General features: G+C 42.1%; 1 protein-coding gene across 1 annotated transcript; it reads left to right on the top strand.

Annotated features, from left to right (window-relative positions):
• The first annotated feature begins 39,774 nt into the window (after positions 1-39,774).
• Positions 39,775-69,554, top strand: TEKT1 (tektin 1). Its single transcript, XM_032138571.2, has 8 exons — positions 39,775-39,855; positions 41,296-41,502; positions 52,027-52,192; positions 55,038-55,166; positions 55,700-55,843; positions 57,949-58,171; positions 68,593-68,789; positions 69,301-69,554. Exons 2-8 carry the CDS (start codon positions 41,313-41,315, stop codon positions 69,506-69,508), a joined length of 1,257 nt encoding a protein of 418 aa, XP_031994462.1. The 5' UTR covers positions 39,775-39,855; positions 41,296-41,312; the 3' UTR covers positions 69,509-69,554.
• Positions 69,555-72,089: the final 2,535 nt, after the last annotated feature.

The following is a 72,089-nucleotide window of genomic DNA, read 5'->3' as shown; positions in this document are numbered from 1 at the left end:
TGTGCCACTGCACTCCAGCCTGAGCAACAGAGCAAGACCCTGTCTCAAACACCAAAAATTAAATAAGTAAGCAAACTACAATGAGATATCAGTGACAATACCAAATGCTGACAAGGATGAAGAGCAATAGGAACTTTCATTTATTGCTGGTGAGAATGCACAATGGCAGAGCTGCTTTGGAAAATTTGGAAGTTTCCCACAAACTAAATACATAGCTTTACCATCTGACCCAGCAATTGTACTCCTAGATATTTAGCTACTTATTTCAGCACAAAAACCTGCACATAAATGTTTATAGCGGTTTTATTCAAAATTGTCAACAACTGGAAGCAACCAAGATATCCCTCAATAGGGGAGTGAATAAACTGTGGTACAGTCATTTGATGGAATATTATTCAGCAATTTTTAAAATGAGCTATCCCACAATTAAAAGACATGGAGCTTCTTGCCATTGAGTTTAAGAAAAAAATAAGATATGGAGGAACTTCACACTAGATGGCGTTCTAGACAAGACAAAACTATAGAGACAGTAAAAAGATCAGCAGTTGGCAGAGGCTTGGAGAGAGCTGGAGAGGAATGAATACGTAGAACACAGAGGGTGTTTAGGAGGTAAAACCATTCTGCATGATCTGGTAATGGAGAAATCATTATGAGTTTGTCAAAATGCTTAGAACCACACAATACCAAGAATGAACTAATATAAACTATAGTCTTTAAATAGACTATATTTAACAATGTAAAGTATAGGAACTGTGACAACACTAAATAAAGCAAGATGCTAATAACAGGGGAAACTGTGTAAAGAGGAACAGGGATATGTGGGAATTCTCTGTGTTATATACTCAATTTTTCTGTAAATCAAATGCTGTTCTAAAAAATAAAGCCTATTGGCCGGGCGCGGTGGCTCACACGTGTAATTCCAGCACTTTGGGAGGCCGAGGCAGGCAGATCATGAGGTCAAGAGATCGAGATCATCCTGGCCAACATGGTGAAACCCCGTCTCTACTAAAAATACAAAAACTAGCTTGGCGTGGTGGTGTGCGCCTGTAGTCCCAGCTACTCGGGAGGCTGAGGCAGGATAATCGCTTGAACCCAGGAGGCAAAGGTTGTAGTGAGCCAAGATTGTGCCACTGCACTCCAGCCTGGGCGACAGAGCGAGACTCCATCTCAGATAAATAAATAAATAAATAAATAAATAAATAAATAAATAAATAAAGCCTATTCAAAAGCTTAATGGGAAGCATATTAATTAGTCCAATACCTGCAAGCCATAAATAAACTAACGAAGCCTGGATTCGCTTTAGTTTCTAACCCTAAAACCATCCTCATTTCAATACTCCCTGACACCAATGACTTCACGGTTGACTCATGTTTCCACCTTCTTCAGTAAATTCCTCTGCCTTGAATCACAACATCTATTTGCCTTCACCTGCGTCAACCTAAAATAATCAAAAGAATCAGAATCTAATTTAAAGGGAGTTTATTCAAGCACAAACTGTGATTTTGCATTCTGATTTTGGAGCTCTGGATTGAGCTAATTTTATATCAAATTCAGGTGTTTAAGAGTTAATATAGAGTGTTTCTGTTTAGAGCCACTCTTTTTGCTACCTTATTAGCTAGCTAATTTTCTTTGCTTTCTGGGATATCTGATTTGAAGTGGCCTGGAATTTTAATTATAAAGTGACTGTGGTAATAATATAGCTTTCAAAAATTATGAAATGAGGTGTCCACTTTTTAAGGACTGACCAGAAGTTAAAAATCCTGTGTTTCCATAGTGTTTCAAAATCATGAGCTACTCTAAAAGCATATCTACTCTCTATATTAATATTAGCAGTTATTCCTCTTGCCAATTGACAAGTCCTGACTAATGTAATTAATTCTGTTTGTTGAGCTCAGGTGGTGCCTAGAAGGTTAAACTTTCCTCCTCCTCTTCTCCTTTTTTTTTCTTTTTCCCAGTTAAAGATACTATTGTGGCCGGGCGCGGTGGCTCACGCTTGTAATCCCAGCACTTTGGGAGGCTGAGGCGGGCGGATCACGAGGTCAGGAGATCGAGACCACGGTGAAACCCCGTCTCTACTAAAAATACAAAAAAAATTAGCCGGGCGTGGTGGCGGGCGCCTGTAGTCCCAGCTACTCGGAGAGGCTGAGGCAGGAGAATGGCGTGAACCCGGGAAGCGGAGCTTGCATTCACTGGGTGACAGAACCCTCTCAAAAAAAAAAAAAAAAAGATACTATTGTATAACTAACAATAATCCAAATTATCCTTTTAGTCCTGGGAGAAAGAAGTTGTTTAGTGATCATTTAGCGTTATGCAATAGTGCAGTGTTTTGTCTGGAATTGGAGACAGAAGAGTTGTAGGACTTAGGTTATTACATCTAGAGATGTTGATATGAGAAGCTGAAAGAAATAAAACTTCATAGAAACTAGTCTACTAACTGAATAATGTTGAGTATGATGCGAGTTTAGCAAATGCTTTCACAGAATGAGGAACAAAACCACTAAGGACTGTCACCATGAGAATTTCGTCAGTTGCTTCAACTAACAAAGCGGGGGCTGTTATGGCTCTCTCTCATGCAAGATGGAAATCCTCTTATTACAGAGTCTAACTGTTGGCTATAATACCCCACAGGTCTCTTTGGGCTCCATGTTTTTTAGTTAGGACCCTTAAAATGTTTCCATCACTTTCATGTACAAATACTGAAAATAGAAGATTATAATCTGGATGCACCAAAGCTTGGGCATTAGCAAAGTCATTTCTGATCATTTCTGACATTTCTTGATTTTCTTCTGTCCAATCAAGAGGGTCTGGAATGTCCTGTTTAAAAGAAGCATGTAAAGGACAAAGAGAAGGAGGAGGTGAGGGAGGAGGAGGAGAAACTTCAGCTGTCTTTTTAAATTTGAAATTTGTTTTAGGTAACTTTTTATTCTCCTTTTGTAAGGAAGTAACTCTATTAAAATCTCTTTTGGATGCTTTAAATACCATTGAAAATAACTCTCCTAACTATTCTGTTTTATCCTAGAACGAGCTTTTTCTTATTGAGCACACAATAAATTAGTTGAGGTATCCCACTTTGGCCATTTTAGTTTTTCATGAGTTATGTGCAACCATTTTCTAAATAATGACAAGATGTGGCACCATAAGTTTTATACATGAGTCCAGCTGGAGTTTCTAAAGGTGGATCTCTCCTTAAGGAGAAAGACTTGATCTTGGAGGGACAATAGTCCATAATTTGAGTTCTCTTAAGTGACCAAAGACCGTGGAAATGGAAATTGTGGTCACTCAAGAAGAGTTTAGCTATGTCAGCTGAACCAAGCTTCAGAACCTAGAAAATATAAAACCACAAATTTAATTTGAGCCACAAATATTTGCTTCCTCTTTTCAAAGAGAAACACTTTCTCCCTTCACCAAATTTGAACAAGAGAAAAGGCTGAAAAGTTTTGGGAATAAAACAAAACCGTATCCTCAAAGGAATGTGAAAGCACATATCTGCAAGCCACAGAATCTCTAGAGAAATAACAAATGAAATGCTTACTTTTAAAAGTAGAGCTTCAATTTCAGTTTTGTTGAGCGTGGAATCAGGATGCTTCAATAAAGTCTGAATCTCAGCCAAAACCAGAGAGATTCAAAATCTGAGAGAAGCCAGGCCAGAGACCCTCTCCAGCTCCAATGAAGTCAAAGAAGTGAAAGCCACCTGTGCTGTACCAAAGCTCCAGATGTCAGCAAAGCAGTGAAGATTGCAGAAGGCTTGCTTCAGGTCCCATCTGCAGGTTATCAAATGTCAACCTAAAATAATTAAAAGTGTCAGAGTCTAGTTTAAAGAGAGTTCATTCACGCACAGAATGTGAGGATGGCCCACCCAGAAACCCCACCTCCAAAGGAATCAAGTCAACATCCGAAGCAGGGAAGTTAAGATTTCCTTTACACCGGCAGAGACAGAGGAGTTTTTAGCAGGACTGCATTATTCATACAGGGTTGGCACGTAGTTACAGCAATCTGATTAGTTATATGCAGTGTTTCTTATGAGTAAGGGCACATTTAACATTTTTTTTTTTTTTGCAAAGGCTATAATAATCGTGGGTTTTCTGTCATCTTGTCTAAGCAAATCAGGAAAATAAAGGGGAGTTAAACTACAACAACAGTCATTAATTAAGAAGGCAGGAAGCTTTTGTCCCTGCCATCATTTAATTCTCTCTAGTTATTGAACAGATCGAGAAAAATAAGAAAACGAGTTAACCTATTATTATAATCTGAGAACAGAAGTTGTGACCATACATAACTCAGATCACAGTCACATCTCTATCAAGGCTTAAAAGTGTTCTTTGGGGTTCCAACAGCTTTTAAATTTATTTATTTTCACACCTGGGGAAATTAGCTGTACACTTGGACTATTATGCCTCATGGATTAACAGCCTATTTTTCTCCCAGACATTAAACGCAAATTTAGAGAGGAGCCATGATGGCTGACTAGATGCAGCCAGGAAGAGCATCTCCCACTGAGACACCAGGCCATAGGGAAGACTGCCAAACTCCAAACAGATCTTCAGAGGGAAGGCATTGAGAGTGGACAGAGGGAAGACGCAGACCTTGAACTGAAGCTGGAAGAAAGCTCCTCTAGGTGGCTTTGGCCTTTGGTGGCTGCCGGACCTAGACAGAGAAGGGAGGTCTTGCCCATGGAATGGGACCAGTTTGATCTGAGTGTGCCCCTGTTTACCAGCCTCTCCTGGGGCTCCAGCCTTGCTGCATCTGCTTGCAGCACAGACTCAGATGCCAAACCAGGGTGCTTCCAAGGGCCGTCATAATAACTCCTTCACCAGCTCACCATGCCTATCCCTGGCTCCAGCAGGCCAATTTCCACTGTTGTGCAATCAACCACCTTGCAGCCTCTCCCTACTGTAGCCTCCTCCCACCACTTGGCCAGCACACACTCACCCACAGCCCATGCTCATAGCTTCATCAGTATGAGTGTGGACAGATCTCACCTCCCCTCCCCTGCCAGCACATGTGTGCACACCCATCACCATCAGCAAAAGCACGCATACGGACATCACCACCCCACCCTCACTAGTGCCCAGTTCCCACTGACGCATGCATATCCCACCATGCCATCACCACCAGCGCTGGTGCATGCCTGGATGCTGCCACCCCACCCCCCCTGGTGCCCCGCCACTGCTGATGTGCAGGCACCCTACTGTGCTGCTATGGCTGCTGGCACACACATGTGAGCACGGATCCCACTGCCACTGCCACAACAAAGTGCTTTGGCCAGCACCCCACCAGCACAGTGTTATGGCCAGTGAGCCAGGAACACCTTAGCCCCCCTTATTGAAGCAAGTTTCTAACCTCAAAGGGCCAGAGAACAAAGCTAGGGCCCAATACTAGCCTCCCAGAGTTAGAACATGCAGAGCAGGAGTGATGAACTGAGCTTTGGCCCCCTGAAATACTTTCAACCAAAGACAGTTGACTGAACCCATGTTGTACCACAGTCAAACCCTCAAGGGCATCAAAGAATATAAAATCAAAAAACCCCATGCAAAGGAAAGCAACGTCAAAGATCAAAGGAACATCAGCCCACACAAATGAGAACGAACCAGCTCAAGAACTTTGGCAACTCAAAAAGCCAAAATGTCTTCTCACCTTCAAATGACCACACTCGATCTTTGGCAATGGTTCTTAACAAGGCTGAAATGACTGAAATGAAAGATACAGAATTCAGAGTCTGGATAGGAATGAAGATCATTGAGATTCATTAGAAAGTCAAAACCCAGTCAAGCCCGGGCACGGTGGCTCAGGCCTGTAATCCCAGCACTTTGGGAGGCCGAGGTTGGTGGATCACAAGGTCACAAGACCAATAGTGAAACCCTGTCTCTACTAACACACACACACACACACACACACACACACACACACACAGAGCCAGGAATGGCAGCAGGTACCTGTAATCCTAGCTACTTGGGAGGCTGAGGCAGAGAATTGCTCCCTCTGCCTGGGAGGCGGAGGTTGCAGTGAGCCGAGATTGCACCACTGCACTCCAGCCTGGGTGACAGAGCAAGACTCTTGTCTCCAAAAACCACCACCACCACCACCACCACCAAACAAAAAACCTAATCAAATGAATTTAAGGAATCCAATAAAATGATACAAGAGATGAAAGATGAAATAACCATTTAAAAAAAGAACCAAAATGAGCTGATAAAGCTGAAAACTCTGTATAAGAATTGCACAATGCAATTTCAAGTATTTACAGCAGAATAAACCAAGTGGAGGAAAGAATCTCAGAGCTTGAAGACCAGTTCTTTGAATCAACTCAGTCAGACAAAAATAAAAAAAAGAATAAAAAAGAATAAACAAAATCTCCAAGAAGGCTGGGCATGGTGGCTCACGCCTGTAATCCCAGCATGTTGGGAGGCCAAGGCAGAAGGATCACTTGAGCCCAGGAGTTCAAGGCCAGCCTAGGCAACATAGTGAGACCCCATCTCTATTTTATTAAATAAAAAAATTTTAAACCTCTGAGCAATATAGGATTATGTAAAGAGACAAAATCTACGACTTATTGGTGTCCCTGAAAGAGAGGGAGAGAAAGCAAGCAACTTGGTAAACATATTTGAGGGTGTTGTCCATGAGAATTTCCCCAACCATGGTAGAGAGACTGACATTCAAATTCAGAAAATACAGAGAACCCCGTGAGATACTGTATAGGACAACCATCCCCAAGACACACAGTCATCAGATTTTTCAAGGTCAACATGAAAGAAAAAATATTAAAGGCAGCTAGAGAGAAGGAGCAAGTCACCTCCAGAGGGAACCATATCAGCTTAACAGCAGTCCTTCCAGCAGAAACCCTACAAGCCAGAAGGCACTGGGGGCCTATCTACATTCAGCATTCTTTAGGAAAAGCCATTCCAACTGAGAAATTTCATATCCAGCCAAACTAAGCTTCATAAGCAAAGGAGAAATAAGATCCTTTTCAGACAAGCAAATGCCAAGGGAATTTATTACCACCAGACTTGCCTTATAAGAGGTCCTTAAGAGAGTGCTAACTATGGAAACAAAAGACTGTCACCAGCCACCACAAAAAAAACACATTAAGTACATAGACCATTGACACCATAAAGCAACTACACAATCAAGTCTGAATAACCAGCTAATATTGCAATGACAGTATCAAACCTGCTCATATCAATATTAACCTTGAATATAAAGGTGCAAAATGCACCACTTAAAAGACACAGAGTAGCGAGTTAAAAAACTAGACCCAACTATATGCTGTCTTCAAGAGACCCATCTCACATGCAATGACACCCATAGGTTCAAAGTAAAGGGATAGAGAAAAATCTACCAAGCAAATGTAAAACAAAAAAGGCAGGGGTTGCTATTCTAATTTCAGACAAAATAGACTTTCAACTGACAACAGTCAAAAATGACAAAGAAGGTAAAATATTTAATTTAATGAGAAGAATTAACTATCCTAAATATATATGCACCCAACATAGGAATACCTAGATTCATAAAACAAGTTCTTAGAGAGCTATAAAGAGACTTAGAAAACCACACAATAATAGGGGAAGACTTTGATACCTCCACTGACAGTGTTAGACAGATCACTGAGGCAGAAAACTAAGAATGATATTTGGGACCTGAACTCAACACTTGACCAAATGGACTTAACAACATCTCCAGAACTCTCCACCCCAAAACAATAGAATATACATTCTTCTTATCTGTACATGGCACATACTCTAAAATTGGCTACATAATCGGCCATAAAAATGGTTTTCAGCAAATTCAGAAAAACTGAATCATACCAATCACACTCCCAGACCACAGGGCAATAAAAATAGAAATCAATACTAAGAAGATTGCACAAAACCATACAATTATGTGGAAATTAAACAACCTGCTCCTGAATGACTTCTGGGTAAACAAAGAAATTAAGGCAGGTATCAGGAAATTCTTTGAAACTAATAAAAACAAAGAATTTATCAGAATCTCTGAAACACACCTAAAGTAGTATTAAGCAGAAAGTTAAATCCTCACATCAAAAAGCTAGAAAGATCTCAAATCAACAATGTAATATCACACCTAGAGGAATTAGAAAAACAAGAGCAAACCAACCCCAAAGCTAGCAAAGATAAGAAATAACCAAAATCAGAGATGAACTGAATTGAGACTTGGGAAACCATACAAAAAAATCAACAAAATCATAAATTGTTTCCTTGAAAAAATAAATAAGATTGGTAGACCACTAGCTAGACTAATAAAAAAGAAGAGAGATCTAAGTAAACACAATCAGAAATGTCAGAAATGACTTTACCACTGACTCCAAAGAAATACAAAGGAAAAAATAACCCTCAGAGACTATTATGAGCACCAGTGCACACAAACTAAGAAACCTACAAGAAATGGATAAAATTCCTAGAAACATACAACCTCCCAATATTGAACCAGTAAGAAATTGAAATCCTGGTCCCAAAATGGAATCAGTAATAATTAAAAAAAAAAATCCCTACCTACCAGGAAAAGCCCTGGACCAGATGGATTCACAGCCAAATTCTACCAGATGTCTAAAGAAGATCTGGTACCTACTGAAACTATTCCAAAAAGTTGAGGAGGGACTCCTCCCTCAGTTATTGAAGGCAGACTCATTCTGATACCAAAACCTGGCAGAGACACACAAAACAAGAAAACTTCAGACCAATATCCTTGATGAACATAGATCCAAAAATTTTCAACAGATTACTGGCAATCGGAATTCATGATCGCATCAAAAAGCTAACCCACCACAATCAAGTAGGCTTTATCCATGGGATGCAAGGTTGGTTCAATATATGCAAATCAATAAATGTGATTCATCACATAAACAGAACGAAAGACAAAAACCACACGATTATCTCAATAGATGCAGAAAAGGCTTTTCAATAAAATTCAACATCCCTTCATTTTAAAAACCTCAACCAACTAGGCACTGAAGGAACGTAACACAAAATAATAAGAGCCATCTGTGCAAACCTACAGCCAACATCATACTGAATGGGTAAAAGTTGGAAGCATTCCTTTTGAGAACCAGAAAAAGACAAGGATGCCCTCTCTCACCACTCCTATTCAACATACTTCTGGAAGTCCTAGCCAGAGCAATCAGGCAATAGAAAAAACTAAAAGACATGCAAATAGGGAGACAGGAAGTCAAATTATTCCTGTTTGCAGATAATATGATGCTATACCTAGAAAACCCAATAGTCTCTGCCCCAAGGCTCCTAGATCTGATAAACAACTTTAGCAAAGTTTCAGAATACAAAATCAATGTATGAAAATCAGAAGCATTTTTATACACCAACAACATCCAAGCTGAGAGTCAAATCAAGAATGTAATCCCATTCACAACAGCCTCACACAAAAAATAAATACACAGGAATATACTTAACCAGGGCAGTGAGAGATCTCTACAATGAGAATTACAAACACTACTGAAAGAAATCCAAGATGACACAAACAAATGGAAAATCATTCCATGCTCATGGATAGGAAAAATCAATATTGCTAAAATGACCATATTCCCCAAAGCAATTTACAGATTTAATGTTATTCCTATCTAACTACCAATGAAATTTTTCACATAATTACAAAAAAACTATTCTAAAATTCATAGGAAACAAAAAAATAGCCCGAATAACCAAAGTAATCCTAATCAAAAAGTACAAAGCTGGAGACATCACATTACTTAATTTCAAACTATATTATGAGTCTACAGTAACCAAAACAACATGATTCTGGTACAAAAACAGACACACAGACCAATGGAATGGAATAGAGAGCCCAAAAATAAAGTCACACACCAACACCATCTGACCTTTGACAAAGTCAACAAAAGCAATGAGGAAAGGATTCCGTATTCAATAAATGGTGCTGAGATATAACTGGCTAGCCATATGCAGAAGACTGAAACTGGACTCCTTCCTTTCATCATATACAAAAATCAACTCAAGATGGATTAAAGACTTAAATGTAAAACCTAAAACCATAAAAATCCTGGAAAATAGCCTAAAAAATACCATTCTGGACTTATGACCTGGCAGAGATTTCATGATGAAGAAACCAAAAGCAACTGCAACAGAAACAAAAATTAACAAATTGACTTAATTAAACTAAAGAGCTTCTATACAGAAAAAAACCCCACAAACTATTAACAGAGTAAACATACAGCCTAGCAAACTATGCATCTGGCAAAAGTCTAACATCCAGACTCTATAAGCAACTTAAACAAATTAACAAGCAAAAAACAAACAACCTCATTAAAAAGTGGACAAAGGACATGAGCAGACACTTTTCAAAAGAAGACATACATAGGGCCAAAAGGCATATGAAAAAAATGTTCAACCTCACTAATCATCAGACAAATGCAAATAAAAACCACACTGAGATATCATCTCATACCAGTCAGAATGGCTATTAATAAAACGGCAAAAAATAACAGATGCTGGAGAAGTTGCACAGAAAAGGAAACGCTTATATACTGCTGGTGGGAGTGTAAATTAGTTCAGCCACTATGGAAAACAGTTTGGCATTTTCTCAAAGTACTTAAAACAGAACTACCATTTAGCCCAGAAATCCCATTATCGGGTACATACCCAAAGAAACATAAATTGTTTTGCCCTAAAGACATATGGACATATATGTTCACCATAGCACTATTCGCAACAGTAAAGACATGGAATCAACCTAAATGCCCATCAATGGTAGACTGGATAAAGAAAATGTGGTACCTATACATCGTGGAATACTACATAGCCATTAAAAAAAAGATCATGTCCTTTGCAGCAACACGGATGGGGCTGGAGGCCATTATCCTAAGTGAACTAACGCAGGAACAGAAAACTAAAGACCACATGTTCTCACTTATAACTGGATACAAAGAAGGGAACAATAGACACTGGGGCGTACTTGAGGGTGGAGGGTGGGAGGAGAGTGGGGATCAAAACAAACTACCTATCAAGAAACCTGCTTATCACCTGGGTGACAAAATAATCTGTACACCAAACCTCTATGACACAAAATTTACCTATGTAACAAACCTGCATGTGTACCCCGAACCTAAAATAAATGTTTAATATTTTTAAAAAATGCAAATTTAAAGGATTTGGTTTTCCTTTGTAATTGCATCTTAATGCAATATGTAGATGTCCTCCTTCTTTGCTCCAGTACATTTGATAATTTATTGGCAGATACTCAATACCTTTTGGAAGATCTAACTTAAAAGGGACATTGTTTTCAAGAGACAAAATATAATTTCACTATCCTTAGTTTTGCTGTGCTCAGTTTCACTCTCCAAAACATGACATCTCCTGTAAGGGAAAAACTTTGTCTCTAAATGTATCAACAGCATCCTTAATTACGCTTTATCTAAAACAATGAGACAACTCCTGGACTTTCTGAGACTGGTTGGCTATTGTAGAATGTGGATTCCTTGTCTGAACCCCTACAATGACAATTAGCCTCTATAAGAGTATTGGATCCTTTTAAAAACCTCCCTTTCCTCTTCCCCCAGCTTGGGACTCCCAAACTACTCCTTGCCCTTCTCCCTATTCATTCATGAGAGAGAAGAACATACTTTAGATGTCCTGTCTCAGAAATACAAAAGGAGCCCGAGGCCCATTGGATATTTTACCTTCATGCTAGGCCCTATAGCTCAAGCCATCCTTCCTTGCTTCTGAGTTGTCATGGCAACAGCAAATTTGATTCAAGCCACAGTTGATTTTGTGCTAGGTCATACTTCGCACACTTCTGTGCCCAAGTGGTTCACATCTTTGTCCTGGCTGCAAACCCCCAACATTTTTCAACCTCTAACCTTACCTCTTATGAGATCCTTTTGTTTGCTCTTTCTCACATTACTATTCACCATTACCAAAACCTTAACCTTGTTACCATTTCTCTCCCAACTGAAGTACAACCACCATGCCTGTATTTCAGCCACCTAAGCTCTAACCTTTCCCCGTCCTGATCTTTCTGAAGTACCTCTTCTAGATCCAGATCTCATTTTCTTTGTTGATAGTTCATACCTCTGACCTCGGAAAGAGGTTTCCAGGCTGGATATGCCATTGCATATATCCACAGTCCCATAACATATGAGGCTTTACCCAGTGCAAATTATATCAGATAGAATAATTTGTGGCTCTCACAAGAATCTACACTTTAGCTAAGAATCAAAGAGTTAACATCAACACAGATAACAGATATGTTTTTAGGGTATTACATGACTTTGACATGTTGTGCAAAGCCAGGGAATTTGTGACTACAGCCGGAACACTAGTTTAAAATGGGAAATGTGGGTAACCTCCTAGAGGCCTTATTATTACAAGAGCTGGCCATACTCAAGACAGAAGCTTATATGGGCAATAAGACCCCTAAGGCAAGGGAAAGCTCAGCTAATAAATATGCTAAGTAGCAGTTTATAAATCTGTCCCATTCCCACTGTAATCAGACCAGCTATTAAGCCTACTCTGTTTGCCAATGTATCCTCTAATTGAGGACATTAAAATATCTCAGTTAAAGTCCCCTGAAGATGAAAAGGCTAATTGAAAATAAGGTGCATGTTTTACCCACCAAAAAGTCCAAAGATAGGCTTTGAAGACACTAAGAAGGCTACTTGGTCTCTCCCCGGTCCCTGACCTGAAGTTCAGTCTTCACAAAATTTTTCATCATGGGAAAAATACTGACTCAACTCCTTCATCATCATTTATGGGGAAACTTCACTCCTTACTTGGAATATCTGCCAAAAATAGAATTCTGGAAAAGTTATAAAGGTAGAGCAAGGAAGACAGCCACCTCTAGCAGGACTCTTTCTCTATTGGCAATGATATTTTATTCAACTTCCTAAGTCAGCGTTATTAATATGCCCTTGCCATTGTTTTTATGTTCACTTATTGACTAGAAGCTTTTCCACGTAAGAAGCCCACAGCTACTACTGTTTGTTCTGTTAGAACAAATTTTCCCCTCCTGAGAATCCTGCTTGCCCTGTCAAGTGACCAGGGAACTTACCGCACCAGTAAAGTCATCCAAAAAAATCCAAGAGTTCTTCCTCTGTCCCCCAAATTACATGATCCTCACCATATCCAGTCATGCAGAATGATTGAACAAGCAAACAATTAAAACTAAAATTTTCAAAACGTTCTGAGGTGAGGCCAGGTGTGGCTCATTCCTGTAATCCCAGAACTTTGAGAGGCTAAGGCAGGAGGATCACTTGAGACCAGCCTGGACAACTTAGTGAGACCACATCTCTAGAGTAAAAATACATATTTAGATTTTTAAAACTTTCAGAGAACTCAACCTTCCATGGCCCAAGGTCTTTCCCTTGGTCCTAATTGCTCTCTAGCCTTTCCTTGTTAGACCACACCAGCCCCCTCAAAAAATAATTACCAGCAGAACTATGAGAATTCCCTACTGTACATGGGCAACAGAAGACTCCAGGGAAGTTAATTCAGACATTATTTCAGAATTCAACCTTGAATGCATGTCTCACAACTCAAAAAGTACAGGAGTTACTTATAATAAAAATCTACTTTACCTGGAGCTCTTAAACCGGGCTCTTAGGAGGATTACGGCTGCCTCTGCTGAGTCATGCAGGTTGTCAGATAAGCAGGGGAAAGGCGGCAGTCACAGGCCTCACCCGGATCCCACGCACACTGAAGGGCTGGTCTCACTCCCACCGTGTCCCCCGCAACACCTCTGAGTCTGTTTCCAGAGGGCGGGCTTGAAAACTTGCCCGAGGCTTTCCGCCTCCCACCTGTGAAAGAAAAGGGCTTTAGTTCTTCCCCCACCTGTGAAGTCTGCAAGCCAGATCCGCATCCTCCCCCAAGTTCCGGCCAAGAGGCTTCTCGCCCCACTCAAATTTTTACAAAATTCAGCTAGGGAAGTCCTTCTCCCGGTAGGGTAAATACCCCCTGCTCCTCTGGCCTCCCTCCTGATGAATCCCAGTGGTGCCAGGCAGGAATAGGCTACTTGCGGATTCAGCGAGCTCTCAGGGCCTCCCTGCTGCCTCCTCCGCCCCTGTATTTCGCTTAGTCCCGTTCTCTAACTTGACTCAGCTCCAGGTGAAGTTGGAAGCATCTCCCGGAAACAGACCTTCAGCTTCGCCAGTGGGGGGCTGTGTGTTCCGGAAAGGAGGGTCTCCCTTTCCCACTTCCGCAGTTGGGGCACTCACAGTATTTGGGGTGTCTCCCGGGTCCTGCAGGAGCAGTCTGCTTCTTTCAGAGGGTCTGTGGGCCCTCTCTCAAAATATTTTTTTAAATATTAAAAGCAGCTGGTGATAGGGTTTGTCCCCCCCCCCCTCCCCCCACCAAATACCATGTTAAAATTTGATCTCCAACGTTCAAGGTGAGGCCCGGTGGGAAGTGTTTGGGTAATGAGGACAAATCCCTCATCAGTGGTTTGGTGCCTTCCCTTTGGTAATTAGTGAGTTCTTGTTCTATTACTTCACGTGAGAGCTGGGCTGATTGTTTAAAAGACACTGGCATCTCTCTTGCTCACTTTCTCACTGTGGACATGCCTGCTCCCCCTTCACCCTTCAACATGAGTAGAACCTTCCTGAGTCCCCTATCAGACATAGATACTAGTGACATGCTTCTTGTACAGTCTGCAGAATCATGAGCCAAACAAACCTCTCTTCTTTTTTTCGAGACGGAGTCTCGCTCGGTAGCCAGGCTGGAGTGCAGTGGTGCGATCTTGGCTCACTGCAACCTCCACCTCCCAGGTTCAAGTGCTTCTCCTGCCTCAGCCTCCCGAGTAGCTGGGATTACAGGCACGTGCCACCACGCCCAGCTAAGTTTTGTATTTTTAATAGAGACGGGTTTCACCATGTTGGCCAGGATGGTCTCGATCTCTTGACCTCATGATCCACCTGCCTCAGCTTCCCAAAGTGGGAGGCCCCTCTTTTCTTTATAAATTACCCAGCCTCAGGTATTCCTTTATATTAATAGTAATGCAAAACAGACTAACACAGATGGAGAAATGGATTCCAGCTTTACATAGTAGAAGCTATACCCTAAAATGCGTTGAGGGGGAATACCAGTAAGTACCAAGCCAAAGAGCTCTCAGAGAACCCCTCAAAGATCCAAGCCTTGCAGTTACCTGTTTCCTAGAATACATGAAAGTGAGAAATGCCAGGACTGGCTGAAAGTCTATGTATGGAACAACGCCCAACCCACATACCCCACCTTGCACAGAAGATACACCTTTGTCAAGACCCTAGAGTTGTATTCTCTGGAGAAACTAAAATGAAGAGGATCCGAACTTAGAGCATTAGGTACAGAGATCAGTTGGATTGGGGGATAAGGTAAAATGGGGATAACGACAAAGTCTGCAAAATCAACAGTGAAGCCCCATCCTTTTTCCCGCTCCCTGCCCCTAGAACATCAGGAGCCAGGTGTTGTTCCGAATTCAGGCAATTGGAAGAATCATCTATTAAAAAAAATTCTGGGCCGGGCGCGGTGGCTCATGCCTGTAATCCCAGCACTTTGGGAGGCCGAGGTGGGCGGATCACAAGGTCAGGAGATCGAGACCATCCTGGCTAACATGGTGAAACCCTGCCTCTACTAAAAATACAAAAAAATTAGCCGGACGTGGTGGCGGACGCACCTGTAATCCCAGCCACCTGGGAGGCTGAGGCAGGAGAATGGCGTGAATCCAGGAGGTGGAGCGGTGAGCGGAGATTGCGCCACTGCACTCCAGCCTGGGCAGCAGAGAGAGACTCCAACTCAAAAAAAAAAATTCTGAATTGCCCCAGAGAAAATATCTCCAAATATCAATATCTGGGGATGCCCCAATAATCACCACCAGACTACTCAGAAAAATTCACAAGCACCACCTGTACACATAGAGCTTCAGGTCTTTCTTTTCATAGCCAGTATTTTCCTGAGGATAGTTCTTGCTCTTGGTCCTTCACTAGTTGTTAACTTGAAACACTGTGAACATTTTCAATGAGCAAAGGCAATCTTTATTTCAGGAATAGTGTTTCTAAGTTTTCTGTGGATATTTAGTGCCATTCGTTCAATCTTTCCTGGAGTATACTTTGCAGATGACTCTCAAATCTGTGTGCGTCTAGCATGGACCTTTCCCTGAGCCCTGCACGTTCACACACACACTCTTTATCTTGAGGTACCTTCAGCTAGTCAAATGCAAGTTTAAAAAAAAAAAATTGCTCACTGCTCTCCCTCTAACCCCTCATTATTACTGTCACCATATCATTGTCCTCATCTACACTGGTGTTTTAGGTAATGTTATTCCCCTAGACATTCATCCTACAAATTTTCAGTCAACTCTGATTCTTCTAACTCTTCTTCACCCTTCCCTCACCACCAAGCCCCTGATTCAGCGTTTATTGAATTCCCCACAGCTGTCTTTTCCTTGCCCTTCCCACTCACCTTTCCCTCATTATCATCTCCTATTTGGACTGCTGATGTAGTGTCAGAACTGGCCTTCTCACTCCACTACCTTTCGTCAATCTTCAAATTTCTGCCACGTTAATCTTTCAGATGACCTGCTCTGATCATCATCTTCCCATATCAGAAATCAGTACTGGCTCCCTGCCATCACTGCAACCTAAACATAAACAACAAACGAACAAACACCTTTCCAAATTCAGTGCGTAGATTAATCTTCCTATACCTCCTTTTTAATGATAAAAAGTAATACATTTCTGGGAAGATAGTTTCAGTGGAGGCAGCATAGAATTTGGATCTTCCTGGATATGCACATAAAAACAGACAGAACAGCTAGATAGCAAAATCAAATACTCATGAATCACATTTACAAAAAGCTAGACAAGTAATCCCTGTGAACTCCAAAACAGGACAAACCACCAACAGCCGTAAGACCTATGTGTTATCCACATCTCACCTGTGCAAGAGAACATGGAAGAAAACAACAGGACATATGACAAACCTGAAAATGGCAAAATTGTAGTAGGCCAATTTGGGAACAACAGCTGGAACTAGGAGGGATCATGCCCATTTGTTTTAGGCCATTCTTGCACTGCTGTAAAGAAATACCTGAGACTGGCTCATTTACAAGAAAAGAGGTTTAATTGGCTCATGGTTCTACCGGCCGTACAGGAAACATAGTGGCTTCTGCCTCTGGGAAAGCCTCAGGAAGCTTCCAAGCATGGAAAAAGGCAAAGGGGGAGCAGGCACCTCACATCCCGAAGGCAGGAGCAAGGAAGAGAGGGAGAAGGTGCCTGATATGGTTCGGATCTGTGTCCCCACCTAAATCTTGTGTCAAACTGTAATTTCCAAATGTCGGAAATGGGACCTGGTTGGAGGTGATTGGATCATGGGGGTGGATCCTTCATGAATGGTTTAGCACTATCCCTTGGTACTGTTCTTATGATAGAGTTCTCATGAGATCCGGTTGCTTTAAAGTGTGTGGCACCTCTCCCCTCTCTCTCTCTCTTCCTCTGGCTCCAGCCATGTGGCTCCCCCTCCACCTTCCATCATGATTTTGTTTCCTGAGGCCTCCCAGAAGCCAAGTAGATGCCAGCATCATACTTCCTGTTCAGCCTGTGGAACCATGAGCCAATTAAACCTTTTTTCTTTATAAATTACCCAGTCTCAGGTATTTCTTCATAGCAATCCAAAAACAGACTAAAAGAGTGTCACATACTTTTAAATGACCAGATGTCAGGAGAAGTCACCCACTAGCTCAAGAACAGCACCAAGGAGATGGTGCTAAACCATTCATGAGAAATCTCCTCGATGATCCAGTCACCTCCCACCAGGCCCTACCTCCAACATTGGGGATTACAGTTTGACGTGATATTTAGAGGGGACACAGATCTAAAGCCTATCACCACTCTAATAGCAAGTAGGTGCCAGGCCCTGTGATAAGACCTAAGGGCCTAAGGGAACTCCTGAAACTGGTCAGCCAAGGCTGTCTTCCAGGATGGAGCGGAACACTTCAGAGAAACCCTTGGAAAAACTCAACTGAAATAAATGAAAGAAAAGATCCAGAAAAGCACAGGGCGGGGAAACAAAGCCAGGAAATCTCGGAAAGCAGGCCATGATGTTTTTGAACATTACAAGAACAAAAATGGATGGGGATCCAAGAAGTTAGATGTGTTATCTGAACAAGCTTCTTTTTATTAACATGGAAAACAAAATTCACATAAAAATTGTGGGCGGCAAGCCATCCAGGTGCTGAGGCAAGAGACCGAGAGCACGAGCTGTTCCAGTATAATAAAATATATAAAACAACAAGAGTTATACTAGATCTAGATCATAGACACGATTATATATGGATATCAGTAATCATTAGTTTGTAGCAATTAGTCTTTATTCCAATATTATAATAATGCTTGCTCTATAATCATAACCTAGGAAAAACCAGGCCATACAGAGATAGGAGCTGAGGGGACATAGTGAGAAGTGACCAGAAGACAAGAGTGTGAGCCTTCTGTTATGCCCGGACAGGGCCACCAGAGGGCTCCTTGGTCTAGCGGTAATGCCAGCGTCTGGGAAGATGCCTGTCGCCAAGCGGACCATGGTCCAGCAGTAGCCTCAGTGTCAAGGAAAAACACCCGCTACTTAGTGGACTGGGAAAAGGAGTCTCCCTTTTCCTGGGGGAGTTTAGAGAAGACTGTACTCCTCCACCTCTTGTGGAGGGCCTGACATCAGTCAGGCCTGCCCACAGTTATCCGGAGGCCTAACCGTCTCCCTGTGATGCTGTGCTTCAGTGGTCACGCTCCTAGTCCGCTTTCATGTTCCATCCTGTACACCTGGCTCTGCCTTTTAGATAGCAGTAGCAAAATTAGTGAAAGTACTAAAAGTCTCTGATATGCAGAAATAATGGCATAAGCCATCTCTCTCTCTCCCTCTCTCTCTCTGCCTTGGCCGCCAGGCAGGGAAGGGCCCCCTGTCCAGTGGACATGTGACCCACGTGACCTTACCTATTATTGGAGATGACTCACACTCTTTACCCTGCCCCTTTTGCTTTGTATCCAATAAATAACAGCGCAGGCAGACATTTGGGGCCACTACTGGTCTCCGCGTCTTGGTGGTAGTGGTCCCCTGGGCCCAGCTGTCTTTTCTTTTATCTCTTGGTCTTGCGTCTTTATTTCTACACTCTCTCGTCTCCGCACACAGGGAGAAACCCACTGACCCTGTGGGGCTGGTCCCTACAAAAAATGGCAATAGAAAAGTAGTGAAGTCAAATCCCATACAAAGTTACTATAAGAAAAGAGACAATAAAGGGCAAAATAATATCATTACACAAAATAAAAGCACAATGGAAAGATGAACAAAAACCAAAGCAAAGGATCAGAAAAAATACTAAAAGCTATAATTCAAGAAAATGTGGGGGGAACTTGGCAAGATAGCCAAATAGGAACAGCCCCGTTCTGCAGCTCCCAGTGAGACCAATGAGAAAGATGGGTGATTTTTGCATTTCCAACTGAGGTACCCAGTTCATCTCATTGGGACTGGTTAGACAGTGGGTGCAGCCCACTGAGGGCGAGCAGAAGCAGGGTGGGGCGTCATCTCACCCAGGAAGTGCAAGGGGTCAGGAACTCCCTCCTGTAGCCAAGGGAAGCCATGAGGGACTGTACTATTCAGCCCAGATACTACGCTTTTCCCACGGTTTTTGCAACCAGCAGACCAGGAGATTCCCTCAGGTGCCTACACCACAAGGGCCCTGGGTTTCAAGCATAAAACTGGGTGGCTGTTTGGGCAGACACTGAGCTAGCTGCAGGAGTTTTTTTTTTTTTTTTTTGGTACCCTAGTGGCACCTGGAATCCCAGTGAGACAGAACCTTTCACTCCCCTGGAAAAGGGGCTGAAGCAAGGGAGCCAAGGTGGTCTTGCTCAGCAGGTCCCACCCCCATGGAGACCAGCAAGCTAAGATCCACTGGCTTGAAACTCTTGCTGCCAGCACAGCAGTCTGAAGTCAACCTGAGACGCTTGAGCTTGGTGTGGGGAGGGGCATCTGCCGTTACTGAGGCTTGAGTAGGCAGTTTTCCCCTCACAGTGTAAGCAAAGCCACCTGGAAGTTTGGACTAGGTGGAGCCCGCCACAGTGCAACAAAGCCGCTGTAGCCAGATAGCCTCTCTAGTTTCCTCCTCTCTGGGCAGGGCATCGCTGAAAGAAAGGCAGCAGCCCCAGTCAGGAGCTTATAGATAAAGCTCCCGTCTCCCTGGGACAGAGCACCTTGGGGAAGGGGCAGCTGTGGGCCGAGCTTTAGCAGACTTAAATGTTCCTGCCTGCCGGCTCTGAAGAGGCCAGTGGATCTCCCAGCACAGCACTAGAGCTCTGCTAAGGGACAGACTACCTCCTCAAGTGGGTCGCTGACCCCCATGCCTCCTGACTGGGAGACATCTCCCAGCAGGGGTTGACAGACACCTCATACAGGGGAGCTCCGGCTGGCATCTGGCAGGTTTCCCTCTGGGACTAAGCTTCCAGAGGAAGGAGCAGGCAGCAATCTTTGCTGTTCTGCAGCCTCTGCTGGTGATACCCAGGCAAACAGGGTCTGGAGTGGACCTCCAGCAAACTCCAGCAGACCTGTAGAAGAGGGGCCTGACTGTTAGAAGGAAAACAAACAAACAGAAAGGAATTGTATCAACATCAACAAAAAGGACATCCACACCAAAACCCCATCCAAAAGTCACCAACATCAAAGACCAAAGGTAGATCAATCCATGAAGATGGAGAGAAACCAGTGCAAAAAGGCTAAAAATTGCAAAGACCAGAATGCCTCTTCTCCTCCAAAGGATCACAACTCCTTGCTAGCAAGGGAACAAAACTGGATGGAGAATGAGTTTGACGAATTGACAGAAATAGGCTTCAGAAGGTGGGTAATAACAAACTCCTCCAAGCTAAAGGAGCATGTTCTAATCCAATGCAAGGCAGCTAAGAACCTTGAAAGAAGGTTAGATGAATTGCTAACTAGAATAACCAGTTTAGAGAAGAACATAAATGACCTAATGGAGGTAAAAAACACAGCATGAGAACTTCGTGAAGCATACACAAGTATCAATAGCCGAATCGATCAAGTGGAAGAAAGGATATCAGAGATTGAAGATCAACTTAATGAAATAAAGTGTGAAGACAAGATTAGAGAAAAAAGAATGAAAAGGAATGAACAAAGCCTCCAAGAAATACGGGACCAAACTTATATTTGATTGGTGTACCTGAAAGTGAAGGGGAGAATGGAATCAAATTGGAAAATACTCTTCAGGATATTATCCAGGAGAACTTCCTCAAACTAGCAAGACAAGCCACATTCAAATACAGGAAATACAGAGAACACCACAAAGATACTCCTCAAGAAGAGCAACCCCAAGACACATAATCATCAGATTCAGCAAGGTTGAGATGAAGGAAAAAATGTTAAGGGCCAGAGAGAAAGTTCGGGTTACCCACAAAGGGAAGCCCATCAGACTAACAGCGGATCTCTCTGGAGAAACCCTACAAGCCAGAAGAGAGTGGGGGCCAATATTCAACATTCTTAAAGAAAAGAATTTTCAACCCAGAATTTCATATCCAGCCAAACTAAGCTTCATAAGCAAAGGAGAAATAAAATCCTCTACAGACAAGCAAATGCTGAGAAATTATGTCACCACCAGGCCTGCCTTACAAGAGCTCCTGAAGGAAGCACTAAACACGGAAAGGAACAACCAGTAGCAGCAACTGCAAAAACATACCAAATTGTAAAGACCTTCGACACTATGAAGAAATTGCATCAACTAACGGGCAAAATAACCAGTTAGCATCATAATGATAGGCTCAAATTCACACATAACAATTTTTTTTTTTTTTTTGAGACGGAGTCTCGCTCTGTAGCTCAGGCTGGAGTGCAGTGGTGCAATCTCGGCTCACTGCAATCTCCACCTCCTGGGTTCATGCCATTCTCCTGCCTCAGCTTCCCAAGTAGCACCCGCCACGATGCCTGGATAATTTTTTGTATTTTTAGTAGAGATGGGGTTTCACCATGTTAGCCAGGATGATCTTGATCTCCTGACCTCATGATCCACCCACCTCGGCCTCCCAAAGTGCTGGGATTACAGGCGTGAGCCACCGCGCCCGGCCAACAATATTAACCTTAAATGTAAATGGACTAAATGCCCCAATTAAAAGACACAGACTGGCAAATTGGATAAAGAGTCAATTCCTATCAATGTGCTGTATTCAGGAGACACATCTCACATGCAAAGACACACATAGGCTCAAAATAAAGGGATGGAGGAATATTTACCAAGCAAATGGAAAGCAAAAAGAAGCAGAGCTTGCAATCCTAGTCTCTGATAACATAGGCTTTAAACCAACAAAGATCAAAAGAGACAAAGAAGAGCATTACATAATGGTAAAGGGATCAAAGCAACAAGAAGAGCTAACTATCCTAAATATATATGCACCCAATACAGGAGCACTCAGATTCATAAAGCAAGTTCTTAGAGACCTACAAAGAGACTTAGACTCCCACACAATAATAGTGGGAGACTTTAACACCCTGCTGTCAATATTAGACAGATCAACGAGACAGAAAATTAACAAGGATATTCAGGACTTGAACTCAGCTCTGGACCAAGCAGACCTAATAGACATCTACAGAACTCTTCACCCCAAATCAACAGAATATACATTCTTCTCAGTACCACATTGCACTTATTCTAAAATTGACCACATAATTGGAAGTAAAACACTCCCCAGCAAATGCAAAAGAACGGCTATCATAACAAACAGTCTCTCAGACCACAATGCTATCAAATTAGAATTTGGGATTTAGAGACTCACTCAAAACCACACAACTACATGGAAACTGAACAACCTGCCCTGAATGACTACTGGGTAAATAATGACGTTAAGGCAGAAATAAATAAGTTATTTGAAACCAATGAGAACAAAGACAAAACATACCAGAATCTTTGGGACACAGCTAAAACAGTGTTTAGAGGGAAATTTATAGCACTAAATGCCACAAGAGAAAGCAGGAAAGATCTAAAATCAACACCCTAACATCACAATGAAAAGAACTAGAGAAGCAAGGCAAACAAATTCAAAAGCTAGCAGAAGATAAGAAATAACTAAGATTGGAGCAGAACTGAAGGAGACAGAGACACAAAAAACCCTTCAAAAAATTAATGAATCCAGGACCTGTTTCATTAACTTCAAAACAACCTGTTTCGTTGTTTTGAAAAGATCAACAAAATTGATAGACCACTAGCAAGACTAATAAACAAGAAAAGAGAGAAGAATCAAATAGATGCAATAAGAAATGATAAAAGGGATATCACCACTGATCCCACAGAAATGCAAGCTACCATCAGAGAATACTATAAACACCTCTATGCAAATAACCTAGAAGATCTAGAAGAAATGGATAAATTCCTGGACACATACACACTCCCAAGACTAAACCAGGAAGAAGTCGAGTCCCTGAATAAACCAATAACAAGTTCTGAAATTGAGGCAGTAATTAATAGCCAACCAACCAAAAAAAGTCCAGGACCAGACAGATTCACAGCTGAATTCTACCAGAGATACACAGAGGAGCTGGTACCATTTCTTCTGAAACTATTCCAAACAACAGAAAAAGAGGGAATCCCCACTAACTCATTTTATGAGGCCAGCATCATCCTGATACTAAATCCTGGCAGAGACACAACAACAACAAAATTTCAGGCCAATATCCCTGATGAACATTGATGTGAAAATCCTCAATAAAATACTGGCAAACCGAATCCAGCAGTACATCAAAAATCTTATCTACCACGATCAAGTCAGCTTCATCCCTGAGATGCAAGGCTGGTTTAACATATGCAAATAAATAAATGTAATCCATCACATAAAGAGAGCCAATGACAAAAATCACACGATTATCTCAATAGATGCAGAAAAGGCCTTTGACAAAATTCAACAACGCTTCATGCTAAAAGCTCTCAATAAACTAGGCATTGATGGAACGTATCTCAAAATAATAAAACCTATTTATGACAAACCCACAGCCAGTATCATACTGAATGGGCAAAAACTGGAAGCATTCCCTTTGAAAACTGGCACAAGACAAGGATGCCCTCTCTCACCACTCCTATTCAACATGGTATTGGAAGTTCTGGCCAGGGCAATCAGGCAAGAGAAAGAAATAAAGGGTATTCAAATAGGAAAAGAGGAAGTCAAATTGTCTCTGTTTGCAGATGACATGATTGTATATTTAGAAAACCCCAACATCTCAGCCCCAAATCTCCTTAAGCTGATAAGCAACTTCAGCAAAGTCTCAGGATACAAAATCAATGTGCAAAAATCACAACCACTCTTGTTCACCAATAATAGACAAACAGAGAGCCAAATCATGAGTGAACTCCCATTCACAATTGCTATAAAGGGAATAAGATACTTAGCAATACAACTTACAAGGGATGTGAAGGACCTCTTCAAGGAGAACTGCAAACCACTGCTCAACGAAATAAGAGAGGACACAAACAAAGGGAAAAACATTCCATGCTCGTGGATAGGAAGAATCAATATCATGAAAATGGCCATACTGCCCAGAGTAATTTATAGATTCAATGCTATCTCCATCAAGCTACCACTGACTTTCTTCACAGAATTAGAAAAAACTATTTTAATTTCATATGGAACCAAAAAAGAGCCCTCATAGCCAAGACAATTCTAAGCAAAAAGAACAAAGCTGGAGGCATCATGCTACCTGACTTCAAACTATACTACAAGGTTACAGTAACCAAAACAGCACGGTACTGGTACCAAAACAGAGATATAGACCAATGGAACAGAACAGAGGCCTCAGAAATAACACCACACATCTACAACCATCTGAGCTTTGACAAACCCGACAAAAACAAGCAATGGGGAAAGGATTCCCTATATAATAAATGGTGTTGGGAAAACTGGCTAGTTATATGTGGAAAACCGAAACTGGACACCTTCCTTACACGTTATACAAAAATTAACTCAAGATGGATTAAAGACTTTAACATAAGACCTAAAACCATACAAACCCTAGAAGAAAACCTAGGCAATACCATTCAGGACATAGGCATGGGCAAAGACTTCATGACTAAAACACCAAAAACAATGGCAACAAAAGCCAAAATTGACAAATGGGATCTAATTAAACTAAAGAGCTTCTGCCCAGCAAAAGAAACTATCATCAGAGTGAACAGACAGAATGGGAGACAATTTTTGCAAGCTACCCATCTGACAAAGGGCTAATATCCAGAATCTACAAGGAACTTAAACCAATTTACAAGAAAAAAACAAACAACCCCATCAAAAAGTGGGTGAAGGATATGAACAGAGACTTCTCAAAAGAAGATATTTATGCAGCCAACAAACATGAAAAAGAGCTCATCATCACTGGTCGCTAGAGAAATGCAAGTCAAAACCACAATGAGATACCATCTCACACCAGTTAGAATGGCGATCATTAAAAAGCCAGGAAACAACAGATGCTGGAGAGGATGTGGAGAAATAGGAACACTTTACACTGTTAGTGGGAGTGTAAACTAGTTCAACCATTATGGAAGACAGTGTGGCAATTCCTCAGGGATCTAGATCCAAAAATATCATTTGACCCAGCCATCCCATTACTGGGTATATACCCAAAGGATTATAAATCATTCTAATATAAAGACACATGCACACATATGTTTATTGCAGCACTATTCACAATACCAAAGACTTGGAACCAACCCAAATGCCCATCAATGATAGACTGGATAAAGAAAATGTGGCACATATACATCATGGAATACTATGCAGCCATAAAAATAATGAGTTCATGTACTTTGCAGGGACATGGATGAAGCTGGAAACCATCATTCTCAGCAAACTAACACAGGAACAGAAAACCAAACACTGCATGTTCTCACTCATAAGTGGGAGTTGAACAATGAGAACACATGGACACAGGGAGGGGAACATCACACTCTGGGGCCTGTCAGGGGGTGAGGAGCAAGGGGAGGGAGAGCATTAGGGCAAATACCTAATGTAGATGATGGGTTGGTGGGTGCAGCAAACCATCATGGCACGTGTATGTTACTATGTAACAAACCTGCACATTTTGCACATGTACCCCAGAACTTAAAGTATATAAAAAAAAATCTAACTCTTGATTAATGGATATAACACCTTATTTTATTTTTCTGAAGAAATTGCTTACCAAATTTTTATTTTCACATATTTTTCTACATCTTCCATCATTTCTGCTTTCTCCAAGTCCCTTTTTCCTATTTGTTTGGATCACTTTCTTCCAAGTTGGAGGCTGTCTTTAAACATTTGGCGATCCTGGGCTACCTGTTCCTATCTAAGTGTGACTCACTAAAAAAATGAATGAGAACTCTGAGGGAGTAGGTGAGGCTTGTCCACAGAAGGACTTACAATAAGGTCGTGGGACAGCAAACTGGCTTTTAAATTGGGGTGGGACTCCAAGATGTCAGAATGTGGAGGTCTTTTGTCTGGAGCCAGCCGGTTATCCCGAGAGAATGTGTCAAACCTCCTGCTGGCAGTGAGGGTGGGGAGGTATGCAATGGGTGGGTGGAGAGAGCTCGGGTGCGCCTGCTGTAGAAGGAGGAAGGGGGTCCATCCTCCCTCTATACAGGCCACTTAACCCTCCTGTTTTTAGTCCCATGATTTATGCCCACCTTCGGTAGATTTGGATCTCCCTGTCCTGAGCACCTAGAGTTCTACAAGACCACCCCCCTTCTGCTTGTTAGTTTCCTCGTCTGCAGGGAGCCAGGTAGTGATCCCCAGCTCTGCCAAGTCAGCTCCTGCTCCTCTCCCTCTTCCAGATAATTGCAGGACTCTCTCATCCATGTTCATCTCTTCCCTCTTTTTATCCCCTTATGAGTTTATATATTCTTGATTCCTTTATTGCCATTTCAGTGGAGTTTTGGAAGGGAGAAGTGAGCAATCTGCCATGCTTACTCAGAAGTGGGCTGCATTTTAAAAACAAAATCGGCTGCATTGCTCAAAGATGAGGGAGGGTTTAGGAAAACCAATTTGTGTACAAGACATACTTTCTCATGCATACATGTACGCATGCCTTACATGATGAAACTCCTGTGAGAGGGGCCAGCCTGTGAAATTCCCAGATAGTGAACATAGGACCCACCTCACTGAATTGCTATGAGGATTAAATGAGCTAATACAAGTCAAATGCTTAGCACAGGGCTTGGTATTTGAGTTCTCAAGGGATAGCAGTGATGATTATTCTGATAGTTTGGGGATGAACTTGACTAAGGACTCTGGGGATTTAGGGGAACTTTCTCTGTCCTCTTCTGTGCCCTGAAAGAGGAAGCACCTTCTGCAGGCTTCTGGGAACCCCACCAGCCTGTGGATCTCAGAGCTCTTTGGAGTTTGAGAAGGAAATGGGGACATCCCTCTGGTCTTGGCCACTCTGACACTGCGTAATCGGCATAAATGGGGCATCCCAGCTCAGCCTGGAATGTTCTCGTTTCTTGGCATGAACCTGTCTTTTTGCAAACACAGTCACTTTGTGTCTGGCCCATCAGCCCTCTTCCAAAGGTTTCCTCTACTCAGTCCCTCCATACACATCCTTTTCAACATTAAAGTCACTCTTTAATTTGTAACAAAGAGATATGGGTTCTAGTTCTGTCTTTGCTACTAATTGCCTAGAAATGGCTCAAACTTGGGATCTAGATTTGATGTGCCCGATTTGAATCCCAACTCTGCATGAGCCGTGTCCCATGGGCAAGCACTCAGTCCTCTATGGGCCTTGGTTTCCTCGTCTATCAAATGAAGATAATAATAGTTCCTAACTCATAGAGCTATGATGGGGCTGAAAGAAATAATCCACGTAAAGGGCCCAGCCTGGTACTCAGAGTTCATATAAAGCTAGCTGTAAGGATTACTATCTTTCCCAGTTTAGACTCTCCCACCAACTTTGTCAGGCACAACTTCAGGAATCAGAGGAAATGTGATTTCCTTGATTTTGTCTGTAGCTTTTACTAGACCACATAGCAACCGAGGAACATAGCCACTAATGAAAGCAATTCTGTACAGTTCCAAGTCCAGGAGCTTACTTTTTCAAAAGTATGTCATTCAGACTTAAAAAACTCCCCAATCTTCTTGAGTAGCTTTCATGTCATATAGAAAAACTCTTTATGGTAAAAATGGTATTTGATTTTTGTTTCTGCTCAAAGCAGTTCTTATCACAAATTTAAAAACTGATCACAAACGTCCTTGGCTCTTCTGAGCCTACTGTTTCATAAACGAGTTACTATACTGCCCTCTTGTGGAACATATTGATTTCCTTGATTAAAATCCTTGCTTAGATTTGAAATAGGACTCCCATTTGTAATTTATCATTCATAGTATTAGGCTCATCGGAAAGTATGCTTTATCCACATATTTCACAAAGCTCTTTTAAAAATTAATTATTATTTCATTTTCAATTGTTTGAACTTGGAGGCTTGACGTTCACTGATTCTGTCTTCCTACCTGATGGGTATGTCAGTTCTGTTCCTCGAGCTTCCCCTGGGTTCAGAGGGCTATTCATAAATTAGTCCACAGCAATTCAGGCATAGTGGGGAGAGCAGGCCACAGATCACAGGACAATTGTTCCGCAGGGGTTGCGGTTAGAACTCAAGGAAACTGCCTGAAAGCCTCCTTTGTGCCAGCCCCCGTCCAGCCTCACTCCAGCTGGAGGTGCTGATAATCCTAAAGAGGATCAGAACATGCCACCCCCAAAATATACTACCTCGGCAGAAGAATATTTTGAGCTATAGGCAAGGAAGAAATAAAAGATACAGTAAAAGTTTTCTGCCTTCCCTTATCTGCCTAAATGCAGGACCTAAATTTTGCTTTGAAGAAGATGCCCCTCTATACCCGGAAGAAAAAGAGTGACTCTTATCACCAGTGACGGGAGTTGCATTGAGAAGAATCTACATAAACCAACCTTATGGAGAGAACTTTAATCTTCCATTATTTTCTCCCATATATTCCTAAGCACTTTCTCACAATTGATTACTCCAGAAGCCCAAACATTCTTTCCTTTGTCCAGTCACTTAACCATAATTTATCACCCTTCGTGAAAATAGTATATACTTTCTCATGTCTCACCACTTATTTGGGTTTTCACTTCTTTTTGTGAAGCTCCTGTGAACATAAAAATATTAACATCAATTAAAATGGTATTGTTTTTCTCTTGTTAATCTGTGTTTTATCAGCTTAATTTGCAGGTCCCCAGGAATAGAACATAAGAGAGTATGGGATAAAGGTTTTCTCCCCTCTAATCTCAGGTGTGGAGTTGGTCGGCAGAGGGGCAGGACGAGGGTCAGCAGCCTTGATGCCCTTTTCCAGAAGAGCCTCTTGCAGTTGGTTCGGATCTTGAAAGTTACTCACCCCCTTCAGCAACCTCAGCTGCTGTGCCTGACAAACGGCAAATGACTAGAAACCAACCACACGAGATCCCAGGGGTCCAGGCAGGGTTTTCCCTGCCTCATCTTGACTTTCAGGTGGCTTTATGTGCCTATGCGGTGTTGCAATGTTAATCCTCAGGGGTGAAATCCAAGCTGGTTTATCCGCAGGGCTACCAAGGCCAGTGGTGATGGTGAGCAACGAGGCACTAAATTTCTTCTCCTAAAATACAGAGGATCTGTTCAACGCACTTGCAGTCACAGTACAAAAAGCTATTCTGTATTAGATCAGCAAAGGAAACCAGTCCAAGTGCAAAGGCAGTTTTAGATCTATGTCCTGTTTCCTGTGGAAACGTGAAATCAAAGGGAAGCTCACTGGTAGGACGGAGCAAGCACCTGTGAAGGTGCAGCCTTTTTTAAACTTAAGTTCTGATCAGCAGGTTGGCGGCGGGTCCTGCGAATCCATCCTTTAACAAGCATCCCCTGCGGGAAGGGCTCTGATGCAGAGTGTAGGAGGGCTGCCTGTATTCTGAGAAACACTGGATGGTGTCTGCCACGATTCAATAGCAGACATTATTACAATTATCAGGAGACACAAGCTGTGTCAAATAGTAAAATAAGAATAAATATATTTACGTTTCCCAGGGTTTGGCCCAATCAGACTTTGCTTGGCTCACATAAATGCCAGCACATAGGTATTTGCAAACAATAAACGTATGTTTAGCATCCTAAACTCTACTTCGAAATAAAACATTAAGGAATAGTCATGATTTATGCAATTAGTAAGTCCATAATTAACACTGAAGACTATTAACAATAATTAACACATAATTTTTACTATGTAATACAAATTTTATTTTTATTTTTATTTTTAATTTTTTTTTGAGATGGAGCCTCGCTCTGTCACCCAGGCTGGAGTGCAGTGGCGCCATCTCGGCTCGCTGCAACTCTGCCTCCCGGGTTCATGCCATTCTCCTGCCCCAGCCTCCCGAGTAGCTGGGACTACAGGCGCCCGCCACCACACCCAGCTAATTTTTTGTATTTTTAGTAGAGACGGGGTTTCACCATGTTAGCCAGGATGGTCTTGATCTCCTGACCTTGTGATCCGCCCACTTCGGCCTCCCAAAATGCTGGGATTACAGGTGTGAGCCACCGCGCCCGGCCGTAATACTAATTTTAAAATACCTTTCACAACTCAAGGGATCAGGCAGTTGTTCAAATTTTTCTAGAAGGCCTGGCTTACACCAGCATCCATGACTATCTTCCTTTCTTGGAAACTGGACCTTCAGATCTTATTAATGTGTTTGATAATTTCATCATAAAGAACAAAGACAACTGCGATGTGCAGACATACTCTGCCACAGCATAGAATTATTCTTTGTAAAAGTTTGTTCAATACAAACTTTATATGAAAAAAATGCCCTTTGAGAAAAAAAGCTCTCAAAATATACTTTTCTTGGAAGTTTCTGGTATTTGTATGGGAAATGCAATCCAGTTTAACCATATATATATATTTTTTTTGCTTATGAATTTTAAAAAAGATTACTGAGTGCCTATTTTGTTACAGGCACTCTTTTCAGTATTGGCCTAGCACCATCTTTAAAGCAATTTTCAGTGAATATAATATATATCGATTATATACTATACACTGCCTTATTGACTAATATAAGATAGAATAGTTAATTTCAAAAGAAATGGTTTTTCCTGGGCATCATTTTAGCAGAAGTTCTGCTTCCTTTTCTTTCATGTGTAGAAGATGTGTTTTCTCCTAATGCAGAGGAGTGGGGATGCTTTTACTGCCCCTGAGTGGCCAGGAGAGAAATGCTTTCTCTTTGTCTATGAACTCAAGGGCCAACATTATTCTAGCAACAGTAGGACAGGTGGCAAAAGTGTTCTGGTGTCCTAGTTGTTGCCATTAGAAAGTTCAGGCAACTAGAAAGTTCCCTGAGGTCCTGCCCTGCAAGTTATATACCTTACATAATGAGGCACTGGAGAGAGAGCCCCAAAATTCCCAATTAAAAATATGCAAGCTAGGTGAGGTGGCTCACACATGTAATCCCAGCACTTTGGGAGGCTAAGGCAGGAGGATCACTTGAACCCAGGATTTCAAGACCAGGCTGGGCAACATAGTGGAACACTGTCCCTACAAAAAATTTAAAAAATAGCAAGATGTGGTGTCATGTGCCTGTGGTCCCAGCTACTCAAGAGGCTGAGGTGGGAGAATTGCTTGAACCAGGAGGTCAAGGCTGCAGTGAGCCATGTTTTTACTGCTGCGCTCAGCCTAGGCAACAGAGGAAGACTCTGTCTCAATTAAAAATTTATGTGCAAAAGTCAGTGTGTTTTGATGTCTTTCTTCAAATCACTTAGCAGAATTCCTGCTGTTTTCATTTACGTTAGATGCTTGAGACAGTTTTCACGTGAAATATTATTTTTAAAGGATCCGAAATCCAAAATTGCTTTCAAGGTGAATAAAAGGATTTTAAAAGATTGTAACAATTTTATTTCTGTGATGATCACTGAATCTAAATTCTTCATTCTCTAGACAGGGAATCCATCTAAGAATTAAATAGAAGGGAAAAATATATATTTTTAGTCTGTGATTCAGGGGAAATAGTTCATGAGATAAGAACCAGATATAGGAATGGGAGGGAGATTTAGTTCTCGCTGTATTCCCCTTTATATTATTTAAAATTTTAATCCTCAGCACATATTACTGATTTAACAGGAAATAGATACATATTGAATTTTTATGCCCTAGCCTTTGCTGACTCTAAGTGAGCAGGTCTAAGAATAACTTTATAAGAAGGTTTTTGTTTGCTATTGATATGAGCTGCTAGTTAGGAACTACTGTCCTGTGATATACGCTGTTTGTATCACTTATTTGTTACAATATGCTGCCTTGTAAATAAATATTCCTGAGTATGTTAAGACACCAAGAACCTTAAAGAGAAAGGAAGGACATAACAGACTTATTGAGCATCTGTTGCAATTTGCCTAGTGATATGGTTCGTATCAATACGGTGGAGGTAATTGAATCTTAGGGGTAGTTTCCCCGTGTTGTTCTGATAGTGATCGTGAGTGATAGTGAGTGAGTTCTCACAAGATCTGACATATATATATATATATATATATATATATATATATAATCTTTTTGAGATGGAGTCTTGCTCTGTCACCCAGGCTACAGTGCGGTGGCGCGATCTTGGCTCACTGCAACCTCCACCTCCCAGGTTCAAGTGATTCTCCTGCTTCAGCCTCCTGAGTAGCTGGGATTACAGGCATCCGCCACCATGCCCAGATAATTTTTGTATTTTTAGTGGAGACGGGGTTTCACCATGTTGGTCAGGCTGGTCTCGAACTCCTGACCTCAGGTGATCCACCTGCCTTGGCCTCCCAAAGTGCTGGGATTACAGGTGTGAGCCACTGCGCCCGGCCAAGATCTGATGGTTTTATAAGAGGCTCTTCCTTCTTCTCTCTGCACTTCTTCCTGCTGCCTTGTGAAGGTGTCTAGCTTCCTTCTTGCCTTCTGCCATGGCTGTAAGTTTCCTGAGGCTTCCCTAGCCATGATGAACTGTCAGTCGATTAAACCTCTTTCCTTCGTAAATTACCCAGTCTCGGGCAGTTCTTTATAGCAGTATGAAACTGGACTAATACATATACATGATTTCATTTAATCCTTATAGTGCCCTATGTGGTAGATATTGTTGTGTTCATTTGTCGCAGATGAGGAAACAGATGCAGAGAGACAAGCAATTTGCCCAACATCACACAGCTGGGGCTGGGCACAGTTGTTCATACCTGTAATCCCAGCACTTTGGGAGACTGAGGCCAGAGGATCGCTTGAGACCGGGAGTTTGACACCAGCCTGGGCAACATAGGAGACTGTGACTCTACAAAAAAAAACAAGAAAGAAAAGAAAGAAAGAAAGAGAGAGAGAAAGAAAGAGAGAGAGAGAGAAAGAAAGAAAGAAAGAAAGAAAGAAAGAAAGAAAGAAAGAAAGAAGAAAGAAAGAAAGAAAGAAAGAAAGAAAGAAAGAAAGAAAGAAAGAAAGAAAAAAGATAGCAAGGCACAGTGGCAGGTGGCCATGTGCCTATAGTCCCAGCTACTCAAGAGGCAGAGGTGGGAAGATCACTTGAGCCCAGGAGTTGGAGGCTGCAGTGAGCCACGATTACTGCCACTGCATTCAGCCTGGGCAATAACAGAGCAAGACCCTGGCAAAAAAATAAAAATAAAAACTAAAACTAAACATCCCCCAAACAAACAGACAAACAAACAAAAAACAAGGGAAACAAATCCTGCAAGTAGTATAAGCCTGAATTGGACTTGAACTTGGGTCTGATACCAGAGGCTGACCCCGTGCTACCCACCCTGAAGCACCTAGCACTGTGAGATGCAGGGAGCAGAGCTTAAAAAGAGACTTATTAAATGATGGATAAATAATGCAAACACTTTCTGACATACAGGCACTCAACTACTATTATTCAGGAAAACTACGAAATTTCTATTCATTATTCTGCCTGAATTACTTCTGGGGCCTCACTGCAAGAAGAAACAATGATTAGGAACTGGAATTAACCCAAATGTAGGTTATGTAATGGCTTCACCAAAGCACAGATTTGATTTCGGCTTTCTTTACAGCAAATGACCAGATGTAGTGACTCTTTTAACTGGCTAGTCCTGACCCGGTTCATAGCCCATCATTGTAACTGAAATATTCTAGCCTTTTGTCTTATTTGTTATAAGATTTTCTATCTTGTTCCTACTTATCAATACTGGTCTAGAACTAATTTTAATAATAATAAAATAAAATTCAATTATTATTTTTGCAAAGGTAGTACATACATGTGTATGGTTCAAAGTGTAAAAGACACAAAAGGGTATTCAGTGAAAAGTCTCCTTCTACCACTGTCCCTGGCCACTTAGTTTGCTTCAGAGTTGGCCAAGGTCACCAGTTTCTTGTGTATCCTTCCAGAGATATTTATGCATTTACGAGCAAGTATGTATATATGTTTTCTTCCTCCCCTCTTACTTACAGAAATATTTTTGAGGACAAAATAGGTAATATCAACCTTTCTGCTTCAGCTACTCAGGAGGCTGAGGCAGGAGGATCACATTGATTTTTTTATTGTTTTTCACTGAAAATTATCCTTTGGAGGTCATTTCATTTGGCTACAAAAGGTCCTTCCTCATTCTTTTGTAGCTTCATAGTTTCCAATGGTAAGGATGTGCCATAATTTGTTTAGCAAGATACCTATTGATGGGCATGCAAGTTGTTTCTAGTCTTTTCCTATTACCAGCAATGCTGGAATGAATAACATTGTGCATGCAGGTGTCATTTTAAAGCCGTCTCATCATTTCTTTCTTGCTTACTTTTGATTATATTTGGTCTTGTTTTTGGAGTACTTGGTAAAACCCTGAATATGTTCAACATTTGGTTTGGTTGCCTACAAAGCAGCCAAGAGCAAGCCTTCTAAGCCTGATCGAGTAGAACGTATTCCCTGAGGGTCTCCAAAGCAAAAACCTTAGACCCTGACAACAAAACAGTTTCATAAAAGTTACTCCAGCAGTTTTTGGAGATGAGGCCGCTCATCATCCTCAAATTCAAACTGCCAAAGCACAGTCAGGATCCTGTTGTGATTCAAGAGCCCAGACTTCCAGACGTAGGAGACAGCCTGGAAACAAGGCTCCTGCTCAGGACCTTGTCGGCTGGGTGAGGAAGCTTACGGGAGAGCCCGTGGTGGCAGATGGGGTGCTCAAAGGATCACGCACACGCCTGGTTTTTCTTTAAGGAGAACCATACAGCGGGCAGGAAATAGCCACTTTGCTCAAACTCCAGAAGGCAAATAGGAACCAGACTTAAGAAAGGTCTAGTGAAGCCTCCAACGTTACACAATGAAAAGATCATTATGCACTACCTTGAAAAGAACTAACCTGTCTCTTAGGAGCATGTGAGTCAATAGAATGCTCTGACAATGGGTGTAGTAGTTAACATTGCAGGCTCTAGGGTCAGGTAATTAAAATCCCCCCCTTTTTTTTAACCATTTAGTAGCCGTAAGTAACTTCTTTGTGCCTCCTCTCTTCTAAAAAATTGGGTCATTAATCATAGCTCCCCTAAAGGGCTGTGTGTAGATTATATGGGATAATATCTCCAAAGCACAGTGCCTGCCACATACTACGTGCTTGATAAATGGTGGTGGTGGTGATCATTCGAGAAACAGAAAGCATTTCACAACTTAATTCTATACCACAAGCTACTTTAAAATTTCGTGACGACTTGTAGAAATAAATACATGTTGCACATATTCTTGACTATCATGTTTCTAGCCTCAGGATTTTGATTTATTTTGTACTGTGGTGTCAGTTACAGAGAAAAGCCACCTTCTAGAAATGAGAAATGGGGACCCTGAATGGGGCCTCGCTTGTGAACTGTGCTGGGACATCCTGGTGTGTGCCATACAGTCCTGTAATTGATCAGTGTCTTATGAATCTTTCCCATTTTTTTCTTCCTTGTTGATTTGCTGTGAACACCTGAAAGAAAGATGGTGGAGAACATCTCTTCATCCTTACTGGCAGTGAAAATCTGTTATTTCAAAGGGGAAGCACATGCTTTACATCCTCTTATTCCCCTAAGGGCCTCTTAAAAGCACACCATAGTTATTTGGTAGGTTAAAATTCCAATGAAAAGCTTTTAAGTTATCATGTTTGTTAACTGCTAATTTGGGGATAGCGTCATACAACAGGGGACTAAGTCCCTGCTACAGACCCAGGACCCTGGGATCTTGAATGCCCAGCTTCACACAATGGCCTGTGATATTGATACTTATTATAAGGAATAGCGAGCATAAAAGGCTGGTGGTTTCTTATTAATGAACTCACTGTTCCACAGTGAAACCGAAGATGGAAAACAATTCACATCTTACCAATACCCTTATATGAAGGAAGTTTTTTCCCCCCTCATCCAGGTGCAGTTCAGTGGGGAAGTTGACACAGATCCCAATACCGCTGGCCATGCTACCAAAACAGAGGTCAAGGGTCACAGTGGCCACTGTATGAAAGTTAAACAAGAAGTGAATAAGATCTGATGTTTGGGTAGCACTTTTGCATCCATAAAATACTCAGGATAGCATGACAGATTTATCGAGGATGGGAAACCTGAGGCTCGTCCGTGGTGAGATCCAGGCTGGAAGCCAGTCTTCAGGCCCCTGGCTAAGTGTGTCGTCTCCTAGACGTACCGCCTCTGTTCATCTCCCTCCAAATTCTTCTGGTTTCAAAATAACTAGTTAGCTCTTTCTCAATGCTTTCACACCTCCTGCTCTTCTATCGGCTGCCCTATTTGTGTCATTCATTTACTGAAATCATTTATTATAAAGAGTTTCTGCATTTTTATATTCTTTTAAAAGAGATAAGATATTGTACAACTCTCAAAAGGCAAAAGATTATTCAGTGAAGCCTCCTTTCCCCTCCACACCCCAGCCATCCAGTTCTCCTTCCAGAGGCAACCAGTGTTACCAGTTTCTTATGTATCTGTCTGGAGAAATTCTATGGATACACAAACAATTACATTTTACCATTTTCTATCATAACAATGGTAAAATACTATATATATAATTCCTCTGAACCTTGCTTTTTTCATTTAATATATCTTGTTGGTCACTCCATAACAAAGAGATGTAAAAAAGATTTCCAATTATATATTTTGCAGTAAAAAATACTGTATGACTGTTTCATAATTTATTTAATCAGTCTCCTCTTGGTGGACATTTGGGATATTTAAATTTTTTTCTATTAAGAACAATTTTGCAATGAATAACTTTTTACACACAGTTACATCATTTTGCACATGTGCAGATGTATCTGTAGGATAAATCCCTAGGTGTGGAATTGAATTGCTGTGTCAATAGCTGTGCATCTGTAATCTCCACAGAAGGCAGAGACTGTGTTTTATCTTCATCTGTCCTTAGTGTCTAGCACAGGTCTTGATACTTCATAGATGTTCAATAGGTATGTGGACAAATTAATGAATGAGTGAATTCAGAGAACGAGTTCAGAGAGTGGTCAACAAATCTTTGTTGAACAAATCAATGAATGAGTTCAGAGAATGAATGAGTTCAGCTGGGATGATCATGAAGGGGGTGGTGACATTTGGCACCATCTATTGTATTTCATATACTACTCTGAAAATGACATCAAAATTTAATTTTCTTCGTACTTATAACTTTCTTCTGTAGGTTTTTTATTTATTTTTATTTTTTTAGAGACAGGGTCTCACCATGTTGCCCAACCTGGTCTTGAACTTCTGAGCTCAAGCAATCCTCCCGCCTTGGCCTCCCAAAGTGCCAAGATTACAGGTGTGAGCCACCATGCCCAGCCCTTGTGCAGCTTTTAACTTTTCTCAGAATTTGTATTTGTCTATTTTTAACTTATAAAAATTAAAAAATATTTTAATAGACAGGGGTCTGTGTCACCCAGGTTGGAGTGCAATGGTGTGATTATAGCTCACTGCGGTCTCAAACTCCTGAGCTCAAGCCATCCCTCCCAGGCATTCCAAGTGACGGCACCTCAGGCATGCATCACGGAGCCTGTCATCATTTATCTACTTTTTATTGATCAGAAGAGACATAATTTCAACTCACCATGTGGTTATACTTCTGGGTTATGAATCATAGTTTGTATAACTCTTCTTAAAGATATTGTTCAAAACTTCTTTTGACTTTCAGTTGTAATTTGGACTGATTGCTTTTTAGTTCTATAGCTATTACACTGAGCCTTCTTTTCATCACACAGCTGGGTTGGTTCCACTATGTCTTATGTCCAATATCTTCTTCTTTCTGGATTTTTCACTTTTGCTCTATCATTTTTTTCCATAAAGAATGTACGCTCACCATTTTGAGTACTGGCGTGTCCAAAGAAGTCTTTTATTTTGCTCTCATACATGAAACGCTTTGACTGGTTGTAGAATCCCAGATTTGAAATAATTTTCTATAGAATTTTGAAGGCATTATTCTAGCATCATTTCTAGCAACCATCATTTCTAGACATGTGTGTTAGAGATGAAACGCTTGATTCCTATTCTTTCTTTAGCTCCTTATTCTTTGAATTAAGAAATTCCACCAGAATAGGTATAAAGTTCACCCTTCATATCCGTGGATTCTACATCCTTGGATGCGATGACCCACAAATAAAAAATATTCAGGAAAAAAATTCCACAAAGTTCCAAAAAGCAAAACTTGAATTTGTTGCGCCCTGAGTGCTATGTTGAATCCATGTGAATGAAGTGATGAGTAGGCATTGTTAGGCATTGTATTAGGTATTCTATTAGACATTGTATTAGGCATTGTATTAGGTATTATATTAGGTATTAGGCGTTGTATTATGTATTGTATTAGGCACTGTATTAGGCACTATATTAGCTATGGTATTAGGCATTGTATTAGGTATTTTAGCAATCTAGAGATGATGTAAAGTATGCCTATCTAGGGATGTGCATAGGTTATATACAAATACTACACCACTTTATATAAGAGACTTGAGAATCTGCAGATTTCAGTATCTGAGGGGGATCCTGCAGCTAATCACTCTATGGATTATATGTATTATCCACAGGGTGGACTATATGTAAGGAGTGGGCGAGTGTGTGTTAATTTCAGGTGGGTCGTTAATCCAAAGACTTGAGTCTTCGGCTCAAGTTCTCTCTCTCTCACTTTCACAATTGTTTTGCCATTCTCTCTCTTTTTTTCTTTCCTTCTGGAAGTCCTACTTGATAAATATTAAATCTTCTGGAGCTATGCCCTCCGATTTAATTTTTCTCCCACATTTTCCATCTCCTAGTGGATGCAGAGTGACTTCTGGAGTGTTTGCCTGAAGGCGTTCTACTCACACCTGCCCTCACAGTGTGCCCCGTCGGGCGCTCCACGCAGAAATAAGCCAGTCGTGGTAACAGACCTATACAAACTCTGGAGGAAACTCACTGTAGCTTACAGAAACAATCAACTTGGCTTCCTGATTTTTAACCATCAATTTCGCCTGCGGCTGCGAGGGCCTGGAGGCATCACCCAGCCCAACCCCTCTGTATAGCCGGGGAGTCCGAGACCCGGGGTACAGCGCGACCCGAGATGATCCCGCCCGCGGGAGGGCCCGGACTAGACGCAGGTCTCCTGGCTCCCAGCTCGGGGCTTTGGCTGCTGTCTTCTGTTTGGTGCCCCGCGTCTTCGCGGTAGGTTGAGGTGGCCGGAGCATCTGGCCCTACCCTTCCCACGCGCCACACTCCTGGGTCTCTGGCTCTGGGGTCCGCAGAATTTGCGCCTGCGCCAAGCCTTTGGTCAGGCTGCTCAGTGACGGAACCCGCCCTCGTTGCCCTGGCAACGCGTGTCACTTGTTGTCATGGAGACCGCGATGTTTACCTCTTTGTTCTGCAGGAGCTGGAAGCTCCAGTTTGGGTAAGGAGGCTCCCATTCCGAGCTCGCGTAGTGGTTCTGTGTGGCGCTGAGGTAAGTAAACCTTGAGCCCACCCCACCGACCCCTACCTGCAACCCTCCCCGCCTAACCAAATCCTTATGCCGTTGGGATGAGCCCTAATTTAGGTCCCCACCTCTCTGGGGGCTACTCAGACTTATCCAGGAGTCTTGGGTTAAATGCTGGGCTCCATACTCAGATAAATTTGGTAGAAGCCATAAAAGGGACTGGGCTAGGAAGAAATGGAGAAACTCCATGTTGTCTGAGGGGGCTGAGTGGGCTGAGGTTCTCAGCCTGGTCAAGATCTGACTCTAGTTTCATCCTTATATATGTGAAGGCTTCAGAGATCCAGAGGGCCCTAAGAGCAGGGGCTCGGACTTTAGGGCAGAGATGGGAGTGGGGGCAGATTTCAGCCCTGTCTGAGGAAGGCAGTTCTCACGGTCCATCAGAGTTGTATGAAGATGAAGTGGGTAATTTTAGCGTTTCCAATGCCGACAGCCTCTGCCAGCTGGCTTCCCCTGTGTTGTTCCCCTTCCTGTTCTCTCCTTTCCTTTGTCCTGGAAGTTTTTAGATTCTTTTATGTGTTGAACAAGTTCAATACCCAGTTGTCAGTTTACACATGTTACATTTCCTCCTCCTCCTCCTCCTCCTCTTCCTCCTCCTCCTCCTCCTCCTCTTCCTCCTCTTCTTCTTCTTCTTCTTCTTCTTCTTCTTCTTCTTCTTCTTCTTCTCTTCTTCTTCTTCTTCTTCTTCTTCTTCTTCTTCTTCTTCTTCTTCTTCTTCTTCTTCTTCTTCTTCTTCTTCTTCTTCTTCTTCTCCTCCTTCTCCTCCTTCTCCTTCTTCTTCTTCCTTCTTCTTTTTCTTCTTCTTTTTTAAAGAAAACATGTCTGGGCTCATGTGTTTGGCAGAACATTACTCCATGAGCCCACAATTCTAATGAGTTATAAAAATGCATACACGTGTTCCCCAAAAGACAGGTATGAGACTATTAATAGCATTCTCATTATGGCCCTAGGGTGTAAACAACCCAAATATCCATAAACAGTAGAAAAGAAAGCTAGATTTTATTCATATAATGGCACCTACACAGCAATGAGAACGAACAAACTGCAATCATATAGACAATATGGATGAATTTTACAAACATAACGTTGAGCTAAAGAAGTCAGAGACAGAATAATACACACTGTATTATTCCATTTATGTTAAATTCAAAAACAGCAAAACAAATTTGTAGTGTTAAAAGGCAGGATACTGGTTACCCTGAGGGGCTTGAGGTGGAGTAACTGGGAAGAAGTTAGAGATGCTGGTAATGCTTGATTCTCGGTTTGGGTGCCGGCTACACAGACGGATTCATTTTGTGTACAGATTATGATTTATGCAATTTTCCATATATATGTCACGCGTGAATAAAAATTGCCATAAAAAAGGACAAATTGCTTTCATTTAATCTAAAAGAGTCTGCTTTTGATCAGGACTTTGGAAACCTCAGATGGCTAAACTATTACAACCTCCGCCCAAGTTCCTGCCCTCAGAGTGGCACATTGCTAACAAGAACCAGTACCACAGAGCAGACGCTCAAAGGTCCCGATCGGAACGCCTGGTTGCAGAAAGCCAGAGGCTTGTGGATGAAATTGAAAAGGCCACAAGAAAATCTCAAAGCGATGTGAACAAGAAACTAGGTAAGACAACATGCTTGGCATATTCGTGAACATGCTAGGATGAGGCTGTTGAGTTTAGCTATAGTGTCATGTTCAGGTGTGGCAACATATTATTTTTGAATATTAGAGAAAATCATGTGTATTCTCCAGGTTCTATGTTTAAGTTCACTGCCCTAAGACAGACGCAAGGTAACCCAACCTGATTTTCAGCCACCCATCATTCATTTATTTGTTGATTTGATCCACAGTTATTGAGCATCTATGTACTACACACTAGGCATATCACAGGGAATGATCAGAATCTCTGCTTTTTAGGGGCTTCTAGCTTGAGGAGGATAAAGATACAAAAATTAATCATCAGAATACAGTCAGCCCTTCATATCCACGGGTTCAGCCAATTGTAGGTCCAAAATACTTAGGAAAAAAACCAATAAAAGATAACAATACAATTAAAGAATACAAATAAAAGCAATATAGTTCAACAGCTATTTACATAGTATTTGCATTGTATTAGATATTATAAGTAATCTGGAGATGATTTAAAGTACACTGGCTGGGTGTGGTAGCATGTGCTGGTAGTCCCAGCTACGTGGAGGGCTGAGGCAGTAGGATCCTGTGAGCCCAGGAGTTAGAGACCACCTTGGGTGATATAGCAAGACCCTGTTTCTTAAAAAAAAAAAGAAAAAGGAGGAAAGAAAGAAAGAGAGAAAGAAAAGAAAAGAATGAAAAAAGAAAAGGAAAGAAAAGAAAAGAAAGAAAAGTAAAGTATATGGGAGGATGTGCATAGGTTATATGCAACACTACACCATTTTGTATAAAAGACTTGAGCATCCATGGATTTTGGTGCCTGCCAGGGACTCTGGAACAAATCCTCCAGGGATACCAAGGGGCAGTTGTATAACCAGATAGGTGCTGGGGTAGGGGAACAAAGACAGGGGTGGAGTAGACATGAAAAATTGGAAAAGATTTTCTAGAGAAGAACGTTTACTTGAGTCTTAAAAGAAGAGTCATTTTCTCTTGACAATTCCTTACTTAAAACAGTATTTATTTATATTTATTTAAATTTCTTGAGACAGAGTCTCACTCCATCACCCAGGCCAGAGTACAGTGGCACAATCTCAGCTCACTGCAATCTCTGCCTTCCAGGTTCAAGCGCTTCTCCTGCCTCAGCCTCCTGAGTAGCTGGGATTACAGGCGTGCACCATCACACTCGGCTAATTTCTGTATTTTTGGTAGAGACGGGGTTTCACTATGTTTGCCAGGCTGGTCTTGAATTCCTGACCTCAGGTGGTCCACCCACCTCAGCCTACCAAAGTCCTGGGATTACAGGCGCGAGCCACCGCACCCGGCCTAAAACAGTATTTAAAAGGTAGCATTCTTTAGCAAAGATCTCAGGAAAGCACATTAAAATCAAAAGATAGTGTCCTTAAATAATCAAAACAAAAATAAACATCATAAAACAAAACAAACAACCAACATCTGCTAAATGCCAAAAAGGGATTAACCAGAGGTCACCAACTAAACTATCTATAGGGACCAAGCAGGTAGCATAGGGGTTGAATGTAAGGCATTAGGGTTTAGTATGGACTGTGGGGACCGGGAGAACATGTGCCCCATCTAAGGAGGAAGCTGCTACTCGATTTCAACCCATCGCTTCCAAGAAAGAACATGGGCCCAGTGTTGCCTGACTGTCCGATTTTTTCAAGAAAATCTGGAAAGCTGGAATTTATTCACGTTTTAAATGTTGGTAACTGACTTAATTTATTTATAACACTGGGCCAGCTCGACAAACACATTTATGGATCAAACCTGGTCTGAGGACTGTAGTTTTCTAATTTCCAATAAATGAAACCTTCATTCAGGTCAGCAATGTTAGATGTTAGGCTCTCCTAATAGGTTGACCCTTAACATTGATACCACCCTGTAGATAGGCCTGTTCTAAATAATGGTACAAATAGGTAGGTGTTAAAAATGAGAAGGCGCCTGGGCATGGTGGCTCACGCCTGTGATTCCAGCACTTTGGGAGGACAAGGTGGGCGGATCACGAGGTCAGGAGATTGAGACCATCCTGGCTAACACGGTGAAACGCTGTCTCTACTGAAAATACAAAAAATTAGTGGGGCATGGTGGCACGCATCTGTAGTACCAGTTACTCAGGAGGCTAAGGCAGGAGAATCGCTTGAACCCAGGAGGTGGAGGTTGCAGCGAGCTGAGATCATGCCACTGCACTCCAGCCTGGGTGACAGCAAGACTCTGTCTCAAAAAAAAAAAAAAAAAAAGAGAAGGGATTATTCATTTTCACAATACTGTGTTTCAGTAGATACGGGAAAAAAGTGAACCCTCATTGATTGATAGAATCATTTTAAAAATTAGCCATTAGGCATTAAAAACATCAAATACATAGGAATAAATCTAGCAAAAGATGTGCAAGTGTTTTGCACTGAAAAATCATTTTTGCAAGAAATTAAAGAAATTCTTAGTAAATGCAGGGATTTATGAGTTAATGGATTGGAAAACCTAGTATTTAAAAAGTTGATTCCCTTCAAAAATTAATCTATAGATTCAATACAATGCCAATGAAAATCTCAGCAGGTTTTACGGTAAAATTGGCAAACTGCTTCTAAAATTCATATGGAAATGCAAAGCGTCAAGAATAGGCATGAGGCTGGGTGCGGTGGCTCATGCCTGGCTCCCAGCACTTTGGGAGGCCGAGGCAGGTGGATCACCTGAGGTCAGGAGTTCGAGACCAGCCTGGCCAACATGGCAAAACCCTGTCTCTACTAAAAGTACAAAAAACTTAGCTGGGCGTGGTGGTGGGTGCCTGTAATCCCAGCTACTCAGGAAGCTGAGGCAGGAGAATCGCTTGAACCTGGGAGGCGGAGGTTGCAGTGAGCCGACATTGCGCCACTGCACTCCAGCCTGGGCGACGAGAGCGAGACTCCATCTCAAAAAAAAAAAAAAAAAAGAAAAAGGCACAACCATCTTAAAGAAGAACACAGTTGGAAGACTTCTACAACAGGTACTGAGAGCTGTGACAAAGCTATGGTAATTGAGACAGCAAAGTATAAGTGAGGATAGACCTGTTGACCAATGAAACATGACAGAGTCCAGAAACAAACCCACATACATTCATTCATCTGAGTATGACAAAAGCAACACTACAGTGTAATGGGAAAAGGAGAGCCTTTTCAATGAATTGGCCAATTGGATATTCATATAAAAAAATGATATCCCGGCCAGGCATGGTGGCTCATGCCTGTAATCCCAGCACTTTGGGAGGCCAAGGGGGGCAGATCACGAGGTCAGGAGATCGAGACCATCCTGGCTAACATGATGAAACTCCATCTCTACTAAAAATACTAAAAATTAGCCAGGTGTGGTGGCGGGGGCCTGTAGTCCCAGCTACTTGGGAGGCTGAGGCGGGAGAATGGCGTGAACCCAGGAGGCAGAGCTTGCAGTGAGCCGAGATAGTGCCACTGCACTCCAGCCTGGGCGACAGAGTGAGACTTCATCGCAAAAAAAAAAAAAAAAAAAAAAAAAAAATCCCAACCCCTACCTCGTATTATCTATCTATCTATCTATCTATCTATCTATCTATCTATCTATCTATCTATCTATCATCATCATCTATCTGCAAATCTAAGTGGAGTGCATATCTAAATGGGAAAGGTGAAACAATGACACTTAGGGGAGAATATATTTATGATCTTTATGACTTGGAGAAGGCAAAGATTTCTTATTCTTAAGCAGGCCTGAAAAGAACCATTCATAGAAAAGAAAAACAATAAATTAGACTATATTAAAATGAAGAAGTTTTGTTTAACGAAAATACCTCATCAAAAGGCTGAACAGCAATTTAAAGAGTAGAAGATATTTGCAATATATATATCTGACAAATCCATATCCAAAATATATAAAGAACTTTTAAGAATACAAAAGAAAAAGGCAGATAACTCAATAAACAAATGGACAAATCTTGACAGACACCTTACAAGCGAGGACATTCAAACAGCCGATGAACATGTGAAGAGGTGCTCTAATTTTATGAGTCATCAGGGACATACAAATTAAAATCAAGTTGAGATGCCATTATACAGCCATGGAATGGCTACAATTAAAAAGAAGGAAGAGAAGAAGAAGAAAGGAGAGGAAAGAGGATGTGGAGCAACTGGTACTGTCATATTCTGCTGGTGGAAATATAAATTGCTATAATCACTTTGGAAAGCTTTGGCAGTATTGACTACAGTTGAAGACATGCACACTTTTCACCTGGTTATTCTACCTTTAGAGTTTTATCATACAGAAATATATGTTTACCAAAGCTATATGCTGCAATGGCCAAAGGAGTGCCATTTGTAATGGCCCCAAACTGGAAATTATCCACATGCGCATCAACAGTAGGATGGATAAATATGCTATACCTCACAGCAAAGAGAATGAGTGGCCTACAGCTATATACAACACTACCCATGAATCTTACAAACTTAGTAAGATGTTGAGTGAAATAAGTGACACACAGATGAGTACATGCCATATTATTCTATTTATGTAAAGTAAAACAAACCAAATAAAATGAAAAATTAATCTATACCTTGGTGTGTGGAATGATAGGAACTGGAAGGGGTCATGAGAGACCTCCTAGGATGCCAGTTATATTCTGTTATATTCTGTTTCTTGAGTTGGGTCTTATATGTGTGGGTTCACTATGAAAATACATTGAATTTTATGATTTTACGATATGTGTACTCTTCTATAGGTTTTTGGTATTTCAATAAAAAGTTAAAAATAACTTGCAAGTACCTGTGCTGGTGCTGATGATATAGACACACTAGACTGGTGCTTGCCCTTGGGGAGCTTGCAGTCTGAAAGTAGAGATGAGTCCAGTACAGGATACCCAGGATACGGTGTGCTTCATCCCATAAGAGGCACCAATAAGGCACCGTCAGATTGGAGGAGAGGGCAAATCACTTCCAAATGGTCACATCAAATGACTACTCAATTTTCCAATCTAATGATCACTTAGTCTTCATCCAACTTGATCTCTCTATAATACTGGATGCTCAAAACTGGATGTGTCCAGTTACTTTTAGAATTCTATGACACAAATTTTTCCTGATTCATTTCCTTTCTCTCTGGCCATTTCTTCCTCTTCTCTATTGTTGATGCTGCTTTCCCCATTCATTTCCTATTGGTATTCTTTAGTGTTTTGTTCTTGGTCTTCTTAGCTTTTTCTTCTCTTCCCTCTATGCAATCTCTCTTGATGATCTCATTAGAAATTTTATCACTATTTTCTTTGTGTTATTGGTTTGCAAATAGAAATCTTCAGCTCTAATTTCTCATGAGAACTTTTTGGGGAAATAGAGAACTACTTGCTATATATTGCCATCTAGATTCCTTCAGGCACCTCAAAATAAGTATATCCCAAGATGAACTCATCATTGTCCTTCAAAACTTGCTTCTGCTTCTGTAGTTCCCTATCCTGGTTAATGGGACTAGAGCTCATTCATTCATTAATTCATTCATCCTTCAAATAGGTCTGACCCTGTGCTAAATGCTTAGGAGTATAAAATTGAAAAAGACTGATACATTCTACTATGTAAAAGAGACACAACACAAGTAAAAAGACAAGTAACTTAAATTATTGTAAGTTGCTGGCCTAGATGAAGGCAATGGCAGTAAAGATGGAGAGAAAACATGCTTGATAATATGTATGTCGGATTTATGAATGAATTTTAACAACAAAAGTCAAGGAGATAGCTTGGACAAAATAATAAAGGCAGGATGAGTGTGACATTTATGGGGAATGAGTAGAGAGGTCCAAGTTGATGTATAGAGTACGTGAGGAAGAGCAGCATGATGAAGATGAGAGGGAGATGAAGCAGGGTCAAGTCTGAGGAAGACCTTGATTTTGGAATGTTCAGTTCATTGGGTAGCCTGTTAGAATTTAAGAGGTAACGCTAGAAATCTGGAGGTAATCACATAAAGATGGGTGAGGGGAGCCATAAGGGTAGATTAGACTACCCAAAGAATATATCAAAAGAGAAGAAAAGGGCACATGAGTTGAAGAGGACCAAGAGAAGAGCTGAGGAACATAAGTTCAGGTGGAAGAATATAAAGATGAGACCAAGGTTATGAAAGCCAAAAGATGAGGTTTCGGCCGGGCGCGGTGGCTCACGCCTGTAATCCCAGCACTTTGGGAGGCCGATGCGGGCGGATCACGAGATCAGGAGATCGAGACCATCCTGGCTAACGTGGTGAGACCTCGTCTCTACTAAAAATACAAAAAATTAGCTAGGCATGGTGGTGGGCGCCTGTAGTCCCAGCTACTTGGGAGGCTGAGGCAGGAGAATGGCGTGAACCTGGGACGTGGAGCTTGCAGTGAGCTGAGATAATGCCACTGCAGTCCGGCCTGGGCGAAAGAGTGAGACACTGTCTCAAAAAAAAAAAAAAAAAAAAAAAGATGAGGTTTCACAGGCGAGGAAGTCTTCTATTGTATCAGTGGTTGTCTAAATGTCAAAGAGGCTGAGAGCTGAGCCAAAATAAATATGGACTGGTAACTGGAAGATTATTGGTGAACTCTGAGATAAGAGATGTCCAGTAGGATAGTGGAGGGTACACAGTAGAGGTGAAAATCAGTTACAAGGTGTCAATGGGAAGATGCCCATCTATATGGTGGATTAAGCACATGCAGTGTCTTCTCTTCCTTTTAGAGTTCCAACAAAATAGCAGTAAAGAATTAATAACAGTAAAGCTAACAAAATAAATAATAAGCTATGCCCCAAGCATGAGAGAGATTGAGACACATACACATGCAAGCGCATGTGCGCGCGCACACACACACACACACACACACACAGAGTTTGAGAGGAAGCAACAGTAGACAAATAATGAAATCAAGATTTTAGAAAGCAAATGTCAGCCTGTAACAGACCTAGGGACTGCAGAAAATCAGGGTGGGTAGAGAACAATAAGAAGCCAGTTGATTCATGCTGCAGACATCTTGTAATGCTTGAAACTGGATGCATCCAGTTACTTCTGAAGCTGGAGGGTCAGGATAGAACCAGAAACAAGATTGGTTGAAAGTCTTTATAAAGAGCTTCCTCTTCATTCTGGCTCTCCCTCACCCCAGCAGAAGGTTAAAAGTTAAAGGGTTCAATGAATGTCTACTTAGTGATTCATTCATTCCTATGTCTACATAGTAATTCCTCCAGCTGGTTCCTAGGACACTGGTAGCCAGGCTTCTACCCTCAGACAGGAGACTGGAGGATTTTTCTGTGGAGAAAGTAGAAAGTAACTGGCCCCAAAAGGAAAGATCTATAAATATTAACATTTGAGGATTCTCCTGTGAGATGCCAGGGTCTCACCTGATCACTCTGTACAATAAAGCATTCTGGTTGACAAGCACTGTCCCTGTAAACAGCATTTCCAGGTAGCACTTTAGCATCTCAGTCTAAATCAGATGATCACCAAATAATTGAGGAGAGCCACTAACATGGCAGACACCAAAACAAATAATCAAAGACACAGAAACTCAGGAGACAGATAGTGCATAGAGAAAAAGAAGAAATACACTATCAAATCCATCAAGAATTTAGAGAAGAGACTGCATCCTTGGAACATGCAGAGGAGTCTTTAAAAAAGAGAACATTTGGAGAACAAGCATTCTTAGAAATTAAGAATATAAGAGCAGAAAAATTTTAAAAATCAAAAGAAGTGTTGAGAATCTCCAGAAAGTGGGAAAAAAGGACAACAAAATAAATAACAGCAAAGAAAAGACAAGGAAATTAGAGGATCAATCTGGGAGTCTCAATAACTAATAGGAGTTTCAGAAAGAGCATAGAGAAAATGGAGAAGATATGGTGGCTCACACCTGGAATCCCAGCAGTTTGGGAAGCCAAAATGGGAAGATCAATTGAGACCAGGAGTTTGAGACCAGCCTTGGCAACATAGAGAGACCCTTGCCTCTACAAAAATAAGAAAATTAGGTGGGTGTGGTGGTGTGTACCTGTAGTCTCAGCTACCCAGGAGGCTGAGGTGGGGGGATCTCCTGAGCCCAGGAGTTCAAAGTTACAGTGAGCTATGATTGTGCCACTGCACTCCAGCCTGGGTGACAGAGTGAGATCCTGTCTCTAAAAAGAAGAAGATGAGGAAGCAGGGCCCTAGGCCTGGCCCAGGAAGCATTTCTTTCTCCTAGGCCTCTGGGCCTGTGATGAGACGGGCTGCTGTGGAGATCTCTGACATGCCTTGGAGACGTTTTCCCCATTGTCTTGGCAATTAGCATTCGGCTTCCTGTTTCTTATGCAAATTTCTGTAGCTGGCTTGAATTCCTCCCGCCAAAATGGGTTTTTCTTTTCTACCACATGATCAGGCTGCAAATTATTTAAACCTTTATGCTCTGCTTCCCTTTTAAACATAAGTTCCAATTTCAGATCATCTCTCTCAAATTCAAAGTTCCACAGATCTCTAGGGCAGGGGCAAAATGCTGCCAGTCTCTTTGCTAAAGCATAAGAAGAGTGAACTTTGCTCCAGTTCCCAATAAGTTCCTTATCTCCATCTGAGACTACCTCAGCAGGACTTCATTGTCCATATCACTGTCAACATTTTGATCAAAACCATTCAAGAAGTCTCTGGGAAGTTCCAAACTTTCCCAAAACTTTCTGTCTTCTTCTGAACCCACAGTTCCACATGGCTAGGGAGACCTCAGGAAACTTACAATCATGGTGGAAGGCGAAGAGAAAACAAGGACCTTCTTCATATGGTGGCAGGAGAGAGAAGAGAAAGTGAAGGCAGAAGAGACCCTTATAAAACTATCGGATCTCAAGAGAGCTCACTCACTCTCAGGAGTGAGTGAAATTGGGGGAAATTGCCTCAATGATCCAATTACCTCCCACCAAGTCCCTCCCTCAACAGGTGGGGATTAGAGCTGGAGATGAGATTTGGGTGGAGACACAGAGCCAAACCATATCAAAGGGTATATCTGGCATGTGGCATGACAGTTAAATAAGTTTGACACCAGTGTGAAATTTCAGGACACTAGGAAAATAGATTACTAAAATTTTTCAGAGTGGAAAAAAACAGGTCATATACAAAGAATCAGGAATCAGAATGTCATCACACTTCTCAACAGAAACTCCAGAAATTAGAAGGAAATGGAGGGACACAATCACAGTTCTAAATAAAAAAGAGTTACAAACTGTAACTCAGGGCACAGCCAAATAGAATGAAATGGTGAGGGTAGAATAAAGACATTTGCAGACTTGCAGGTTTTCAAAAACTCACATGCATCCATTTCTTAGGAAGTTACTGAAGGATATGCTTCAGCATACTGAAAGAGTAAATCAAGGAAGAGGAAGAAATACAATCCAGGAAATGGGACAGCAACATGAGAAGAATGAAGGGGATTCCCGGAAGCAAAGTCATAGAATGACAGCTACACAGCAAACTAGAGAGCAACTCATCCAGCAGGAGGAGAAGGTGCTCTAGGAGAGACATCTCCAAGGAAGAAAGAAAACTGATAGCTTACTTGATGGGTTGGAATATATTGAGGGCATATTGAGAAAAAATTAATAATATAAAGACAGTGAAGCAATCACTATGCTACCCATTTTACTATCTCATAATGTCATGTTGCAAACCTCAAATATATACAATAACTTTTTTTTTTAAAAAACAGAGTCAGTTTACGGAAGTGGAAACTGACACTACAATACAACCAGCACATTATGACTTTAAGATTCAAATGCTGAACTACTCATTATCAATTAAATATATATATAATATATAGTTTTCCTAGTATAATCAGTCATTTTTTACTGATAGTGCCTAATAAATCTGCCTTTAATTATCATTTAAAAAAGAAAGTGAAGCAAAAATGCCATTTTAACTCCTCCCGAGACAGAAAATTTTACAAGAAAAGAAATTTATTACAGTGTATGATAGGGCTCAGGTGTAAATAACATTTATATATTTACAAAATATAAATAAACAATAAGTTTACTTATTTATTGTTTAACAAAATGGTGATACAACCATATTGGGAGACGGAAGTATGCTGTGTGAGCTGGTTAAGAGCAAATCATTATCTTTCATCACAGGAAATTAATGTATAATATCAAAACTGACAATGAGTGAATAGCAGTATAAGCAAATGTCAGAAGAAAGTGATAAGCATGTTTAAAGTGGCTGCCCCAGAAGGTGGGCATGGGTGGGTACAGGTCAGAGAGTTTTAATTCTTTGTGATACTATTTGACTTTTCAAACAACACACACTTATATCTTTGATAAAATTAAAAGTTATTAAAAACAGTGGGCACCAAAGAACTAGTGGGTATAGAATGATGAATCTGATGTGGACTGTAAGAAAATACATCTTCCTTCCTTCCTGCAAATAAACATTTAAAAAGATGAAAAGATGCCCCAAATAGCACAGCGCTAAGAGGAAAAGAGCATATCACAGGCAGTTTTACAACAGTCCTCAAGTTTCTAATTCAAATGTTGGCTACCTTGGGGTAGATTAACCCTGGTGTAACTTCCCTGTGTGCTTCAGAACAGAGACTCGAGGAAGTCCGGTTCTGGAAGAAGGAGTTAGATGACAAACTTGAGCAGCTTGTGAATGTAATCAATGATCTACTCATATATAAGATCAGATTGGAAAAAGCCCTGGAGAGATTGAAAGAGCCCTTGCACATTACTGAGACGTGCCTGGCATACAGGTAGGAGCGAAGGGCCATCAAATGATTCACGTGTTGTGACAAATGAGATGCTGGGTAGTAAATGCTGGCTGTGGGCGATGGTGAATTAGAACACGGCAATTGAGCAGGTGTTCTTTTAGAGCCTGAAGTTATCCTGGCATGCCCCTGGTGCTGGGCAGTGCAAGGGGCACTGGACTTGGTTCATGCCTCAACTCTGCTCTTGATTAACTCAACTCAAATATATGTTAGGACTAGGTTTGGCTGTGGGTAGCAGAAAACTCTAAAATAACATTGAATTTAAAGAAAATGATTTCTTTCTCTCTTACATTCAAAGAGCCTAGAGATAGTCAGTCCAGGGTTGGAATGGTGGGCCACGGTTTTAGGGTTCCAGGCTTTGTCTATCTTCTTGTTCTACTGTACATGGCTTTCACTCTTAATGTTACCTCATGGTTTAAGATGGCAGCTGGAGCTCCAGCCATTATGTCTACATTCCAGCAAGTAGGAGCGAGTGGGTTCTGGCATTCATCATTTCTATTTGCATCCTACTGACAGAACTTAATCACATGGCCACACCAACAGAAGCTGGGAAATGATTGGTTTTACTTTGGGCAGCCAGGTGCTCAGCTAAAAAGCCAAGGGTTCTGTTGCCAAGGAAGAAGGTGAGAACAGACACTACAGCTCCCAGGGGACAGTCTGTCTCTCCCACGCAGAGCCACACGGAAGCACTTTGTAAACCAGACAGCACCATAGGAACATGCTTTTGATTATTATTTCCCTCCTATAAATCCAGTGAGTAGAACGATCCTTTCTACTCTGGGGTTATGCTGGTTTCCAGACCTGGGTCCTGCCGCAGCCCTAGCTGGAGTGCCCTGACAGGTCTTCTTGCTGTTAGCATAGTCCCCTATAATCTAGTGCACACTCCACACTGGCTGTTGAGTGAACTTCTCCAAATGCAAATTTTTCCTGGTCACCGCCATGCTTAGAATCCTTCAAACCCTAATGGCTTCAAGATAAATTTTAAGCTTCTTAGCTTAGCAAACCAAGGTTCTTCATGATAGGGCCCCCAGTGACCTCTCTGGGTCCATATCTTGTCCCCAGCAGTGGGATGTGCTTAGGTGTGTAGAGCTACTTGCAGTTTCTCAAATGCACTATGCCCCTGTCTTCCTGGAAAGCCCCATTCTTTCCATAAGCTTAACCAGGACCCTTTGCAGGAACCAGGCAGCAGTCTCCCCAGCCAGATTTAGAAAGTCTATGAAGCAAAGAGAAATAGCAGCTCATCAAAGAGCTCAACACCCAGTTGGCTCAAATCTAAACCTAAGAATAATGATAATGTAGAGGCTGCTAAGTTCATTGAGCATGTACTATGTGCCAGGTACTGTAGCTTATGCTTTTATAGCTCATTTGTAGTGTGCTACAATCCTATGAAGTACTAATAATTACCCCTATTTTACAGAAAAGGAAACCAAGGCACAGGTAGGTTATATGGTGGCTAAGGGCACCCAGCTAGTGAGTAGGGGAACCCCCTTTCCAAGCACTATCATGCGGGTTGAAAAAGAGCAAAACGTCATGCAGCAGGGTCAGTTTGGGAGGAGGATGGCATCTTGGCTAGAAGCACATGTGACACACAGTTCTGTGACACTGGGTAGACCACTTAATCTGAAACTCAGTTTCCCCATCTGTACTTGAAAGGGCTAAGAATGTTTATATATAAATAAAGCTCAGCACAATGCCTGTCACGGAGTGAAGTGCTCACTGGCAGAGGCAATATTACTATTGGTGTTATTATTATTCATAGTTATTATTATTCATAGTTATTATTACTATTGGAAATGGAAAAAAAGTCCATATGGCTGCAAATCAAAACCACAATGAGATATCATCTCACGCTAGTTAGAATGGCCATCATTAAAAAGTCAGGAAACAACAGGTGCTGGAGAGGATGTGGAGAAATAGGAACACTTTTACACTGTTGGTGGGAGTGTAAATTAGTTCAACCATTGTGGAAGACAGTGTGGCGATTCCTCAAGGATCTAGAACTAGAATTACCATTTGACCCAGCAATCCCATTACTGGGTGTATACCCAAAGGATTATACATCATGCTACTATAAAGACATATGCACACGTTTGTTTATTGTGGCACCATTCACAATAGCAAAGACTTGGAACCAGCCCAAATGTCCATCAATGATAGACTGGATTAAGAAAATGTGGCACATATACACCATGGAATACTATGCAGCCATAAAAAAGGATGAGTTCATGTCCTTTGCAGGGACATGGATGCAGCTGGAAACCATCATTCTGCACAAACTATCACAAGGACAAAAAAACCAAACACCGCATGTTCTCATTTAGATGGGAATTGAACAATGAGAACACTTGGACACAGGGTGGGGAACATCACACACCGGGGCCTGTCAGGGTGTGGGGGGCTGGGGGAGGGACAGCATTAGGAGAAAAACCTCATGTAAATGATGAGTTGATGGGTGCAGCAAACCAATGCGGCATATGTATACCTATGTATCAAACCTGCACCTTGTGCACACATACCCTAGAACTTAAAGTATAATTTAAAAAAAATACAAAGAAAAGAAAAAGAGAGAGAAAAAAAGTCCATTTGGCATGTTTCAGACCAAGTGACCAGTCATCAATCAATTTTTCTTCATTGTATTCAAATTGTATTCATTTGGATATTTTGAAGTCACATAGACACCAACTAATATCTGTCACCCACTGTGTCATCGGATGGATTGGGTGACACTCAAATCAGTTGTGCAGGTAGTTCTGAGTGTGCAGACATTAGCCAATGTTGAGTCACCTCATGTTGCACGTGTTGGCTGAGTGGCTGCCTTTCCCCCTGCCAGGGAGAAACGCATTGGCATTGACCTGGTGCATGACACAGTGGAGCATGAGCTGATAAAGGAGGCTGAGATCATCCGGGGCATTATGGCTCTGCTGACCCGTACCTTGGAGGAGGCTTCCGAGCAGATTCGGTATGACTCTTCGGCCTGCCCTCCAAATCTCCACTGGGAATTTTGAGAAGAGGCAGTGTCCACAAAAGCTGGGCTCCATGGCACAGAAAGAAAAGGGTTCAACATTCCCACTCCCACTGTGTCCCCAGATCACCCCAGCACTCAGGGTAAGAGCTGGCCACATCCCTCATACATGGCAGCCGCCCTCTGGTAAGGGTGGGGCTGGAGCTGGATTTCACCCTGGTTATAAACTGGAGGACGCTGGAACCCACTGGTGAGGCTGACCCGTCACATATAGTAGGCTGCAATGGTGACATTGGAAAATGTCACAGTAGAAGGGAGAATCTCCAAGTCCATGTTTGGTTACGTTGATTTGTCACCGGGCATCAAATGGTATACGCATGAGTGTTGGGGTGATGGGTGGGGGGGGGGGTCAGCACCATCATCCTGCACCAGACCCAGCTGCAGCTTCACTTTCCAGGACCTCCCCGAGGACCTGTGGGTGCCACCTGGGCACTCCAGAGGCAGAAACCCAGTTTGCTTTCTCCCTTCAGGATGAACCGCTCTGCCAAGTACAATCTTGAGAAGGATTTGAAGGACAAGTTTGTGGCCCTGACCATAGATGATATCTGCTTCTCGCTCAACAACAACTCACCAAACATCAGATACTCTGAGAATGCCGTGAGGATTGAACCAAAGTGAGTGGGCCTTACCGTCTTCCTCCTTGCTGGTGATGTCCCAGTGCTTCTCAGACAGGCAAGACCTAGCGGCTCGTCCTTGCAGCTGGCTGAGAGCTTGGAAGTGGTGGGTTGGGGCAAAGACAGTGTTGAATGGTGGCCTTCGCATCGGGCCCAGAGGCTGCTGATCCTCCAGGTTAGGCCCACTAACTAAGAAAGTCTGACATAAAACCTTTAAGCTGTGAAAGAACAAAACAATTTATTCCTTTATCTATACATGTTTTTAACTAGTAAAAGAATCTAAAAATGTATAAAGAGCAAGTTAATTTTTCTCCTTTCCTTTTTTTTTCTTTTTTTGAGATGGAGTCTGGCTCTGTTGCCCAAGCTGGAGTGCAGTGGCATGAACTCGGCTCACTGCAAGCTCTGCCTACCGGGTTCATGCCATTCTCCTGCCTCAGCCTCCCGAGTAGCTGGGATTACAGGTGCCCACCACCATGCAAGGCTAATTTTTTGTATTTTTAGTAGAGACGGGGTTTCACCGTGTTAGCCAGGATGGTCTTGATCTCCTGACTTCATGATCTGCCCACCTCAGCCTCCCAAAGTGCTGGGATTACAGGCGTGAGCCACTGCGTCCGGCCTCCCCTTTCCATTTTTACATCCACTGAGATAACTGGTGTTAGCTGCATGTTCATACAAACATATGTACATATGCACTCACACACGTAGAGTAAACTTTGTTTAGTTTATAAAAATGAGATGATACTATGTACCTTTTCTGTGATATCTAATTTGCATTTTTCAGTTAACATTATATCACAGCCTAACTCACTCTAATTTTTAAAACCTTCTGTTTGAAATAAAACATACATATAGAAAAGCGCACAAGTTCATAGCATTTTCATTGTGTTAGTTATCTTTTGCTGTATAATAAATTATCCCAAAACTTTGCAGCTTAAGACTATAAACATGTATTATCTCATGGTTCCTTGGGTGGGGAAGCCAGGCCCTGTTCAACTGGGTGCCCCAGGCTCAACGTCTTCTGAGGTTGTAGTCAAGCCAGGTGCCAGGGTTGCATTCCATCTGAAGGCTTGACCCGGGTGGGGTCCAATTCCAAGCTGATTGTGGGTGATGGTGGGCCTTGGTTCCTTGCCTTGTGAATTTCACCATGGGGTGTCCCATGACATGGCAACTGGTTTCTCCCATAATGAGTGATCCGAGAGACAGAGAGAGAGAGAGAGAACTGATGACAGAAGCCACAGTCTTTTTTATATCCTAATCCCAGAAGTGACGTCCTTCTATTTGTCAGAAGCAAGTCAATAAATTCATCCCATACTCAAGGCGAGGGGATTACACAAAGGCATGAACACCAGGAGGGGGGATCACTAAGGGCCATCTCAGAGGCTGCCTCTAATCACAAACTGAACAAGCCTCATATCACCACCAGGTCCAGAAAGAAAACATTATCACCATCCCTATCATCCTGTCCTCTTCCAATCAATAGTCCCTCCCTCCATCCTGAAGGTAATAACTTTCCTGACTTGTAATAGGGTGGTTTTGCCTGCTTTTCATTAAACAGCATTATATACTAGATGTGTGTGTGTGTGTGTGTGTGTGTGTGTGTGTGTGTCTGGTTTCTTCCAATTAACATTATTTTGAAGTTCATCGGTGTCATTCCAGAAGATAGTTCCTCTTCAAACGAGTAGTTTATTCACTTGTTTATTTAAATCTGTATAGATGGATGGTTTCTATTTTATTCAGTGTAATCTATTACATTAGTATTTATTTTGATGCTCAAATTATCTCTAGCTGAGCATTCTCACCCAAGTTACTTCATTTTTCTGAGCTCAGTTTCCCTCATCTGTAAAATGGGGATTAGAAAAGTTAGCTCACTTGGCCGTCATGAGGATTAAATGAGATAATGTCTGTAAGGTGCCAGCCCAATGCCAGAGTAGGGAGGTTGCCCAAAGTGACAGCTATTGATACTGACAGACCACTATTTGCTCTGCCTAGAGACAGGGTATCGTTCTAGGTGCTTCTGATGAGAGGAAGGTGTAGCTCGTCCCTCTCTCCCAACCCCCTTCCCCACCCCAAATATGCTGTGAATGAAAGCGTGGGATCTGTTTCAGCTCCGTGAGTCTGGAAGACTGGTTGGACTTCTCCAGCACCAATGTGGAGAAGGCTGACAAGCAGTGGAACAACTCCCTGATGCTGAAAGCCCTGGTGGATCGAATCCTGTCCCAGACAGCCAATGATCTGCGCAAGCAGTGTGATGTGGTGGACACGGCATTCAAGAATGGGCTGAAGGATACCAAGGATGCCAGGGACAAGCTGGCTGTTCATCTGGCCAAGGTGAGGTCCCTTGAGGGAGCATGGAAGAAGAGCAGATTCAGGAGCTTTCACCATGGAAAACAAGAATGCCCCCTGGGCCAGACTGCTAGACTTCTGGGCTTGGGATATTGGGTTAACTTGTGGGTAAGTGTCACTCATATCTCTCCAGCTTAGCAACAGGCTTTGCATTTTTGGGGACTAGAGTGGGACTTTGCCCCACTCTGGGTCTTCATTGTCACTCACTACTGCAGAGAACAGAAATGCAGACGACAGAGCCCTGAGGCAAGAGACGGGATGCTTAGGGGCTGGCTGCAGCTTTGTGCCTGGCTGTCTTCCCACTCCAGTTGCCATTTCTCCGTATGTGAAATACGGAAATGGACTACATGCTCTCACGTGTCCTTTAGGACTCTGAAGTTACAGGAGTCGATGTAGCCAGTTTTTCCAAACCTGGTTGGAGCTTTAGGACTCTAGCTGGTCGTTTCTCCTGGTTATCCAGCGTTGTGCTGGTAAACTGGCTCTCAGAGGGTGTTTTAGTCCACTTTCACACCACCGTAAAGAGCTACCCAAGACTGGGTAATTTATAAAGGAAAGAGGTTTAATTGACTCACAGTTCCACATGGCTGGGGAGACCTCAGGAAACTTACAGTCATGGCAGAAGGTGAAGGAGAAGCCAGCACCTTCTTCACAAGGCGGCAGGAGACAGAAAGAGTGCAGGGGAAACTGCCACTTTTAAAACCATCGGATCTCCTGAGAACTCCCTCACTATCATGAGAACAGCATGGGGGAAGCTGCCCCCATGACCCAATTACCTCCCACCAGATTCCTCCCTCAACATATGGGGATTACAATGCAAGATGAGATTTGGGTGGGGACACAGAGCCAAACCATATCAGAGGGGGTTAGTATTTGTACTGCAAATACAAAGTGGGAGCATTTGTACTACAGATACTGGAAAATTCTACAGATTAGGGTCCTTCCTGTGGAATTTGTCGATGTCTGTAGTACAAGTACTCCCACATTGGTGGATTTCAAGCTACTCATTTCAGTAGGCCACTGTCAGCCCGCCCTACACTTTACTGCTGGTGAAGCTGAAACAGAGAGGGGAAGGGCCCCAGGGCGGCAGGGTGGGAGTGGAGCCCAGGCCTTCTCAGCCCCTGAATCCCTGTCCTGCTGCCACATCCTGAATACTCCCTCCCAGAGCTCAGAGTCCAGTTGTGGACAAGATTTATTTCTGTGATGTGCAGGAGAAACCAGAGTATCATCGAGGGTGAAACTGCAATATTCAGCAAATGGAGAGGTAGATGAGCCTAGTGGAAATGGGTAGACATCAGAGCCAGATATCTTGGGTTTGAATCGTGGCTTCAACACTAGCTGTGTGACCTTAGGGAGACCCTGAAGCCCCCTGTTCCTTAGTTTCCTCCTTGATAAAATGGGGAGAAACAATAGTCTTCCTCAGCCAGAGTTAAGTTAGACAACTCATATAAAATATTTAGAACAGCGCCTGGCAAGTATACATTTCACACACACACACACACACACACACACACACACACACAGAATTTGCATATATGATTAACATATAATATCATACATATAAATAATAAAAATTAGTTGATTGAGATGATGATGATGATAGCCAAAGAATAATCCAGAGACTTCCTGGCGGAATAAGAACTTAGTATAGGCCTTGAAAGATGGATCTGAGATAGGAGAGGGGTGAGGAGGGGAGAGCACTGAGAAGAGAAGAGAGGAAGAGAAGAGGCTAAGGAGCAGAAACAAAGACACACTGGTAATAAAACAATAAAACAAGATGTCACGGCCAGGTGCGATGGCTCACACCTGTAATCCCAGCATTTTGGGAGGCTGAGGCGGGTGGATCGCCTGGGGTCAGAGGTTCAAGACCAGCCCGGCCAACATGGTGAAACCCTGTCTCTACTGAAAACACAAAAATTAGCTGGCTGTGGTGGCGCATGCCTGTAATCCCAGCTATTTGGGAGGCTGAGGCAGGATAATTGCTTGAACCCAGGAGGCAGAGGTTGCAGTGAGCTGAGATTATGCCATTGCTATCCAGCCTGGGTGACAGTGTGAGACTCCGTCTCAAAAACAAAACAAACAAACAAAACCCACAGAATGTACAACACAAACAGTGAACTCTGATGTAAACTGTGGACTTTAGTTAATAATAATATATCAATATTGGCTCACCAATTGTATTAATAACAAATGTACAACACTAATGGAAGATGCTAATAATTAGGAAAACCTGGGTAGGGGGAGAAAGCATATGGGAACTTTACTTTCTGCTCAATTTTCCTTTAAACCTAAAATGGCTCTAAAAAAATTGAAGACTATTACTTAAAAAAAAAATTGTTTCACAGTCTGTACAAAAACAGGTTACAGACTGGATTTAGTTTGTAGGCCATAGTTTGCTGATTCTTGATCTCACTCATAGCAGTAGTAGTTTTATTATAAGTGTATTGTTATCGATGTATTTTGGAGGGTTAAGGTATTTGTAAAATTTAAGAGATTTGGCGGGTGGAGCCAAGATGGCCGAATAGGAACAGCTCCGGTCTACAGCTCCCAGCCTGAGTGACACAGAACACGGGTGATTTCTGCATTTCTGTTTGAGGTACCGGTTTCATCTCACTAGGGAGTGCCAAACAGTGGGTGCAGGACAGTCGGTGAAGCGCACTGTGCGCGAGCCGAAGCAGGGCGAGGCATTGCCTCACTCGGGAAGCGCAAGGGGTCAGGGAGTTCCCTTTCCTAGTCAAAGAAAGGGGTAACAGGCGGCACCTGGAAAATCGGATCAGTCCCACCCTAATACTGCGCTTTTCCAACGGGCCTGGAAAACGGCACACTAGGAGATTGTGTCCCGCACCTGGCTCAGAGGGTCCTATGCCCACGGAGTCTCGCTGATTGCTAGCACAGCAGTCTGAGATCAAACTGCAAGGCAGCAGCGAGGCTGGGGGAGGGGCGCCCGCCATTGCCCAGGCTTGCTTAGGTAAACAAAGCAGCCAGGAAGCTCTAACTGCGTGGAGCCCACCACAGCTCAAGGAGGCCTGCCTGCCTCTGTAGGCTCCACCTCTGGGGGCAGGGCACAGACAAACAAAAACTCAGCAGGAACCTCTGCAGACTTAAATGTCCCTGTCTGACTGACAGCTTTGAAGAGAGCAGTGGTTCTCCCAGCACGCAGCTGGATATCTGAGAATGGACAGACTGCCTCCTAAAGTGGGTCCCTCACCCCCGAGCAGCCTAACTGGGAGGCACCCCCCAGTAGGGACAGACTGACACCTCACTCAGCCGGGTACTCCTCTGAGACAAAACTTCCAGAGGAACTATCAGATGGCTGAATTTGTGGTCTCACGAAAATCCGCTGTTCTGCAGCCACTGCTGCTGACACCCAGCCAAACAGGGTCTGGAGTGGACCTCTAGTAAAATCCAACAGACCTGCAGCTGAGGGTCCTGTCTGGTAGAAGGAAAACTAACAAACAGAAAGGACATCCACACCAAAAACCCATCGTACATCACCATCATCAAAGACCAAAAGTAGATAAAACCACAAAGATGGGGAAAAAACAGAGCAGAAAAACTGGAAACTCTAAAAAGCAGAGCACCTCTCCTCCTCCAAAGAACGCAGTTCCTCACCAGCAACGGAACAAAGCTGGAGAGAGGATGACTTTGACGAGTTGAGAGAAGAAGGCTTCAGACAATCAAACTACTCCGAGCTACAGGAGGAAATTCAAAACAATAGCAAAGAAGTTAAAAACTTTGAAAAAAAATTAGACGAATGGATAACTAGAATAACCAATGGAGAGAAGGGCTTAAAGGAGCTGATGGAGCTGAAAGCCAAGTATCAAGAACTATGCGAAGATTGCAGAAGCCTTGGTAGCAGAAGCGATCAACTGGAAGAAAGGGTATCGCTGATGGAAGATGCATGAATGAAATGAAGCGAGAAGGGAAGTTTAGAGAAAAAAGAATAAAAAGAAATGAACAAAGCCTCCAAGAAATTTGGGACTATGTGAAAAGACCAAACCTACGTCTGATTGGTGTACCTGAAAATGACGGGGAGAATGGAACCAAGTTGGAAAACACTCTGCAAGATATTATCCAGGAGAACTTCCCCAATCTAGCAAGGCAGGCCAACATTCAGATTCCGGAAATACAGAGAACGCCACAAAGATACTCCTCGAGAAGAGCAACTCCAAGACACATAATTGTCAGATTCACCAAAGTTGAAATGAAGGAAAAAATGTTAAGGGCAGCCAGAGAGAAAGGTCGGGTTACCCACAAAGGGAAGCCCATCAGACTAACAGCTGATCTCTCGGCAGAAACTCTACAAGCCAGAAGAGAGTGGGGGCCGATATTCAACATTCTTAAAGAAAAGAATTTTCAACCCAGAATTTCATATCCAGCCAAACTAAGCTTCATAAGTGAAGGAGAAATAAAATACTTTACAGACAAGCAAACGCTGAGTGATTTTGTCACCACCAGGCCTGCCCTAAAAGAGCTCCTGGAGGAAGCACTAAACATGGAAAGGAACAACCGGTACCAGCCCCTGCAAAAACATGCTAAATTGTAAAGACCATCGAGGCTAGGAAGAAACTGCATCAACTAACAAGCAAAATAACCAACTAACATCATAATGACAGGATCAGATTCACACATAACAATATTAACTTTAAATGTAAATGGGCTAAATGCTCCAATTAAAAGACACAGACTGGCAAACCGGATAAGGAGTCAGGACCCATCAGTGTGCTGTATTCAGGAAACCCATCTCACGTGCAGAGACACACATAGACTCAAAATAAAGGGATGGAGGAAGATCTATCAAGCAAATGGAAAACAAAAAAAGGCAGGGGTTGCAATCCTAGTCTCTGATAAAATAGACTTTAAACCAACAAAGATCAAAAGAGACAAAGAAGGCCATTACATAATGGTAAAGGGATCAATTCAACAAGAAGAGCTAACTATCCTAAATATATATGCACCCAACACAGGAGCACCCAGATTCATAAAGCAAGTCCTGAGTGACCTACAAAGGGACTTAAACTCCCACACAATAATAATGGGAGATTTTAACACCCCACTGTCAACATTAGACAGATCAACGAGACAGAAAGTTAACAAGGATATCCAGGAATTGAACTCAGCTCTGCACAAAGTGGACCTAATAGACATCTACAGAACTCTCCACCCCAAATCAACAGAATATACATTTTTTTCAGCACCACACCACACCTCTTCCAAAATTGACCACATAGTTGGAAGTAAAGCTCTCCTCAGCAAATGTAAAAGAACAGAAATTATAACAAACTGTCTCTCAGACCACAGTGCAATCAAACTAGAACTCAGGATTAACAAACTCACTCAAAACTGCTCAACTACATGGAAACTGAACAACCTGCTCCTGAATGACTATTGGGTACATAATGAAATGAAGGCAGAAATAAAGATGTTCTTTGAAACCAATGAGAACAAAGACACAACATACCAGAATCTCTGGGACACATTCAAAGCAGTGTGTAGAGGGAAATTTATAGCACTAAATGCCCACAAGAGAAAGCAGGAAAGATGCAAAATCGACACCCTAACATCACAATTAAAAGAACTAGAAAAGCAAGAGCAAACACATTCAAAAGCTAGCAGAAGGCTAGAAATAACTAAAATCAGAGCAGAACTAAAGGAAATAGAGACACAAAAAACCCTTCAAAAATTAATGAATCCAGGAGCTGGTTTTTTGAAAAGATCAACAAAATTGATAGACCGCTAGCAAGACTAATAAAGAAGAAAAGAGAGAAGAATCAAATAGATGCAATAAAAAATGAAAAAGGGGATATCACCACCGATCCCACGGAAATACAATCTACCATCAGAGAATACTACAAACACTTCTATGCAAATAAACTGGAAAATCTAGAAGAAATGGATAAATTCCTCGACAAATACACCCTCCCAAGACTAAACCAGGAAGAAGTTGAATCTCTGAATAGGCCAATAACAGGCTCTGAAATTGTGGCAATAATCAATAGCTTACCAACCAAAAAGAGTCCAGGACCTGATGGATTCACAGCCGAATTCTACCAGAGGTATGAGGAGGAACTGGTACCATTCCTTCTGAAACTATTCCAATAGATAGAAAAAGAGGGAATCCTCCCTAACACATTTTATGAAGCCAGCATCGTCCTGATACCAAAGCCTGGCAGAGACATAACCAAAAAAGAGAATTTCAGACCAATATCCTTGATGAACATTGATGCAAAAATCCTCCATAAAATACTGGCAAACCAAATCCAGCAGCACATCAAAAAGCTTATCCACCATGATCAAGTGGGCTTCATCCCTGGGATGCAAGGCTGGTTCAACATACGCAAATCAATAAATGTAATCCAGCATATAAACAGAACCAAAGACAAAAACCACATGATTATCTCAATAGATGCAGAAAAGGCCTTTGACAAAATTCAACAACCCTTCATGCTAAAAACTCTCAATAAATTAGGTATTGATGGCATGTATCTCAAAATAATAAGAGCTATCTATGACAAACCCACAGCCAATATCATACTGAATGGGCAAAAACTGGAAGCATTCCCTTTGAAAACTGGCACAAGACAGGGATGCCCTCTCTCACCACTCCTATTCAACATAGTGCTGGAAGTTCTGGCCAGAGCAATCAGGCAGGAGAAGGAAATAAAGGGTATTCAGTTAGGAAAAGAGGAAGTCAAATTGTCCCTGTTTGCAGATGACGTGATTGTATATCTAGAAAACCCCATTGTCTCAGCCCAAAATCTCCTTAAGCTGATTAGCAACTTCAGCAAAGTCTCAGGATACAAAATCAATGTACAAAAATAACAAGCATTCTTGTACACCAATCACAGACAGAGAGCCAAATCATGAGTGAACTCCCATTCACAATTGCTTCAAAGAGAATAAAATACCTAGGAATCCAACTTACAAGGGATGTGAAGGACCTCTTCAAGGAGAACTACAAACCACTGCTCAATGAACTAAAAGAGGATACAAACAAATGGAAGAACATTCCATGCTCATGGGTTGGAAGAATCAATATCGTGAAAATGGCCATACTGCCCAAGGTAATTTATAGATTCAATGCCATCCCCATCAAGCTACCAATGACTTTCCTCACAGAATTGCAAAAAACTACTTTAAAGTTCACATGGAACCAAAAAAGAGCCCGCATCGCCAAGTCAATCCTAAGCCAAAAGAACAAAGCTGGAGACATCACGCTACCTGACTTCAAACTCTACTACAAGGCTACAGTAACCCAAACAGCATGATACTGGTACCACAACAGAGACATAGATCAATGGAACAGAACAGAGCCCTCAGAAATGATGCTGCATATCTACAACTATCTGATCTTTGACAAAACTGACAAAAACAAGCAATGGGGAAAGGATTCCCTATTTAATATATGGTGCTGGGAAAACTGGCTAGCCATATGTAGAAAGCTGAAACTGGATCCCTTCCTTACACCTTATACAAAAATTAATTCAAGATGGATTAAAGACTTAAATGTTAGACCTAAAACCATTAAAATCCTACAAGAAAACCTAGGCAATACCATTCAGGACATAGGCATGGGCAAGGACTTCATGTCTAAAACACCAAAAGCAATGGCAACAAAAGCCAAAATTGACAAATAGGATCTAATTAAACTAAGGAGCTTCTGCACAGCAAAAGAAACTACCATCAGAGTGAACAGGCAACCTACAAAATGGGAGAAAATTTTCGCAACCTACTCATCTGACAAAGTGCTAATATCCAGAATCTACAATGAACTCAAACAAATTTACAAGAAAAAAACAAACAACCCCATCAAAAAGTGGGCAAAGGACATGAACAGACACTTCTCCAAAGAAGACATTTATGCAGCCAAAAAACACATGAAGAAATGCTCATCATCACTGGCCATCAGAGAAATGCAAATCAAAACCACAGTGAGATACCATCTCACACCAGTTAGAATGGCCATCATTAAAAAGTCAGGAAACAACAGGTGCTGGAGAGGATGTGGAGAAATAGGAACACTTTTACACTGTTGGTGGGACTGTAAACTAGTTCAACCATTGTGGAAGTCAGTGTGGCGATTCCTCAGGGATCTAGAACTAGAAATTCCATTTGACCCAGCCATCTCATTACTGGGTATATACCCAAAGGACTATAAATCATGCTGCTATAAAGACACATGCACACGTATGTTTATTTTAGTATATGTGCTGCCGAAGCGAGCACGCACACGTATGTTTATTGCGGCACTATTCACAATAGCAAAGAGTTGGAACCAACCCAAATGTCCAACAACGATAGACTGGATTAAGAAAATGTGGCACATATACACCATGGAATACTATGCAGCCATAAAAAATGATGAGCTCATGTCCTTTGTAGGGACATGGATGAAACTGGAAAACATCATTCTCAGTAAACTATCGCAAGAACAAAAAACCAAACACTGCATGTTCTCACTCATAGGTGGGAATTGAACTATGAGAACTCATGGACACAGGAAGGGGAACATCACACTCTGGGGACTGTTGTGGGGTGGGGGGAGGGGGGAGGGACAGCATTAGGAGATATATCTAATGCTAAATGACGAGTTAATGGGTGCAGCAAAACAGCATGGCACATGGATACATATGTAACAAACCTGCACATTGTGCACATGTACCCTAAAACCTAAAGTATAATAATAAAAAAGAATGGCAATGAAAGGTTAAAAAAAAAAAAAAAAAAAAGAGAGATTTGGCCTGTTTTTTAAAAATTTCTTTAAAATATATAATTAAATAATTGTTTTAGCCTTATGATTTTGGTTGAAACTTTAAATTTGAAGATAGCATTAGAATATTTAAGAAAATTTAAAACATCTTTTTTTTTTTTTACTAATTTATTAGATTGACAAATCTATTTCAGAACTCCAGAGGGTCTTATTTGTTAAGATAATTCAAATATTTTAAAAAGTTATATATCAAATTTATAAATGCTGCTTTAAATAAATATTCAAAGGACTTTAAGTAAGTTTGAAGTGGGAGCAATTATTAGTCGAAATCAGCTTAAAGTAATTGCTAATATCTGCTAAATTTAAAAATAGCATATCTGTGAACTGGACTTATGAAAACTTTAAGAAGTGTTTAAAAAGAAGCTTAAGAAAGCCAAGTGCAATTTCTGGACCTCATTGGGATGTAATTTGGACAAACCAACTCTACCAAAATATATGGAACAATTGGTGAAATTTGATCACTAAATATTATTATAATATTAAAGAATAAGTCTTTTGTCTTTTTTTTTGGTGTGATAAAGGTATTGTGGTTATGTCAAAAGAAAAAAAGAATCCTATGCTTAGAAATACACACTCAAATATTTAAGTGAAATATTTAACTAAAAGGACATAATATCTGGGATCAGTTTTAAAATAACTAAGCTGATGGACGGGAGTATAGATGAAGCAAGACTGGCCACGCACTGCTCATTGCTGAAACTGACGATGAGTATGCAAGATTCCTTAGTCTATCTAGTTTTGTGTATATTGCAAAAGTAGATGTAGAAGTTTAAAAAAATGCTTAATGAAGAAATACATTTTAAACCAGTTAAATATTAATTTTGTTAAAACCAAGTAACTTAAAAGTAGTCTTTTTCTTTTCTTTTCTTTTTTTTTTCTGAGATGGAGTCTCACTCTGTCCCCCAGGCTAGAGTGCAGTGGCACGATCTTGGCTCACTGCAACCTCCGTCTCCCAGGTTCAAGCAATTCTCCTGCCTCAGCCTCCTGAGTAGCTGGGATTACAGGTGTGTGCCACCACGCCGGCTAATTTTTGTATTTTTAGTAGAGTTGGGGTTTCACCATGTTGGCAGGCGGGTCTCGATCTCCTGACCTCGTGATCTGCCTGCCTCAGCCTCCCAAAGTTCTGGGAGTATAGGTGTGAGCCACCGCATCTGGCCTAAAAGTAGTCTTTTTCTGTGCATAAAGTCACTCACAAAAATAACAACCAAACTCAGACCTAACTGCTCCTTCTTTCCCCAGGCTTCCAGAGGACAGAGCTGGTGCTAGCAGGGTAGGAGTGGTGAGGAAATAGGCAGCTTTCTGCTCATGATACAAAGGTACCCTGTACCAAGGTGAGCAGGCGGCTTTGAGCAGTAGTGAGATCCCCACGCTGGCCAGGCCTTTGCTGAGGGCATTCTCCTGTGGGTAGATGAGGTGACAATGGCCCGTCCTGTCCCTTGAGTCCATAAGGTTTTAAGTCTTTTGTGACCTTGCCCACCAGCAATCACTGCTTTAGGGAAGAGAGATCAGACTCACTCTGGCATGCTGCTTAAGAAGAAATCTGAGGTTCCCTCTTCCGAAGATCACAACCCATCTGCTGTCAGCTGTTGAGTTTTGAGGAGCAGAGCTTGGCCTCACCTACTCTAATCCTTTTTGTAAGGTCATGGAAGAGATTGCTTCCCAGGAGAAAAATATCGAAGCTCTTGAAAAAGCCATCCTTGACCAAGAAGGGCCAGCCAAGGTGGCTCATACGCGCTTGGAGACCAGGACACACCGGCCGAACGTGGAGCTGTGTCGTGATGTCGCACAGCATAGGCTAATGAAGGAGGTTCAAGAGATCACCCACAACGTTGCAAGGTAGGCTAGCAGCCAGTGGGCAGAGGCCCTTCGGGTCTCAATCCCAACCTGGGTTTCAAGCAGAGGCTAGATAGTGACCAGCAGGGTGAATGAAGCCGGCCTGCTCTGTAATGCTTGAGGAATGCCCCCTAGAGGGCAGCCTCCACCACCTCCCGCCAAAATGGTTGCCTTGGAGAAAATGGATCCCAATATTGAATGATTCTCAAGAAGCCCAAATCCAGATGTTTAGGTCAAATCTGCAGTTTTAAACACCAGCATTTCATAAGGTGTCTACGTCATGAATCTGACCTGGGGCCACCAAATTGAAATCTCTGTCTTTTTTTTTTTTCATGGCCTTTTCAGTATGCATTTTATTCTAAAATTAGTGAGATCTCTGTCTTCGTGAGGAGAGAGGAAGGGGAAGAGCACATATCAATTTGGCTCCTGCACTGAACACTGGGGAACATTCTTTCCCTTGAAAAAGCAATGCATAGAGAGAAATTATTCTCTTCTGTTCTTCCCTTTCTCCTAGATTAAAGGAAACTTTAGCCCAAGCTCAGGCAGAGCTGAGAGGGCTGCATCGCAGACAGCTTGCCCTGCAGGAGGAGATCCAGGTCAAAGAGAACACCATTTATATCGATGAAGTGCTGTGTATGCAGATGAGGAAATCCATTCCACTTCGGGATGGGGAAGACCATAGGGTCTGGGCCGGGGGCCTCCGCCCTGATGCTGTCTGCTAATAGTAAGGCTAGTTCCAGTTCTCATTAAACCACATCATAAACAGTAGTTAAGAGTAGTACAGACCTCTCATTTCAGGCTGGCAGGGCCTCTAGCCAGCCTGCTGCAACCTCTTGGCTGGCATTCCAAGCCTGCTCAGGGGGCTGATTTTGGGGCGAGTTTCTTTTCTTATGCTGGCGTGGTGTTTGCCTAACAATTCAACTCCATATTTTAGCACAGGCCACTCTTATAATATCACAGGACTTGGGGCCCCAGGACAGGGTTTCAAGACATTTCAGTTCAGATTCAACTCAATAAAGTAGTTGGGCTGGATCACGTATGTAGACCATGCCCCTCTTGCTCATGAGATGGGATGCTAACCTTTCTCTTGGCTAGCAAAATTTCTTTTCTCTAGAAAATAATGTGTTTTTTTTTACTCTGAAATACTCAAATAACATAAAGAAAAAAAAATTCCATTCATGCCATGGCTTCAAGTCAATGGTTAAGACTGTAGGTTCTGGAGTCTGCCATCTGCGTATAGGACCTCCAATCGTCCCGACTCACAGGGCTATGGGGGCATTGAATGAGATCACCTCCGTAAAGGGCTTCATACTGAGCCTGTATCATGGGGCAGTGAGTGTTTAATGAATGTGAGCCATTGTGAGCAGTCCCACCCTATACCAACATAATTTCTGAACAATTGTACTCATGGCATAAACTCAATTTCAGGATTATTTTTTTCCTTCACTGCTAATTATTGCAAGCCTTTGTTCATGTTGCTAAATTGTCTTTGTAATTATTTTAATGGTTACGTACCTCTTTACAAGTTTTCAGCAAGACTGTTTTATATACTTACTGTTTCTTTTCCAAAAAGAGCTCTACTTGTGGGAGGTTGCCTTCCGCTGAGCTGCAGCAGGTCAGAGATCTATGTGGGCAACTGTCAAAGGAAGACGTTTGCTGTGGGAAACTGCTCATTCGTTCCTTATTCCGCTAACACTGAAGGAACACCTTCTAAGGATGAGGCTTACCATCTCAGCACCACGTGCGAAGCTGCTGCTACACTCTGCTAACATTTGGTTCCCTGATGCTTTTGGACACCTGATGGTGTGGGGCTCAGGAGACCTAGCTTCTAGTTCCAGCACTGCCAGGAAAGTTTCTCTCCTTCCTTAGGGCCACCTGGAAAGTAAGGAATGGACTCTATCGTCCGGAATTCTTCCTAACCTTGCTGTTCCCTGAATCTGGCTGTCTAGCTGCACATATGGTGTCATAGGGCACAATGATAATTCAGAGTGTGGGCCTAATTCCTGGGAGCTTTGCAATCTAGGTGCTCCTTGGTTCAGAGACTCTTTGCCATCAGAAAGGGATGTTCCCAATCTGGGATGGAGAAACCCCCTTTGAGGCCAAAAGCACTGGCTTAATTCTGTTAATTCTGATTTATGCTACCCCAGTGCTGAACGTCTCCTCTCAGAGTGCTCAGCAAATACACAGCCCTTCCCATGCCCCAGTCAAGGAGGGAGGCCCCTCTCTGCTCACTGGGAAGCCTCTGGGTGCTCTTCTGCTCTGGCTCGGAGGAGTCCAAATAGGCCTTCCCAGCTCACTGGGCAGACCTCAGAGTTTCTGCTAACTTAGCAGGGTTATGAGGTCTGTGCCAGAGGATGTGGCCAGCAGGATGTGAAGACATTGGGCAAAATCCTTCCTTGTGAATACAGCTCTCAGAGGCAGCCAGCCTCAGTGGTGGATTCAGAGCTCAGGCTCTGCAGGGAGATGTGATTCAGATCAGCTGGTGGATCAGTTCCACGCTCTACCTGTGGTGTGATCCCCGCCAAGTTACTCAACTGCCCCGAGCTTCAGTTGCCTAATCTGTAAATAAGACTAATAAAGCCTAGATTGGCGAGATAACGTGTGGAAGGCTCTCAACATAGTTCTGGAACACGCTGCTTTTCAGGGAAATGTGATTTTGATTATGGTTGAGGCCATTTCTCAACATGTAGACACAAAATGCGGAAACATCTAAGATTTCAAGAAATCAATGTTTTGTTAGTAAACCTGCTCATGCAATTCCTAGGTCTTATTGGGTATCAGCGTGTTTCACAAATGAAATCTGGTCTTAGCCTGTGTTTCATGAAGGACATTTGCAATTAGCCTTTGTAGCTACTGATGAAGGCCACCCTGTTCCATACCCCTCTGACCCATCCAAGCCAGATATCTTTTCAAAATGAAACACAACTTTCTTCATAGATAATACAAAATTTATTTTTAAATACCATCACTTAAATTGGGAGTCATTTAAACTTGAATTTTGTTAACATAGAACCAAAGTTGAACATGTCTATAATCCACATAATTAAAAGAAACACAGGAGCAAAGTTTCTGTCTCTTCCGTGGTTCATTTGGCAGTGACGAGTGGGAATTCTCCTGGGTAGCACAGGATTTTGCACGCTGGGAAAATCTCCGGAAGGTTGTCTTTCTCCCAGAGTACCCAAGCTAGGTACTTCTCTGTTCTGTGGATTCTGTTGCCTGCCACTCACCCTAACCCAGAGAGTCCACGGCTTGTCATCTTTGCCCTCCATCACCACTCTAGCGTGCTCTGGGGGTGCCAGGGTT

The sequence above is a fragment of the Hylobates moloch genome, unplaced genomic scaffold (assembly GCF_009828535.3).
Source record: "Hylobates moloch isolate HMO894 unplaced genomic scaffold, HMol_V3 SCAFFOLD_19, whole genome shotgun sequence".
Taxonomy (NCBI): domain Eukaryota; kingdom Metazoa; phylum Chordata; class Mammalia; order Primates; family Hylobatidae; genus Hylobates; species Hylobates moloch.
Note: the sequence above shows the minus strand (reverse complement) of the source record. Positions and strands in the feature narration are given on the sequence as shown.

Excerpts from the sequence above, each read along its gene's own strand:
- TEKT1 (XM_032138571.2), top strand. The coding sequence starts at position 41,313 with ATGGCTAAACTATTACAACCTCCGCCCAAGTTCCTGCCCTCAGAGTGG. Across the intron at positions 58,172-68,592 it reads TGGCTGTTCATCTGGCCAAG|GTCATGGAAGAGATTGCTTC; the intron begins GTGAGGTCCCTT and ends CCTTTTTGTAAG. Across the intron at positions 68,790-69,300 it reads ATCACCCACAACGTTGCAAG|ATTAAAGGAAACTTTAGCCC; the intron begins GTAGGCTAGCAG and ends CCTTTCTCCTAG.